The sequence below is a fragment of the Vespa mandarinia genome, chromosome 8 (genome assembly GCF_050613455.1).
Source record: "Vespa mandarinia isolate Hongniang chromosome 8, ASM5061345v1, whole genome shotgun sequence".
NCBI classification, from domain to species: Eukaryota; Metazoa; Arthropoda; class Insecta; order Hymenoptera; family Vespidae; genus Vespa; species Vespa mandarinia.
In genome coordinates, this window is record NC_140817.1 from 82,193 (window position 1) to 154,281 (window position 72,089).

General features: G+C 29.5%; 2 protein-coding genes and 1 pseudogene across 2 annotated transcripts; 2 read left to right on the plus strand and 1 right to left on the minus strand.

The window, feature by feature from the left end:
- The first annotated feature begins 15,366 nt into the window (after nt 1–15,366).
- Nucleotides 15,367–28,245, plus strand: LOC146872796 (rab GTPase-activating protein 1-like; annotated as a pseudogene).
- Nucleotides 28,246–29,530: 1,285 nt separating this feature from the next.
- Nucleotides 29,531–31,179, plus strand: LOC146872797 (small RNA 2'-O-methyltransferase-like). The gene is made up of 4 exons (XM_085658849.1): nt 29,531–29,665; nt 29,853–30,100; nt 30,174–30,356; nt 30,492–31,179. Exons 1-4 carry the CDS (start codon nt 29,531–29,533, stop codon nt 31,177–31,179), a joined length of 1,254 nt encoding a protein of 417 aa, XP_085514975.1.
- A 14,458-nt stretch (nt 31,180–45,637) lies between these two features.
- Nucleotides 45,638–47,286, minus strand: LOC146872798 (small RNA 2'-O-methyltransferase-like). Its single transcript, XM_085658851.1, has 4 exons — nt 47,152–47,286; nt 46,717–46,964; nt 46,461–46,643; nt 45,638–46,325 (listed from the first exon to the last, which is right to left on the minus strand). Exons 1-4 carry the CDS (start codon nt 47,284–47,286, stop codon nt 45,638–45,640), a joined length of 1,254 nt encoding a protein of 417 aa, XP_085514977.1.
- Nucleotides 47,287–72,089: the final 24,803 nt, after the last annotated feature.

The following is a 72,089-nucleotide window of genomic DNA, read 5'->3' on the forward strand; positions in this document are numbered from 1 at the left end:
CTAGTATAATGAATTTCATGTTATCGGATAATTAAAATCGTACTACAATAACATCTCGGATTTGCGAAGAATTCTCATTGAATATCCATTCGCCTGCGGCTTTTGAATTTTCATTGCAATGATGTTCATTTTATTCTTCCAATCAATGAGATAAAGAAGAGAAACCAACCGATCGCTGATAAGGGCAAGAATTACTTATTTTTCCTCTTTCTTTCGAATCGTTATTTGTTTAATTCTTCTATCGTCAACTTAATATCGTTATGAAATTATGTACGCAGTAAACGGTCATGAATATCACAAATTAATTATATTTTAATTTTTATTTTTACTAAATACACAATTACAACTAACTGTATAAACGGTTCATTTATTGATATAATTTAAATATATTGCATAGTGCATGTTCAGTTTTCTTTTAATTAATCCTCATTATAAAAGTTCTTTTATGTTTTTTATAATCTGTACGTAAAGAAACGATAAAATATCCAACAATTAAAATATTGTTTTTCATCTTTCTGAATCGCGTCTATTTATGAGATTTAATGTGATTTAACTAACGCTGAGCAATGCTTATACAGTAAGTGACAAAAATATTGGGACACTATGGTATATTTGAATAAATCGATATATATTTCAATTGTTCATTAATAGAAAATATTTTGTTTCCTGTTATGTATCACCTATTGTGATTAACAGCAATAATCCAATTTAATGTATCTATATTCAGACATTAAACCATCTACTTTAAAACGGGAATTACATCGATTTCAACAAGCAGAGACAGTTTTGATAGCAGAAGGTGAGTTCAAATTCAAGCTGGATGTGATTGAAAGGAAAAGTCAAAACTTATCTAAGAATTATAATTAGGCAAAACAATTGACTGTAGACATGACATTACCGAAATGAAAATTGAATATGTTAATTAGCAAATTACAAATGAAAATGATATTCATCACAAAAGAAAGATAGTTGTAGATAGCAAATGGATTTGTATGAAAATATATGATCATTATGACAGTAGCAATGCCATGCATGAAGGAGCTCTTGCATTAGAATGTACTATCGAAAAATATAGGTCTCGAGACAATTCAATCGATGCATACAACGGCGATGCAATAAAAGTAAATTATGATTTATGTTATGATTAATTCGAAACTTAGTTGCCCAGTTAGAATCAGATCTGGAATCTGTAAAATAATCAAAAGGAAGAATGCAATAAATTAAGAGAAATGATCGAATATTTAAAATTAGAAATGGAAAACCAAGCTTTGAAAGGTGACTTTAACAATAATCCTAAAGTTATACTTTATCATAAATCTTGCTGCAATAGAAGAAGAGCAGGCAGAAGATAAACAACAGTTCTTATTACGTATACTTGAACAACTAAAAGCAAAAGTTACTTCAGGCGTTGCTGAAACAATAGCAACTCCGATATAAATAAAGAATTTTTATTATATCGTCAACTGTTTCACATTATTATACTATTAAACGTATCATTTAATGTGCTTGTAGATATTTTGTTATTTAAAAATTGCTGAGGTTAAGCAAATTAATGCCATACAGAGCACCAAAGTAATAACATAAAGATCGTCTCAAAGATCCCTTTAATAGGTCTTCTCAAGGATACAGGTAAATGTGTTATCGATTATTTGGTTGGAGTGTCGACAGGACTCAAGAGGGGCGTAACAAATTGTCCAGTCAACACGCCGATTCGCCCGATGATTTTTTCTTATTTCACGTTGAAAGGGAAGGAGTTGAATGGAACTCTATTTTTTGCAAAGATGACAAAAATCATGAATTAATTTTGATTATATCATAATCTTCATTTACGATTCATATTCTTTTTCGAGAATAAGAGAGCTATCTTAGCCATTGTCTAACGTCTCGCAAAATAACTGATTTCGATTACTTGATTCTGAATAGTCATAATATGTTTCTTTTTCTATATTATCTAATGGTACCGAGGATTCATTACGTGTTTCTTTCTCTAATCCAGACTATTGATCATTTGAATCAATTCATCTGAACAACTTTCCTAAATCTGTAGCATACGAACGACTACAGTACAACGATTCGCTGGAAAAACTATCATTTGATTTACGAATGGATAACATCTGTTTTCCTTCCGATTTCTTCATAATGGATCGGCATTTGTGTTCCCGTCTTATACAATACTTTATTAGTGTATTCTACTAATTTTAATTCGGTTAATTTTAGTGTTGGTTCTTTGAAAAAATTTAACCATATCAATGGTTCCATGTCTATCGTAAATTTCCGCTTGTATAAATAAAGTCGGAAATAATGTACGTCATAAACAATCGCCAAATATTTTCTATTTATTATGAAATAACATTTCTCTGCTCTGTTTAATAATTTCGAACAATACGAATTTGGAAGGTCTTTCCTTATAGACCCAGGAATTAAACTATTCCCATGGCATATACTGACCCATCCGTGGTCACATTAAATTCTCGATTGAAGTCAGAATAGTGGAAAACTGATTTCTTACATAGCGCATCTAAGAGAGTAACAAATGAATTATCTTGTGATTTGTTCTGATTGAATGTTGACTCCTTCTTTAATAATACGATCGCTATTTCCGATAAAACTGTGATAAAGCTACTGTAGTATCCAGCAAGAACTAAAAATTGGGGATAATTTTTAATATTTGGCGAACCAAGGAATTCTCTGATCGTTTCAAGATTCTTTGGATCCGGGATAACTTCACATTCCTTGCTAACATGGCCTAAATATACGAATATCCTTTTTAGAAACTTACATTTATCTGGTTACTGTTCTTTGTCGTTCGATTAACTTGTTAAAATTAATTTCATGTTTAACTTAATTGCATAACTTCAAATTGTTTGGGAGTAGGTACATATTTACATTAATTAGCAAGGTATGTGTTTTTAAAAGAAGGAATGTTAAAGAAGAAATTTTGCGACTTACAAATTTTTCATCACTGCTTTACAGAGGCATTGTAAAGAAAACTGAAAACATTTCCGCCGAAGAAAATATACCAATTGCATCGAAGCAAGAATATGTACGTTGAGCGTAAAACTCTCTTTATGTTATATGAGAATCGGATTCCTATCATCTAAGTCGATATTCCACCATAATTCGAAATAGATCTAGATCAAAAGGCCGTCGCTGCTGGAAGCGTGTATTCTCGATCGACGCTTACTACGTTGCAAGATCGTAAAGAAATAAAAAGAAAATTAGGGACAAGTGGGTATACGTTACCTAACGATAGGAGAATTTACCTGAAAAGGTGAATCTCGATCGCTTGGATAGAGAACGTTCGTGTTTTGAAAAATGTTGTGTTTTCGAAACTAACGATAAGTCCTGGATGATCTTCGTAAGACACTCTTGCGCGCATTATAAAGAAGCGTTTGAAAACTTAATCTTAAAATTGTACGATATTTTTTGAAAATTATGCTTTACGAACTTTTTTATATTTTTATTGTTAATATTAATACACATACACAACACGAATTTTTTATATTTGCTTATGCTCAGGTCATTAAGCTATGTAATTACTCTTGAATTCTTGGATCGAAGTATATACTCGATTTAGCGTTCATCTTAAATGTATTTCCCTCGTTCATTATACAACCAACATTATTTTCTCGATGAAAATCGCGCATATACAGCTCCAAAGCATAATTAACCTCCATCTGGAAAGTCGTTTGGTCGATGTTGTGGGTATCAATAGTAAATAACGCGTGCTAATTTCTAATGCATATGTAAATTCTATCGCGGAAAGAAAGTCATTGCAGGCTATTAAAAAAAGGATAGATAAAGAGTAGAAGGATATAGAAAAGAGATAAGAAGAGAAAAAGCACATCAGCAAACACTGTCATAAGTTAAAATCATTTCGCGTTGGAAACGAAAAAAAGCTCATTTCTCATTTCGACATTTGCTTTTGCGTAACGAATTAAAGCCGGTGAATGGTAGTATATAATCTCATGGAAGTATATATCTCAGCGATGATTTCTATGATAATCAGATCTATCCCACTATTCGTTAACTCATCGTAGATACTAGTGAGCATATACCTAATAACGTATGTACCTACGTATACATGAAATGAATTTGCTGCACACGTGACTATTTAATTCTTCTATTAAGATGAATGTAATGGTTCGCAAACATAACATGAATCTACCAGTAAACGAAAGCTTTCATGAGATGATAATAAAAAAAGCCTTCTTCCATTTCTATGTTCGCACTCGATCGGAAATGGCTCAACTGATAAATAATAGTTTTCAAGAATTCTATATAGACAATATAGATTGCTAATTAAGTAGATTTTTATGGAGATGGGCTAAAATGTACTTTATCTTACAGAGAAGTTTATGATCGAGAAATAGTCGCAATATCGTGCTGATAGAACGAAAATAAAATTGCCAACGATAAGTTGTTTTCTGCAATAGATATGGAAAAATTAGTAAGGTCATGTACAATTTTAGAATGACTGAAAGAAAGAGGGAGAAAGAGAGATAGGGAGAGAAAGTGAAACATACTACATAGAGAAATAAAAGAAAGAGAACGGATTCGATTGTATACAAATAGATTCCATTTTGCATCTTTCTTATGCGAAAGGCTAGTACCTTATTTCGGCTAAAAAATAACGATGAGACAACTATCCAATAAAAGTGGCAAAGCCTAAGAGAAGAAGCAAGAGAAAGTTAGGGTAACCGCATGCATATTGAATGCTCATCCCACGTTTACTATGTAGTTATGACATTTAAATAAAGCTTAAAATAACTAATACAGGATTATCTATCGTGATAGGTTACATATTGGCCGTATCGAGAATAAATCGCAAAAGATAAAGAAGGGTAAAGAAATCAGTTATAGCGAATTCTTGGCCAGAGGTGGAAATTACAAGTAATTAACAATGCGAATCTACGATGTCCTAAAGGTTTCTCTCTTGCTGTTTCTTTTGCTTTTTTACTTTGACACTTCCTTCGCATTTATTCGTTTCGTGGCACTACTTTACGTTTCCAAGCCACATTAAAAGATGCAAGAACAAACTGTGATAATCTAACAAAAGAAAAGTCGGTTTTATTACCGCTAGTCATGTGGAAAATGAATGTAGTGCTGTTCATACTGTTAATATGCTTTCTTCCAAAGACGAGCGTTGAGTCAAAGTCAAAAAATTGAAAATCGACTTGGTGAGATCTTTAAGAATATACGGATTACTCTGTGTTTCTGTTTAATACACACACTGTGTATCTCATGAGGAAGTAATTAATTGCGCGATGTCCAGAATACATTTTCTCCCTCCTTACTGCCGGAATGTTGCATTTTCGTTTTTGTATATTGCGTATCGTTTTCGTAGGGACTAAAAGGAATACATGTTCCTGCACGCGTCTGATCATCATTGAACGAAAATTTATCGCCTACTTCATTTTCTTTAAGCGGTGATGTATTATAGAAACGCTTGAGTATAGAAACGCAAAAAAAAGAAAGAGAGAGAAGGAGAAAGAAAGAGAGAGATTATTTACATGCCGCTTTTGAAAAAGTGTATGCATTTAATAGTAAGTTTAAATTTAATTACTTTTAATAGGTATCCAATAGTTTTATTAGTTAACTATTTCTCAATTTTATTAAGGAATATTTCCATTCACATAACAGTTTCAGAATGTTTCTGAAATAAATTCGTCTTCATTAATTTTAATTGTTGTCTCCCCTTTTTACTATTTTCAGCAATTATGCAAATACAAGATAAAAATGAAAAGATAAATATAAAAGAAAGGAATATACATGAGGAGAAAGTTGTGTTCTGGGCTATACCAATAACGAAAGTAACAATAATGAATTCTTGGATCGATAAACACATCTGTAATATTTTTTTCCTCTTTCTCACAATTATCTTTTCGCTCGAATATAGAAAATTTGATTTTCCGTTCTTTTCATTTCTGTTCAAACTATCTGTTCCTCCCTCTATCTATCCATCTAATGATCCATCCATCTCTTTCGCTTAGGCTAGCTTGAAAGAGAAGGGAAGAATGACCGATGCTTCCTTCTTAAATTCAAGGTAGCACCCCGTGGGTTCTGTATTAGGACATATCATACGGTGTACTCCGTCAGGTACTTCACGTGTACCTAATTTCATGATTGACCAGCACCCCGCAATCTTACTTATATGTGCGTGATTTGTTTACCTATCTTCTCTGTTTTACTCCTTCCAGCATCCAAGAAGCTATGTGAGAAATTGAGGGCAAGAAAAAAGAAGATAGGGTAGGAGGGAGATGGAGGAGAAAGATGGTAAGAAAATACTACTCGACATATTCTCCTCTAATGGCAACAACAAATTTCATTAGCGAAAAGTAATTATTTTTTTGAGTTGGGAAGTTAAGTACCTACGTTTATTTCAAATAAGAGATTGAAATTTGCAAATTAATCTATAGGCATGGCGAATAAAATCATCATCGCTTATAATAGATAATTTAACAATTGTCATAACGAGGGAATACTATTTATCTTAACGTATCAGCTTTTTGCGTCAAACGTTGACAGGATTGTTTATTGTACTTGCAATATATGTCCAATAAACTTTTCTGTATCCACTTACTTCAAGTCCTTGCATTCTCATAAATCTATGTTTTCACTTATGAAATCTCTATTGACATTTATACTCTTCAAAAGTCTTTCTTTCGAATATATTACATTCTATTTGTAATACTAGATAGCAAATCAGAATGAAATAATCAAATGACCTAGCAAGATATATAAATACCAAACTGAGCAATATAGCATGCTAAGTATGAAGGATAGTATCTAAAAGGTATATAATAAAATAATTCTAGTCGCACATTTATCAAAAATATTTACTTATACTCGAATGAGAGAGAATAGCAATATAATCAATAATTAATCACTTTCCACGTTCTCTATGTAACAAAGAAATGTATTCGACTGATCTTTTAAGAAGTCTTCTTACAGTTGAAATTGTTACAACAATCCAACAACATCATTCGTCCCTGAATTGATCTTCTCGATTTTACCAAGAGCCCAATTGAGTGGTGATAATTTATTCTGTATCCATAGCACAAATTAGCCTACTATTTTCAGATTCTCATCCCTGAATCTAAATATTTTATTAAAATCAGTCCGATTAAATATATTTAGAATACTTCTATCTCATCACACGTATTTTTAATATTATTCTCACATTACATAATATCGTTAAAATATAATATTATACAATTCTTGAACTTTTACTGTGCATCTTAATTAATGAGTATAAATGGTATTTTGTATCATATAATAAATTTCCACATTGTTTGTTAATTGCAACATTGCATCTCAGTATTTTCTTTCAATACATTGCACGTTGTTAGTTGACGATAAATTCAGAAATTTATTTCCAGAAGCTAAATATATTCACGTTTTTTACGAGAAAAGGATTATTTCTGTTTTTAGGAAAGAAAAGAATTTTCTATATTTCGTTTTATTTATTTCGCTAAAAAAGTGGAAATTAAAAATAAATAATAAAAGAATAAACGATGCCAATTTAACATACATTAAAAAAGAATAATATTACATTCCATTATGAGTAATAAATTCTAATATATAAATATATACATTCGTCTATTATTTAGAATCGATTTACATTCTTGCGCAGATAAGTATTATACTTATACCTGTGAACTTTCAACAAACATATGATGAACATTTATTTAACCGTATAGTGAAATTATATTTCTTTCGTTACTCAATATTCTCTCTTACGACATTTTTGCCGTGTTTTTTGCTGGATTCTTTCAGCAGTGATTACAATTACTTAGATATTAATACTATTCTCCATTCACTTACATAATTTGGGAAAGCGAAGCGATTTGATTGATTTGATTATATTTAATACACGCAATATGAAATGATATTAATAAATTTATTTTTCGAAATGCTTATAAGATATATGGAAATTTGTTTCATTCTGAAATAAAAGAAAATAACGATTGCCATAATTTTTAAGGAATTATATTAATTTAAGATATCTATATAAATATTTTAGCATATAAATGAACCAGTTACTTTCACTTAAAACTAATTGACAAAAATAAATATAATATTGCTTTCATAAAGTATTGGAATGTAAGTTTAAAATATATAATATTAATCAGTACAAAATGTAGATTAAGTGATTTACTTTTATTATTAGTTTTATACGATAAATATCAATTGTATAAATGTGTAATTTTGTCTATTCAATCATTGATTATTTATATATACATATATGTCCATGTTGCATATATATAATTATTTTTTAAGTTATTGAAAGAAGGAAAAGAAAAAATTACGTAAAAGTGATATATGACTTAAAAAATATACCACTGTACTGTTTACTAGATAAATATTATAAATAAAGATTTTAAAAGTCATCTTATTAAATTTAAATGGTACTTGTGCTTATATAATTGCTATTAGTGCTTACTTGTATCATTGTTATTTATTAATTTATTTTTCTTTACCTTTTTATAATCCTTTTACTTTTCTTCATTTATTATTATAATCACGTTAAAAGAAATATAGATATTAACTTTTGCACTATAAATCTTCAGTACTTTTCATCTTAAAGTATTTACATGAGCGATGCGAATTAACTAAAATGTAAACGACAACAATGCATAAATACAGTTTTTCTTATATTCTTTTCTTTACTTTCTTTTCATTTTTAAATGCCCTTAATAGCCTAGGAAATAATTGTGTGAATATATACTTTAGTTTAGACATATAGTATACGCATACATATGGGCAAACATTTCTCTCAACATTTCATCTTTACATTTTTCAAATATTACATAAATGTCATAGAAAGCATAAATATTTTCGTTTTTATAATTTATAATAACGAACAGTATCTTCATGTACATTTATAATGAAATTTTTTGAAGCAGTAATATACAAACTCGGTTAAACTTAATAATTTGATTATTTAGATTACTTCTCATTAGATTTTGGTCATTTCTATCAATCGTAAGATGAATGCACTGTTTTCAATTAGATTAACTAAGAATTATTTGAAAAATTGTACAATATTTCTTATGAAATTTCGTGAAAAAACAAAAATAAAAGGAATTTCATTTTTAGTGTCTAACATATTCAGGATTTATAAAAATAAATGTGCATATTAAAAGAACAATTCCTTAAGAAGAAGAAAATTAATACGATATTAGCGTAAGAGATAATACAAATGCATTATTTGTGGGCACATTATGCATGCGTTATGTAATATAACAAATATATATAAATATCTCATTTAACGTGTGCGATTGTGTATTTATATATTTTTTCCTTTACTAATTTGTTTTACTTAAAAAAAAATTGTTATTGTGATGTTATCATTGAAATAATAAAAATGCTCAAATGTGTAATAAATTCAAGTATAATTGCACACGTCGGAATAAGATCTTTTATCATATTACACTATTTCCTTAAGACTATAGTGGCTACATGAATTTATTATATGATGATATACATTATTTCCTGGAGTATTTTCGCGTCTTCTAATGACGAAGGGTTTATAATTTCCGACTTGTTTGCTGCTTTTTTTTATAAACGAAGTTTTACTGAGTCATGGCCAATTATTTCGTGCTACTTACAGTTCAGTAGTAATTACATGTAATTGGTGTTTCAAATCCTATATTATATTAACTTTATATTAGATTATATTTTTATAACAATTCTACAATAATATTTAATTATATATCTTATACATACGCATACATATATATATCCCTTAATTTTATCTGATTTTTACTTTCTATTTCCACATACGAAAATTTGATCTGTACCAATTCTAATTCTATTTATTGTACACTTTCTTGTACTCTACGCAGCATGGGGTCAATTTGATTTTCTAAAAGATGTATTATATCTGGTAATATACTAAATTTATACATTATGCGTGTTCTACATTTGTGACATCTTGATACATTAGAATATAGAAAGTGTCTTATGTATTACCATGATTTCTACATGTAACAAATTTAATAGTACTTGAAAAAAAATTATTTACTTGTATTTCACTTAAAGTTGCTTCTGCAGCATTATAGTCATTTTACACACGTTGATAAATCTATTTACAAAAGATTCACTATGATACCGATGCACTTAAACATTTTGCAAATGATTGATTCAGTGTTTTTATTCAGCAATAATTAAATTACTTTGACAGTCCTCTGCTTCGACTCCTGTTACCTCACGTTGCAGCATTTTTTTAACTTTGCTTTCAATCACTGTCTTTCGTTCTCATTTCTTGCACATATATCTCTTAATTGTTCCACCTAATTACTGCACTCATCTGCATTTTCTTGAACATCTGAATGAAAATAATTTATACAAATAAATCATGAATCCTTATATTGTATTTATATTATATCATCTATAATATTTTGTTTAAATAGGATTATTTTATCTATATGTGTAGTGTCTATGATTTGTCTTTATATATAATATTTTATGGTAATAATCCTTGAACGGAGATTAAAGTTTTTTTTACATTATCTATTTATTTTTCATAAATAATTTAGAAATTTTTAAGAGAAATATAGAATTTATTTTTAAAAGCATATTATCACTACCGATATTCATTTAATCGCAATAAAGCATCATAATCATGCTGCAATTGTATATCAGTAACATTAATCTACATTATAAACTATTGATTTTTACATATATAAATTATTCATTGATTATAAATTATACAAAAGATTTTTATATATATTAATTTTTGATTTTTAAGTCTAACAAGGCTCATGCAACTAATGGTTATATAAGATAATGTAGCGTTACATATAATTTTTCACTTCTCCCAGTCACTCTACTTATTCCCATATTTTCATGTAATATAATTATAAATTATATTTTTTTAGGGATTTCAAGAAGCAAACCTGACGCAAATCAATAGCAAAGGAGACACAACCCTATTCTCAATAGTAACACAGGAGATAACAACTAATAGGAGAGTGGATAAGAATAAATATGAATGACAACGAAATAAATGCGGTAGGAAAGTATCCCAGGATGTGATTTTAGAATCCTACTATAGCCAATCATCATATATAAAAAGGAATGATCAGCAATGGCCATGATAAAATGGCCATATTTCGTTATATTCGAATTGAAATCAGATTCAAAATATATTATGGAAATAACACAAGGCGGACACAAATAAATGTAAATAAAATGCAACTGTGATGTTTACATAAAGATGCGACTGAAAAGCAACTAGCAGGTAACTTGTAGACTAACTAGGCGCAAATCTGACGCAATCTTGAAGGAACCCTATGCTCAACTGTCCCACCCGAGATATATAAATAATAATAACTATGACAGTAAATAAGAATGACAACGAAATCAATGCGATAAATAAGCTATCTATGAAATTATTATAGAAGTTTACTTTAAACAATCTATTTATCAGATGAAGTATGAAGAGCAAAGTAAAATGTACGTACTTCGATATTATCGAGTTGAAATCAGATTCAAAAGATACTATTAAAATATTGCAACACAGAGGCAATTTAGACTGAACCAATCGATTGAACAATGCAACTGTGACGCTCACACATGCAATTAAGAAGCAACTAAGAAGTAACTAAAAGGCAACTGAAACGCATGCAGGGAATACTATAGCAAGCGAATGCACTTCAGATGCAAACCAGACATAAACGAGACATAAACGAGATTCATCCATGTTCTCAAAATCCTACGCTAGACGTATAAAGCATTATCCGTGGGAGATTCAAAAAGAATAAATATGTATGACAACGAAACAAATGTCACAGAAAATTTGTCTACGAAACAAATTTAGAATTCTAATATATCAAATCGATTTATTTGATGAAGTAAGATTTGCAATGTAAAATATACGTAATTCGCTATATTCCAGCTGAAATTAGTTTCAAATTATTTTCTTGAAGTTAAGCAACGCAGATGCAACTAAACAGATGTAAAATGGAACTTTGACGCATACAGATGCAAATAAGAAGTAACAAAAAGGTAACTAAAAGGCAACTGAAATACATGCAGATAAAAATATGGCAATCTCACACCAGAGCCAATCAAGTCGCAAGAGTGATGCAAACCTGATGGAAGCATGAGGCAACCCCACTCACAAAGGTCCTACCCGTGTCATACAAATAATTGTCAATAAGACAAAATAGGAATGATGAAAAAATAAATGCGCAAAAAATATTTATAAGAAATTATTTTTGTGTGTTCTATATCCAATAAATTAATCTGTTCAAATAAGATATGACAAGTAAAGTGTACGTACTTCGATTTATTTGAGATAGAATTAAATTAAAAAGATATTCATCAAATCATATAATACAGATGCAATTCAGATTCAATCTATTTGTTCTAATATGCAAATGTGACGCTTACAGGAGTCATTAAGAAGCTACAAGGTGGTTACTGAAAGTTATCTGAAACGCATGCATAGATAACTAAACCTAGCAAACACAACAGACACAAACTAGACGCAAATTAAACGAAAACCAGACGCAACCCTACGCAACACTATTTTTATAGTTCCTAAACGAGACTTATACATAATAATTAAAACGAGATAAATCAGAGTAAATAGGAATGGAAACAAAATAAGTGCGTTTAAAAAGTTTTCTAAGTAAAATTATTAGAATCCTAATATTCCCTTTCTATTTATCTGATGAATTATGATCAGCAACGGAAAATGTACGTACTTATATATATTCGAGTTGGAATCAGGTTCAAAAATAATTTTTAACCCTTTACACTCAGCTGTCCCATCTCATGGGACATCGTAATTCTAGCGTACCACTCGGATGTCCCCTCTCGTGAGACATTAAATTTGATTAGTGATTACGGGTAATTGAGTTATTTCAGCGCAACTTTTTAAAACATTCATGCTTCTTTGAGGTTTTCTCTTAAAATGGCACAAGAAATCAAATCAAAATATAATAAAATTACTAACATAAATACAAAGAAATGTCAGCGAGTTTTATGTCATACGAGAACGGGATATGCGTGCTCACTACGGTCCGAGCACTTCAAACGCGCCACTTGAGAAAAGGGATAAGGCAAGCTTGTAGAAGAAATGTCGGTATACAAACATAGCACGCACTGTATAGTGAAATTTATAATCATAAATATGATATCGTCCAAGCAACAAGGCGATGAAGAGCGTGCATAGATATCGATAGCGACGAAAGTGGTACGGAAGAACACACACCACAACATGACGGATTTCTTGGGAGTTGGAAATGTGTGTCATTAACTCATACATTAATTATACAAAACAAACAAATTATGAAACGCCAATTACGCACCACAAGTTTGTCAAGGCCAGTTGAGGGGTGATTTTCGTGAATCGAGAAACCCGTCCATCCACATCGTCTGCAGACAATGGAATAGAGAATAAACTACATATTCCTGATGTGGGGCAAAAAAAGTGAGATTACATTGTTTGTTCTGATAGGAAAACATCTGGTGACAGGCGTCAAACTACTTATTATTGTCAAACGTGCACTAATCAGCCTGCAATGCATTTTTGGGACAGTTGTAAAGTTTATCACACTGTACAAAATTATAACAAATAAAACATTAATTGTTTTGCAAATATACATTTCTCGATTTCAACCAATTCATATAAGTCCAATATCATTATAGTATGTTAATTAGTTCCGAAACCATACTAAATAATACGAGGGTCTGTAAATGCACATTTCTGTCACAAAGTATCGCTGAGTAACTGGTAGCTAACGTCCAGAATTGTTCGGAGTGCAAAAGATTAAAATAAAAAAGCAGACACAATTTAGAGTCAACCAATCGGATGCAAAATGAAACTGTGACGCTAACTGGCGCAACTAAGAAGCAACTATGAGAAAATTAAGAGGCAACTGAAACGCATGAAGAGACAACTAAATCAAGCAAACCCATACCAGACATATACCTGTCAAAAAAAATTGTAAACGTAGTCTCAGAGCTCCTACCCGTGACTTATTTATAATAATTAATGGGAGAGTAATTAAGAATAAGTAGGAATGATAACGACTTAAGTGCGATAGAAAAGTTTTTCAAGAAATTATTCTAGAATTCTACCATATCCAATCTATTTATCAGTTGCAGTATAATTAACAATGTAAAATGCACTTACTTCGTTATATTTCAGTTGAAATTAAATTCAAAAGATATTCTTCAAGTAATGAAATAGAGACGCAATCCAGACTCATCATTTTAGACATAAAATGTAACCGTGACGCTAACACACGTAATTAAGAAGTGACAAAGAAATAATTTAATGGCAACTAAAACGTAGGTAGACACAACTAAACCAAGGAAACACACACTAGACGTTAATCAATGGCGAACATGTCGCAACCAAATTTACAAAGGTCCTACACCGGACTTATTAATAATAATAACCATTTGGCAGCTGACGTATTTTTTCGGACATATGCCAAAACTGCGGCAGTAATTGCGCGTGTATGGGAAAAAATGTAAAGCACTTTTCATACAATGAACTCACTTCTATTGCAGTCCAACAAGAAAAATTAAGAAATACCATTTATTTACATAAATTTGTTTTAATTAATTTTGTGAATGAAATTGGTAATAAGCACTTATAATTCAATCAAATTAACAAAATAATTTCTTATAATCTTTTGGCATAAAAAATTTCTTCGCATTTTTGGCACAACATAAGAAGAGTGCGAAAGCATTCCTCAGCAGTCAAACGGTTAAATAGGACTGTAAATAAGATTAAATAGCCATGACAACGAAATAAGTACGATAAGAAAGTTTTCAATGGGATTATTTCAAATTTCTACTATCGATAAACTATTTATTTGTAGAAGTGCGATTATCATTGTAAAATATGCGTACTACAATATATTCAACATGAAATCAGACTAAAAATACCTCATTGAAATAACGCAACGCAGAAGCAAGCAAACAAATGTAAATGTAAAAGTGACACATCTAGACTCTCCTAAGGAACAATTACGAGGAAACTAAAAGGCAAAACAAACGCATGCAAACATAAAAGTAGCAAGCGATAGCACACCAGACGCAAATCAGACAAACAAGTCGCAATACTATTCTCGTAGGTCAGAACCGATACACATAAACAATTATTAAAAGGAGAGTAAATATGAATATGAAGAGAAGACAGTGAAATATGTTCGATAGTATAGTTCCCTAAGAAATTATTTTAGAATACTAATATATTCAATCTATTTATCTGTTGAAGTATGATCAGCTATGTGAAATGTTTGTACTTCGATGTATTCAAGTTGGAATCAGACACAAAATATATCATAGAAAAAACGCAACCCAGATGAAACAAAGCGGATGTAATATGTAACTGTGATGATTCCAGACGTACTTAAGAAACAATTGAGGGGTAACCAAAAGGCAACTAAAACGGATACTGATACAACTAATACTAGCAAGTCCAGTCGCATAACAGATGCAAACTAAACGCAAACACATTCAAACGTGATGCAACCCTATTCTTATAGCTCCTACCTGAGATTTATAAATAATAATTAATAGGAAAGTAAACAAGAGAAAGTAGGGATAACTACGAAGTAGGTGCGTTAGAAAAATTTTCTGAAAAATTGTTTAGGAATTCTACTATATCCTATATATTTATCTGTTTAAATATGATTAGTAGTTTAATATATACGTACTATTATATCTTCGAGTTGGAATCAGATTCAATAAATATTCTTAAAATAAAGCAACCTAGATGCAATCGGACACAGCCATTTGGATGTAGAATGCAAATATAACTTTAGCACATGCTAATACGAAGCAAATAATACATAACTATAAGCAACTGAAATTCATGCAGATACAAATATAGTAAGCTATCGCAGAACAGATGCAAATCAGACGCACACATGTTGCAATCATTTTTTCAACGGTTCTACTGGAGAATATGGTACTACTCTGGTACAATCGGAAGTAAAATGTAACTATGAAGCTTAGAGACGCAATCAAGAACTCACTAAGAAGTAACTGAAAGACACCAGAAACGCAATCAGACAAAACTACAACAAACGAAACAAAACCAGACGTAAATCAGACGCCAATCAGACGCAAAGAATTCGTTACCCTATTCACAATGGTCCTATCCGATATTTAAATACAATAATAAACAGGTCAGTAAACATGAATGATAAAGAAGTACGTACGAAATTGTTTTCTAAGAAATATATTTAGAATTTTACTATACCCAATGTATTTGTTTGTTGAAATGTGATTAGAACATTTAACTGAACGTACATTGATATATTCGAACTAGATTCAGATTCAAAATATATTATAGAAAATGCCATGTAGTCCCAAATAAACAGATGTAAGATGTAACTGTGAGGATTGCAGACGCAAATGAGAAGCTAAGAGGTAACTAAAAGGAAGCAAACTCATGCAGACACAATTAATATGAGCAAACGCACCCCAGACGCAATCCAGACGCAAACTTAACTAACACAAAATCCGGACGAAAACGTACTACAGACACAATACAGACGTAGAAGTGACGTAACACTATTTTTAAAGGATTTATCCGAGACTAATAAACAATAATTAATAGGTGACAAATTAAAACTAATTAGGAATAACAACTAAATAAAAGAAATAAAAATGATTTAAAAGATATTATTTTAGAATTCTACCGTATTTAAACCATTTAGCTTTTGAAGAATGCATAGAAATTTTTGATGTATATCTTTTGATATATACGTGTTTGAATAAGACTCAAAATATAATCTTGAAATAATGCAACCTTGATGCGATTAAATGTTTGTAAGATGCAACTGCGATTTTTAGAGACGCAACTGAGACGCAACTAAAACGTAACAAACAATAACTGAAACTTATGCAGACAAATATAATACGAACAAGCGCACACAAGACGTAATTATGACTCAACCCTATTCTCAATGTTCCTACCCGAGAAAAGTATATAGCAATTAATAGAGGAGAACATAAAAATAATTAGGTGTGACAAGGAAATAGTGCGATAGAGAAGTTTTCTAACAAATAATATTAGAATTCTACTATTTCCAATTTATTTATCTGTTGGAGTATTATCTGCATTGTAAAATGTTTCGACCTACATAAATGCGAATTGTAATTATATTCAAACTCTATTCTTAATAAAACGCAAACCCGACGCTAACCAGACGCAAATCTGACACAACCATATTTTAAATAGGTAATACCCGAGACTTATAATAATTATAAATAAGTTAATAAAAAAGCATAAAAAGGAATGACAATTATATGAGTGCGATAGAAAAGTTTTTTAGTAAATAATTTTAGAATTTCTTTATGTTCATTCTATTAATCAGTTGATGAAAGATGCAAAATATAAGTACTTGAATATGTTCGATCTGTAATCATTTTCAAGATATATACTAAACATAATTCCACCCTTGAGAAACTCTAATGAATCCCAGATGCATTTCTGAAGCAACTCTATCTCAACACTGATGGAATCCTGACGTATCCGAGACGCAGAACTAACAAAAACCAAGCGCAAACGATACCCAATTCTCAAAGTACTTCCCCGAGACATTTAAAAAATAATTAATTGAAGATAAATGAACAAATGCGCATGACAGGGAAATAAGTGCAATGGAATTCGTAAAGTAGAAGCAACCCTTTCCTCAAAAGTCCTACGTGAGAATAATAAATAATAATTAATAGGATAGTAAATATGGAGAGATTAGTTACATGGAGAAATTTTTTAAGAAATTAGTTTAGAATTCTACTAAAGCACATCTATTTATTTGTCGATTTTTGATTGGAAATGTAAATGTATGTGCTTCGATATATTCGAGTCGGTATGAAATTCAATGAAAAACTTACAATAACGCAACACAAATACAATTCGGACTCAACCAATCAAATGTAAAGGTTAACTATAACGGTAACATTCGCAACTAATGAGCAAGAAAAAGGTGACTAAAAGGGAACTGAAATGCACCCAGATATAATTATAGCAAGCAAACGCACACACCAGAAGAAACACAGAGACAGACCTGACGAATATCAGTGCAAACGTGACGCAATCCATTTCTCAAACGATCTGTCCGAGAATTATATTTAATAATTTATAAGCGAGTAGATGTGAAAAAAATAAATTACAAGTAGAAATAGTAATGAAAACGAAATAAGTGCGATATAAAGGATTTCTAAGAAAATGTTTTAAATTTCCAATATATGAAAACTTTTATCTATTGAAGTATGATTAGCAATATAATACTTACATACATCGATGTATTCGAGTTAGAACATGATTCTATTATATTTCTGAAATACCGCAACTATGTATAGACTCTACAAATACAGACTCAACAAATTGTATGAGAGATGCAATTGTTACACTTACTGATGCTACGAACTAACTAGAAAATTAGAGATTGCTAGAAGGCATCTAAAACACTTGAAAACACAACTGAAACAAGTGAACACACACCAGTCGCAGAAAAGACACAATACAGACGCAAATCTGAAGCAAATCAACTCCAAACGATACGCAACTCAGTTATCAAAGGTTCTACACGAGATATAAATAATTATTAATAGGAGAGCAAGTCCGAATAAATATGAATGACAACGAAACTAGTGCGATTGAAAAATTTTTTAAGAATTAATTAAGAATTTTACTATTTCGAATCTATAAATCTGTTGAAGTAAGATTAGAAATTTCAAATGAACGTACACAATATATTCGAATTTGAATCAGATTCAAAATATATTCTGGAAGCAACGCAACCCAGACTCAAATTATCTCATGTAAAATACTTCTATGACGCATACAGACGTAAGTAATACGTAATAAAGAGTTAACAAAATGGCAACTGGAACGCACGCAGACAAAATTATAACAAGCAATCGCTCTTTAGGCGCAAACCAGGCAAGATCCTGACTCAAACCATAGGTAAACCTAACGCCAAAGTGATGTAAACCTATTTTCGAAGTTCAGTCTGATATTTATAAGTAATAATTAATAAGATAGTAAATAAGAATGTAGGAATAACAAAGAAATAAGTGCGATAGAATAGAACTCTAAGATATTATTTTAGAATTCCACTATCTATTACATCTATATCTGCGACCTGTTTGTACGGTGAAGTTTGAAAATACGTGTAAAATATACGTTCTTACATATTTTTGAGATTAAATCAGTTTTTAAACTTATTTTTAAAATAATACAATACAGAAGCAAATCAGACTTAATCAATCGATTGTAAAATACAAAAGGAAGCTCACGGGTGCAACTAAGAAGAATCCAAGAGGTATGTAAAAGGCAACAGAAACGCATGCAGACAAAAATAAAGCAACATACCTGTCGCAAATCAGACGCACACATGTAGTAACCCTTTTTTCAAAAATCCCACCCAAAATTTACAAATTATAATTAATTGACGAGTAAGTATGTTAAAATAAGAAAGACAACAAAATAAGTAGGATAGAAAATTTATCTGAGGAATCATTTTGGAATTCTTCTATTTCCAATATATTTATATGATTAATTATGATTAACTATGTAAAATATTCAAAGTATAAATGGATAGTATATAATAGAATTCTAAAATTATTTCTTAAAAGACATTTCTGTCGCATTTATTTTCTTGTCATTCGTATTTACACTACTATTATTTAATACGTATAAGACCCTAGAAGTTCCTATGAAAACAGAGTTTGGTCACGTTTGCGTTTTGCTTGCGTCTGGATCGCTTCTAATTTGCGCTTAGATTGGGTTTGACAGTACTATTTGTACCTGCATGCATATCAGTTGTCTTCTGGTTACCTCTTAGTTGTTTTTTAGTTGCGTCTGAAAGTGTCACAGTTGCATTTTACATCCTACAGTTTGAATTTCGATTGAATCTTTGTTGGATTATTTAAATAAAATTTTTTGAATAAGATTTCAAAACGAGATTTGAAATCATATTCAAAATAAATTCATGAAATAATGCAACGCATATGATCTGAAGTGATGTACAATTTTATCGCTAACAGAAGAAACAAAATAGTAAATAAAAGGCAATTGATGCGAATACGGAAGCGACTTGTACAAGCAAACGAACACAAAATGCAAGCCAAACGAAATTAGACGCAACCTTGTCGTAACCCTATTCTTAAAAATCCTACCTGCAATTTATAAATAATAATTAAATACTAGTAAATAAGTGTAAGTTGGAATGACAACATTATAAAAGATATAGATAAGTTTTCACAGGATTTATTTTAGAATTCTACTATACCGAACCTCTTTATCTGTAGAAGTATGATTAGCAGTGTAAAGTATAAGCTTTTTATATTTTTGTGCTAGGATCTGACTCAACATATATACTTAAAGTAACGCAATGCAGATGCAACCTAACAAATATAAATGCGACTATTATCTTTACAGAGGCAACTATGAAGTTACTAAGAAGTAAGAGAAAGGCAAGTAAAACGCATACAGGTACTACTTAAGCAAGCAAACAAATTCCAAAACAAAACGTTATTGTGAAAAAGACCTCAACTGAACGCTACAATATTCTCAAAAGTTTTCAAAAAGACTAATAAATAATAATAAATAGCAGAAAATATAAGTCAATATGTACGGTAGAAAGTTTCTCTTAGGAATTATAATAAAATCATAATATATCCAATCTATTTATGTATTTAAGTATGATAAGCAAAATGTACGTACATATATATGTCAGAGTTGGAATCACATACAGAAGATGTTCTCAAAATAATGCTACCAGGCGCAAGCCAGTCTCTGCCAATCGGATGAAAAATGTAATTGTGGCAAATACAGACGCAACAATGTAGTAACTAAGAGATAAGTAAAAGGCAACTGCAACGCATGCTGATACTAATAAATAAAGTAAACGCATACCAGTAGTAAACTTGATGCATTCTATATGCAAACGTGATGCAAACCTATACACAAAGATCCAACCCGATACAAATAAATAATCATTAATAGGATAATAAGTTAATGTACATAAGAAGGACAACTAAATACGATCGATATAAACATATTCATACGAATTATTTTAGAATTCTACTATATACAATTTATTAATATGTTGAAATATGATTAGGAAAATGTACGTAAATATATGAATGTGAGTTCGAATCAGATACAGAAGATATTCTTAAATTGACACAATACAGACGGAATTGCAACAAAGAAGCGACTGAGAAGAAACTGAAAGGTAAGTGTAACAAACCGAACACAACTAAAGCAGGCAGACGCACCCGAGACGCAAATCAGACGTAAACCTATTCTTGAATATTCTAACCGAAACTTATAAATAATTGTTAATAAAAGAGTAAATAAGTTTAAATACGAATGACAACGAAATAAATGCGATGATAAAGCTATCAAAGAAATTATTTTATTAATCTACTATACTTATTCTATTTACCTGTTTTTGTATAACCGGAAAAGTAAAATGTATGTATTTTGATATATTCAAGTTGGAATCCGATCCAAAATATAAGTCTCTCATTACGTAATGTATACATAAACAAGAGATATAAAATACAACTGTAAAGCTGAAAGACGCAACTAATAAGTGATGAAGAGTTTTCAAAATGGCAATTAGATAGCATGCAGACACAAGAAATTCGGTTAAACGTACAGCAGACGCAAATAAGAAGCAAACAAGATGCAACGCTACTCTCAGAGGTCCTATCCGAAAGTTATATATAATTATAAAAAGGAGAAAAAATGGGAATAAATTGAATAGGAAACGAAATAAGTGCTATAGAGAAGTTTTCTGAGGATTAATTTAGAAATCTACTATATCCAAACCTTTTATATGTTGAAATATAATTAGCAGTGTAACATGTTCGTATTTCGTTATATTCGGATTGTATTCTGATTCAAATGATGCTCGTAAAGCAACGTAACACATATTCAACCCTAAATCAACAAATCGAAGGTAAAATGCAACCATGACGATTCAAGGATCATCTAAGAAGCAACTAAAAGGTAACTAATATGAAACTGAAAGGCATGCAAACACAACTAAAGCTAGCAAACGCACGACAGACAGAAAATAGACACGAGAATGACGCTAATCTGATGTAAAATAAATGTAATCCTATTCAAAAGGATCGTACCCGAGACTTTTAAATAATAATTATTGAAAGGGTAAATAAGGATAAATAGGAATGATAACGAAATAGGTGCGATAGAAAAGTTTTCTAAGAATTTACTTTAGCATTCTACTATAATCAATTAACTTATACGTGGAAGTAGGCTCTGGTCCTCTTCTTTCCTTTATGTTTTTTTTTCTATTTACTCTTAACGCAATTATAAAAGATTCACTGTCACATCTTTATTGGGGAAATGATGGTCTGGCTTTAACGAAGGGTGTCTTATATCCTTTATGGAAAGCGTGTTGTCACATATTGTTTTATTAAACACATACTACATTTCTTAGTATCTTTCGTATTGCTGGAATTAAACAAGAATAAAAAATGTACTAATTACTGCATTTTTATTACAAGGTCTACGTGATTTTCTTCTCGATTGGAGAAATGTTCAGCAAACAGATTACACTTTCCTGAATATATTTTAAAAGCGACCATATCTAAATTTGTGATCGTAACTTCTTATATGTCGTGTGCTTAACTACGAATTGTTATATGAAAAGTGTTTATAATGGAGCAATCTACCAATTAGTTGAAATCATCGAGGACAGCACAAATACTTGTCAAGCTGGTGTCCATCGTACGAATATTTATCGTTGCTTGTCTATTCTCTGTACACCGCAAAAACGTTTGGAATATTATTCACCGTGCATACTCTCGATATATTCCTCAATAAACTTCGCGCCAATATTTTAATGTATGTAAATATCTAATATAACTTGAATTGAATACTATTTAATAAACGATTATTCACTGAAACCATGTAAGAACGAACAAATTTTAGCGAAGGTAAAAGCAGAACATATGATTAATAAAATATATATGATTATGCTGAACACTTTCAGATAAAAAGAAATGCAACGTAAATGAAAAATTAAATTATCAGAACTTATCGGCAAAAATTCGAGAGATGAATATTAAGAACAGCCGTTGACAGGGTCGAATGCTGAGTACAACTGAGAACGATGGAAGGTCATATTCATTCAATGTGGCAACAACCCGAGCGTCGAGCAGTCTCGTCTTCGCTTTTCGTTTCTCTTAACTTCGTCTTCTTCTCTCTTACACCGATTCTGAAAGTTTCATTATCTAATGTTGGTGAAAAAGTGATGGTCGTGCTGTGACAAAGGAAAACTTATTTCACTCAAGGCAAGCTCGGAGCCATGTTTTGTTTTAATTTTTTCCACCGTGGTCCTTTAACGAAATAATTTTTTATAAAACTAATAAGATGACGCAACTTTTCAGAGTATTTATCTAAGAAGTTATTTTAGAATTCTTTTGCGTTTAATCATATTTTAACTTAATGTAATATGATTAGATTTGTAAAATAAGAGTACTTTAATGTCTCTTAAGATATTAGAAGGAAAAATTATGAAAATGCGTAATGACATGCAACCATTGGCACGATAGTACTTGCATTGGATGATTTACAATTAGATTTCCCAAGAAATATCGACGTTGGTCTTACTACATGTATGGTGCTTTATATAGAGTTTCACGCGCTAACGCTGACTCAACTCTAAAATCCACCTACCGCGATATCGATGCTCGATACCTTTCTGATTCGGGTGCTTTCAATTTGCCCTACGAGCAGAAAATTTAGTGGACCGCTCTTTCTGATAGCTGTCCGATATCCTCACCGGCAGATATAACGGATTATTAAGCATGACCGTTCGTGCTTTTCAAATTTCAGGCAATAAAAGTATAATCCTCGTTAGGATTTTTAAACACTTCCGCGATACTGACGTGTGTGTTAAAATAAAGCTGACTCTACTATAAAATTAGCGTTGGCGAGATAATCTAATCGAAAATTTCAAGGAAATAAAACGAAGTCCACGATAGATCCTTCAATCGCAGCCGAACGCCCAAGCGAAAGTTACAATAATATTGATTCTACTCCATAATAAGCTAATAATAAAACTGAAGATAATAATCACCATTTGTATTTGGAGACATAATAGGAGATGAACTTGAAGTATATTTTAGAGAATGTTGCGTATTTCTGAAAGGATCTTTAAACAATGCGAATAATATGATTCAAGACATTGGAAATAAGATAAATATCGTAGTTTTGAGTTGGTTAACAATTCGTGCCATTATGTCGTACCAAAATTCGCACAAGCAATCATTATTTAACACAATTTTCTTTTCCTAGATTTGCATTGAAACATTAATTCTAGTATTTTCCATCGTTTTAACATACTATGTATGAATTCTCATCGTGACTGTGATAGAATTACAAAATTCTCTTTGTCTCATCGTATTTATTTACCTCCAATGAATGTCGAATCGTACCCCATAATGTTTCATTATGTTTTTTTATGGACTTTTAAGCCTAAAATATTAAAATTCTGTCTAAATAATTAAGGAGCTATATTATCACTATGTTCGGGTAATAATATAAATAGAAACATTTTTCTTTGCCCTGTTTTCTTCCTCTTTTATTCACTTTTCTACATAATATTTCATTTAATTCTAGCCAATTGAGCGCAATGCATTATCTGGTTTTACAATATAAATATAATATATAGATCACGTTCATTCCAGATATAAATATATAGTTTAGTATTAGTGTCAAGACTATGGAATCAGTTGGTAGCAGCGATGAATAGGAATTCTTGAGTGAATAAAGTACAAAGAAGGTTACTTGCCAAACCGATGTTAAAAATTGTCAATAACAAAAATTTCGATGATCTGCAATGTAATCTTCATGAGGTATGAAAAGAGAGTTAATCATAGGAAAAATTACAAGATATATGATTGTATATTTAGTCATTCAAATGTCTGAAGGTGTTAAGGGAAGATCCAATAACGGTGTGTAGAGATTAAAATATAACTTATCCTGGTCCACAAACTGCTAAGAAAGTGGAGAGAGGAAATTTTATAAAGTTAGTTCCTGTATAAATGCTACAGAAATGCAAGACTTTATGAAACCAAATGATTTTAGAGAGGAGGAATGGTAGTATATGTATTTACTCTACATTCAGTAGATTTGATATAAAAGTAAATTTAAACATTGCAAAAGAAAAATATGTTTGTTTTAGAATTAAACAGATTACAGTATGATCAACAAAAATGCATAATTTTCAATCGTGTTACGTATCTGGGAGCTGCAGCAATGAATGCACCAAAATCATAAAGTGAAATACAACGTAATATGAACATTTTAAATATCTTAGACAGGGTATTAAAATTTCAGTCTTTGTGCAAAGTAGATCCCAAGGAACTTTTTAGGATAAAAATTCGATATGCTAAAGATGAAAATTGAAGTGGAAGTTCTTTTTTTAATTACGATATAATAAAACGTACTTTACGATTGATTAAAATACATAATTATCTTGATTTGTCTAGTTTATACGATGTTGTCATTTAGCAAATAATTGTCCAATATGAAATACTATTAATTTCATTTTATACACGTAGAGAAAGTTTCGGACTTTGTCCCGCGTGCTTTGCTTTCAGATGGTCTCATTGTAAAAGCGTGGAAACTGCTATTTATCAATATCATGTTTTTAGATGTGATATACCAAGCACAATAAGTGTTATATTAAAATCAATTTCATTGCTTTTCTCGATTACCACACAGTCCATTATTAATTAATCATTTGTACGCAGGATGGACGAGAGTCAGATTCTTTTTTTAAATCCTTCCTCAGAGCACAACGACCAATGACAAATTCATTAACAGTGTTTGACTATAATAATTATGACTCAGGCGATGAAACATTTAATTCTCATGTATTTATTCATGAAATTATCGTGGAAGTAAAGGAGGAAGTTGGCAAAAATGAAGTAGTACAGTTCCTAAGGATAGGAAGTATTGCAAAGGTTGGATTAATTTAGTAACGCATGATTGTTTGATTATACAACTAGTATCCAGTAAGCAACGGTGTATAATTATTGTAGATGAAACATTTATTGGTTTTCCTGATAACACTAGACGTGAGGTGAAACATAACAATATGCGTTAACTTGAAATGGTATGCATTATTAGTTTGACAATAAATTAATATAAAATTGATATAAATAATTATACGATATTAAAGCTATTTTTTGCCTGTGTATCTACTAAATATTTTTAATAGACATGTATATCGTATTTATAATAGTTGTTATTGTTACATCAAGTCAGCACTGGCTCATCATTCCAGGATCGATTTTACCATATATGTGGCCAGGGAGATCCAGCTAACCCAGTTTTGGAAACTCTTAATATAGGGATATCAAGAGAGGGCAAAATATTCATTAAAATAGCAGTTGATTCAGTTATAAGAAGTACCAGGAAATTAGTTTGATTCGATTCTCCTGTTGAAGTATTTCCAAAAATGATAGATTTTGGTACTTTAATAAGAGATATTTAGTACAATAATTTTTCTTATCTCTAAAAACGTAAATTGCTTTTCACATCCAATAGTATTCTTATTATTACACAAATTATTAACATTATAAATTTATTAAGACTGACTTTTTTAATACAGATAATATCTGGCGATGGAATTTCATTACGACGTACAAGGTATAGAAACATCAGAAGAATTGGTTAGGAGCAGAAAAAATATTGCTCTTTAATGAGCTTCAACAATATGCGTCGTCACATTAAATCTCACGGTGAGAATAAATTCAGGTCTTTAATATATTATGATATACTATTCAGATTTTATTATAATATAATGTAATAAAATTTCTATAATGTCAATAATATATATTTTTATTTATGCACCCATAGATGGTAATGAACACATGTTATGCTGAACAGGAGAGGTATCGAAAGATTTTTTTGCAGTTGAATTGGCAAGCCGTGGAGATGTTGGAAAAAAATGATAACAGTCCGATTTTTTAATATTACTAACAAAACAAGGAATTCATGGCACATAACGCATAGAGGTATGTCAACTTTTAAGTAATTGATTCAATTCCCAAGAGAAGATGTACAAATATAGAACAATGATTACTGTGTTTATCATATTATATTAATTTCCCACCATACTCCACCACTTTGCTTTTACCTTGTTAATGTGACATTATGTATGATATATAATGAAATGCGATATCGTTAAAGAAACGTATATGAAATACATTAACAGAAATGTTACTGTGAATGTGTTATATTGAGGAACATCAACGGAACTATTCCAGTACATGATTTTCTCAAAGGGACCGATGGTTTAGGCCAGGATTCTTTGAACAAAATACGTAAAGTTTATGCAGCATTTAAAGTAGAAGTTTCATATTGCCAAAGTTTTAATTCTTAAATTGCTAGTTTATTGTAATTTTTGAAAATAATTAATTGAAGCAACCTAAACATTTTTGCATCATACATATACCATTATATTATCGATTAATTTTAATGCTTGATATTATTTGACATTAATTAACAAAATTTGCGCATTTGCAAATGCCGGAAACAAGCATTTCGCATTCTGATAAGGTGAAAGTACAATTATAGTATACGAGATTAATCTAAAGACAGATATGATAATCTTAACATGTGATTTTATCAATTGAAACGTTAGATAGATAATAGTCAAATCATTTTCATACCCAATACCGTGCTATAAACATATTTTCTGTAATTATAGTATACTAATACTTTTCTCTCTTCATGACCAACTTTCCGAACTTTATAAACATTTCTGCATTCTTAGTGTTGAACCAGATATATTTGCAGCACAATGGTTATTGACTCTTTTTACAACATGATTTCCATTGTATCTTATATTCCACATTTTAAATGTTTTCCACTTTCAAGGACTCGACATTCTCTTCCATGTAACTCTATGCGCATTGTTTATAGTAAGTTGTTCTTCGCTTATACGTCTAGATAAAATTATCATTTTATTATTGCAAATATGATTTTCTTTTGTAATCTATTTACTGTTATCCAAAAAGGAGTTATTATAAATGGATTTTGAAAGAATTTTAAATTAGTTTAAAATACATTTACCTAATCGTTGCAGAAATGTAGAAATACCACGTTATCTAATGGAACTGGCCTATTCCGTTACATTAAAGAAATTGGAGACACACGAAGCAGAATTCATAATATTGAAATGTAACTTTATATATTATGCTTGAACGAATTAATTATGTATATAGATATTTTTGAATATTTCTACAACCCTTTCGAGCAATCAAACTTGTTTTACACATTACTACAAAGCCAATATCTGCCAGTATGTATGTCATCTCTGAAAATCTTGAATTGTCGTCGCAAATATTAACTAATACTCGAGTGACGAAGAACCGCGATAGAATCAACAAGTAATCACTTTGTACATTCTATATGTAAACAAGAAAGCCTTTCGTCTGGCCTTTTAAACAGTTTTCTTCTAATTGAAACAGTCTCGACAATTTGATACCATTATTATCTAGATGCATTGTCTCAATTCTTCCAAGAGACCAATAGAGAAGTGATAAATTGTCCTGTTTCAATAGTACAAATGTGCCTACTATTTTAAGATTTCCATTTCTAAATCTAAATATTTCATTAAGTTCACCCCGATGGATGTTTATGTCATAGGCTTTCGACGCATCGCGCGTATCTTTAATATTATTTGTACATTATATAATGATAAAATATAATGGATATTGTACAGTTTTTGAACTTTTACTGAGAATCCTAATTAATGTGTATAAGTGATGTTTTGTAACTTAAAATAGATTAATATATTGTCTATTAATTGGAATATTGGATCACAGTATTTCGAGTATAGTGAGTATAATCTCAGAATATAGAGTATGAACCGATTGTTCCCAATATCTAATACCTTTCGCATTCGTATTAAATAATATAGTCTTATTACCTATTAGCGACATCTCTATTACATATTATATAAGGTGTGTCCAAGCAAAATGTTTCCGATCAAAATATATTGCTTACCAGGGATAAACATTCATAACTTGGAACGTAAAGTGGATCATAAATCTTGAGCCTTCCCATGCAGCAGCAGTTTCAACGAAATATCATTTTGGACAGCTATACTTTAGTGATTATAACGGGGGTGGGATGGAAGATTTTTTGATTGGAGTGGAAGAAGATTAAAGTAAACGTTCGGCCAATCAGTGACGATGGTGCGATCGTTTCCTATATAGATGGCATTTCATACACGTCAGGTGGATGAAGCTTGTGAGCTCGCCACCGAAGAAGCATCATAGTAACTTGGCCGCCATCTGTTCAATCTATTCGACTAAATTTCGTCGTTGTTATTTGTGAACATCCTAATTGTAAATTTGTACTGAACAATATTCTAGTTTTATTTCTTATATTTTATCTCTTTGGAAAGTATATATATAATAGTATTGTAGGAAAGAAGCGAAAAATTTGGAAGTAGAGCGTACCGTATCGAATAAAATCTTAAACATGATGGATCCCTATACACTTCGAGATTACGACAAAGGAGATAAAATAAGATATTCTTTGCCAGCTTACATACAAAGGTATGAAGCAGTGATCGAAGTTCTTTGCAGTGATAAATACGGTGGCAAGATACAAAAGGTTCGGTATCACATTAATATTCTTTTTCATAGTTGTACATTTTATTTGTTTAACATTAATTCTGGTTCGTGTAGATCTCGAAAGATCTCAAAAGATCATCCTTTTATATAGATATTATGTAAATTCAATAAAATTTATCGTATTATACATTTTTTTCTAATTACCTGTTTCCATATTGTTCCTATAGATTATTGATTTTGGCTGTGGAAATCTTGACTTTTTGGATTCCCTAAAACGTATCTCCGATGTAAAAGAAATATTGTGCGTAGATATTGATAGATGTATTCTCGAAAATAACAAGCGCAAAGCCAAGCCGTTTGTTCATGATTTTGTACATTTAAGAAAAGGCCCACTTCAGATACACGTTTACGAAGGAAGCGTTTCTAGCAATGACAAAAAATTGCAAAAAGCCGATGCAGTGATATGTATGGAATTGTGAGTTATTACCAAAGATAATTATCTCTTGATAATATATTTGCAACGAATACTAATAATAGAAATTTTTTAGGATTGAACACTTAGATTCGAATGCATTAAAGGATTTTCCATTTAACATCTTTGGTTATATCAAACCAAAAGTAGCAATTGTAACAACGCCAAATGCAGAATGTAATGAATTATTTCCTCATTTCTCCGGACTCCAGCATCCAGAAAGAAAGATTGAATGGTCTAGAGAACAATTTCAGGCCTGGTATATTTTTTACACATTTTAGATTCTTGTATATATAAGTATACGTATATGTATAAATACACACATACGTACATACTTACATATATACGCGCACGTTAATATAGTTACTTTCTAATGAATTACATTCATTTGTAGGGTGGAGAATATAATTATAAGTTTTCCTGATTATCATGTATCGTTCCGTGGCATTTGTAATGGACCAGAAGGTACGGAACATCTAGGTGCTCGCACACAAATGGCCGTTTTTCATCGCAATAGCGACGAGAACTGTTCAGAATCATTAGGAATTGATAATATATATAAATTCGTAACTTCGCATAATTTTCCATTTATAATTGACAAACGTTCGGACACAGAAAAGATTTTAGACGAAGTTTTTTACCATCTTGAAGAGTCGCAAAATATGGATAATATACGAGGAGAAATGTCACTTGAATCTTTAGTATTGAACTTGAGGAAATTAAATATTACAATTGAATCACTGAAAACAATTCTGGAGGAAGCAGGATTGACCATAATTGATTACGAAGATGGTCCTGCTACATGTATTCCAGTGCAACCACGTACTATACGTGAAAGGCATAAAGATTATGAAATATGTTTGGGTTACGATGGATATATAGTGGATGAAATTAAGTGGGATTCTGATGACTGTGACGAAGAAGAAGAACAGAATGTTGTTATACCTGAGAGAAATTCTTCCCCAGAAAGTGACATTACTTATCTGTTTGATAGTGAAAATAATTCATCAAGTGATAATAATCTTTCTGACAGGGTAAACATCCCTGAATCTGTTGCTGATCCAATTAATTCCGTTTTATAATATAATTAAGTTTCGTCATCATTAATGGGATTAATTTTTATATGTTATCAGAAGGTGATACAGCCAATATTTCAAACGAAGTCAATAATACACTTATAAAGCGAACTGAAATGCTAAATATAACATTTGATTTCTACCATTCTGTAACAGTATTATTCTCTTCGACATAGCCTCAACAGCTCTTCGTTCATTTGTTTCAATTGAAATGCTCCTAAGGCGATGATACATCAACAGATAAAAACATGCTTTATCCATTATTGTTGATTAACAGTTTCATCCCTCATACACATTGAGAGATGAATCTGTTAATCTGGAAGGAGCAAGTAATAGAGAACTGAAGCAAGTAATTGTCGATTATTTATTATGATGATCATATTGTTGCAATGGATCTGCGTCAATTACAAATCAAACACAACACACAGATTCATCACGAATACTTAGAAATTCTAAAGAGATGAGTTCTAAACGCAAATCGTTAAGGCCTGAAAATATAAGCAACTACGATATATCAAAAACATTTCGATTGGGCGATAAACCGATGCTGCCAACTAATGGCGTAAGAAATATTAGTCGAAATTCTCTATAGGATTCTAATAATACTTAACGTCTCGAATCCATCAAGTATATCAACGATGTTCATTATATAACTGTCCGTTACAAAAAGTGATACAATTGAAGAGAACCATATAATTGAAAACGTACTTACAATAATGAGAATGATATAATAGAAAATATATCTTTGAATAAAATAATATGTATTTACTTCCCGTGTGCCGAAGAATATTGTGATATTATATGACAATCTTTTGAAGAAGAAAATTTAAAAGATATTCAATCTGAAAAATATTTAGTAAAGACCATTGACGGATGGAAGGATTATTCAATAAATTTCAATCCAGTTTGTTTAACATGTCTAGGTAGCATTATTGAAATATTACCAGATACTCCGGAGTCCTTAGATATTTCTCCAAATAGCTGGATATCAAAAATTATAGATACTGGCAATCCCTATTCGAATCACCGATAGGGACATCGAAATATGATTTATCTAGTATAGTGCATAATAAATTCGCCAAGGGTAGCTCACGCACCACGATTTGAAAATTTAGAACCGATGTTAATAGAAAATGTAGATCTTGCAAATAATAGTGATTTCATTAATGATATGAAATGAATGGAAAAATACATTTTGTAAGTCTGAAACTACATAACTTTTCAATTCCATTATTGCCTATCAATTAATTTCATTATTATCTTTGTCAATTAAACAATGTAATAATTTTATAGAAATATAATAAATGTTTATGTCATTATTTTTACAATAATCCTTCCATGTATTCCATACATTACAAAATTTATGGTCTGTTAAGAGTGCTTAATTAAAAAGTTCATTTTTATCAAAAATATGAAATTTATTCCAATTATTTTGCTATAATATTACAATGTTCACAGTAATAAAATGAACGCTTATATACATGAATATGCATACGTATAACGTATGTATAAGTGCACGTAGTTAAGTAAAGATACACATATGTGTATATATATATATTTATATATATATACATATATATACACACACGCAAACACATACTATAAATATATATGTACATGGATATGTGTGTATGTGTATGTGACTTTGTTTGTTTGTGTATATTTATTTATACGTTTATTCATTTCTATATACTTAACAAATACCGTGATATAGATATATTTTCTGTAATTATAGTTTACTAATACTTTTCTCTCATCATGACCAACTTTCCGAACTTTATAAACATTTCTGCATTCTTGGTGTTGAACCAGATATATTTGCAGCACAATGGTTATTGCCTCTGTTTACAACATGATTTCCATTGTATCTTATATTCCACATTTTAAATGTTTTCCGCTTTCAAGGACTCGACATTCTCTTCCATGTAACTCTATGTGCATTGTTTATAGTAAGTTGTTCTTCGCTTATACGTCTAGATAAAATAATCATTTTATTGTTGCAAATACGATTTTCTTTTGTAATCTATTTACTGTTATCCAAAAAGGTGTTATTATAAATGGATTTTGAAAGAATTTTAAATTAGTTTAAAATACATTTACCTATTCGTTGCAGAAATGTAGAAATACCACGTTATCTAATGGAACTGGCCTATTCCGTTACATTAAAGAAATTGGAGACACACGAAGCAGAATTCATAATATTGAAATGTAACTTTATATATTATGCTTGAACGAATTAATTATGTATATAGATATTTTTGAATATTTCTACAACCCTTTCGAGCAATCATACTTGTTTTACACATTACTACAAAGCCAATATCTGCCAGTGTGTATTTCCTCTCTATAATGAATAAAGAATTGTTTATTGGATAGGTTTGACATGTACAAATAGTTTCTTTAACATTGCACTTAATTAATGAAGACAATTTTTCAAGAAACTTGTTAGACAAAATTTGTGACGTGATAAATATTAATTAATGACCCCCTACCAACGCATAGAATTAGAATATAAATTTAATGTTATATTTTTATTTTTCAAATATAACGTATAACGCATATAGCACGTAATCGTGTAATATCATATTAGATGTTATAGGAATTCTACTGATTCAATTGATATATTTTCTGTGCATGTGTGGGAGTTCATCCGTACGTTTATGTATGTCGGTGCGCGTAAGCATATATTGTACGCGGTTTAGGTAATGTATTAAAATATAAGTTAGGGTTTTATTCACGTAATAATATTTTTTATGTGAGATAAAAATCCACAGACAAAACAGTAAAAATGTTTTGTCTATGTTGATATATTTTATATATTTTTTAAGTTGCTATTTCTGAAGGGAAACATTTGAATTTCAACATCAATGTATGTTAAGTATAAAAAGTAAACTTTATATATAATTTCTAAAAAAGCAGATTTTGGAAATGCTTTTTTAACCTTACTTTGCAAAATCAAATGTTTTGCCATTATCAATGTATATCGTTGTGCTCCTCAATAAATATTATATAATTTTATTATCCATACTTTATATATACATCTAAATTTCCAGTTAATGCACATGGTGTTATAGCAAGTTTGGTTTTGGGAAAGACATCTTTCTTGTATGTTGAATATTTGCTTATATTATAATGTTTCATTTTGCGTGCTTATACTTTTTACATACATATCATTGTTAATATTTTGACGTAGGATTACTACTGCTTCATATTTATGTATTATTTATCATATTATAAATTATTTATCATAACTGAAAAATAAATTATCGTTTTAGTATTTTGTTTACTTCTATCATCCTTGTTATCCTACAATTAAGATATGAAAGCTTTAATTTACTACACAAATAGCTGCATGAAAGTTTATGCTTATATTAAATCATAAACACTTTACTAGCTGATTTGTTGCAAAATTATTTTAAATTACGTCCATAATATTCCTTTTATTATATCCCTTAAAAAAATATAATTAACTGAATATTATTAATTTTAAATATGGGATTATGGAGATAGAAAGGAAGAAGTGGAAATATATGGGTAGCGTTACATAATCTAATCTAATCTTTCTCCGCATGAGCCTTGATAAAATTAAGAATCAATAATGCCCCTATAATGTAGACTAATGATATTGCTATTCAATTGCATCAGCGTTAAGATGCTTTATTGTAATCGATTGAATATCGGTAATGAATGTAATTTTTCAAAAATAAGTTCTACAATAATTCATAATAACTTTCTATATTATTTATTATAATTATATAGATAATGTTGAAAAAGTTTTATCTCAGTTTCAAGAATATTATCTTAAAATATTATATATAGAGGAGAATCATAGACACTACATAGATAAAAAAAATAAAAATTACGTAAATTATTTTCATTCAAAGAGCCAAGAAAATGCAGATGAATGCAATAATGATGTGGCACAACTGAAAGATATAGTTGCAAAAAATGAAGAAGAAAGGCAGAATTTATATGAAGGGGCTGCTCAATTTAAAGAAATCCTGGAAAGTGACGTAAAATGAGCCGATTCCAAGTGTTGTCGTAGTAATATTAATATTGCTAAATACTAATATTGAATTAATCGTTTTACAAAATGATTAAGTACATTTGAGTAATGATGAATCTTTTGTAAATGAATTTGTCAACGTTTGGAAGATGACTATAAAGGTGCAAAAGCAACATTAATTGAATTACGTGTCCATAATGTTTTTCAAATACTATTTAATTTGGTAAATGTAGAAATCGTAATAAAGCATAAGACACATTCTACACGCTAATGTATCAAGATGTCACAAATGTAGATCATGCATAATAAATTCGCCCAGTATATTAAAAGATAAAGCAAATATTTTGAAAAATCGAATTAACCTCACTCTGAAAATAGGCACGATGATTAAATTCATAAGAATAATATAAGGTTTGTTTCAATTTACATGATACTTTCGCAGAATGGATGGAAATCTATTCCTCCTTAGATATATATAAATGAATAAACGAATAAATAAATATATACAAACAAACAAACGCGAACACAGTCACACACACATACACACATATCCGTGTACATATTATGATAAAAATTAAATGGAGAAATTTAAATTTTTAGACTGTTCGACTATTAAAATCATACATGATTTGAGTTCAGATCGGTAAAAGCCAGATCGGTTTCTATTTATAAAAAAAATATATTTTATTTTACGAAAGGACTTAAAATATTAAATATTTTATTATAAAATTAAATATAGAAAATTAATTTTAATGAATAAAATTAAGTTAATTATTTATAATATTAAGGTAGGATATTAAAATTATTAAATTATATAAATAGTATAATTATAAATAGAATTAATATAGAAATGTTTATGAAATCAATAGTTTTATAAAATATTTGGGGTATTAAATTTTTATAAAAGACGTATTTTTTATTTTTATAATATTATTTTTTATAACAATTGATATTTTCGTAGGAGTTGCATTTTTTGTATTATTAGAGCGTAAATTTTTAGGGTATATTCAGGATCAGAAAGGTCCTAATAAAGTTTTAATTTTAGATATTTTTCAGTCATTTAGAGATTCAATTAAGTTATTTGTTAAAGAAAATGTAAAATGTGTTGCACAATCTGTTGCACAATCTTTATCTTATGAAGTTTCAATATTTTTAATTTTTTTTGTTATACTTTTTTATCTTGAAAGATTTAAGTTGATTGATTTTTTAAAGTTTCAGGAGAAAATTTTAAAATTTTGATATGTAAATTTTATAGTTTGTATTATATTATTTTTTAGTATAGTAGCTGAGTTAAACCGGATACCTTTTGATTTTATTGAGGGAGAATCAGAATTAGTTTCTGGGTTTAATATTGAATATATAAATGGTAGATTTAAATTGATTTTTTTAGGAGAATATATAATAATTATAATTTTAGGTATTTTATTTATATTAATATTTTTTGGATATATAATATTTAATTTAAAAAGAGTTTTTTTAGTTTTAATGTTTATAATTTTAATAATTTGAATTCGAGGGTGTTTACCTCGAATACGATATGATAATTTAATATATTTTTGTTGATATTATATTTTAAGGTTAATTATATTAAATTTATTTTTAGTATTTATTTTTAAATATTATTTATATTTGATATATTAATAAAAAATTTATGGTATTAATTTATTTAAATAAATAAAAATTATTATTAAAAATTTAGTGTAGTTATTTTAGGTAATTATATATAGAAAATAAAAGGTATGAAATATAATATTATAATATGTTTTATATAAAATTATTATAATATAAAAATAAAAATAATGTATATTAATTAAAGTGAAGTAGAGTGTAATTTAAATTTTTAATTTATATTTTAAGAGCTTAATATTTTAATGTAGTGGATAAATAAAATAATTATTTTTAGTTTGTGTAAAAATATTATTAAATATGAATGTATAATTATTTATGTAAATTAAAAATAAATAATGAGAGGATGAATTACTTTAATTAAGTGTATGGTTATTAATATGAAAATATTATACATAAAATTATTTAATGTAAAAAGAAAAATAAATTATATATTAAATTAAAATGTAAGGTATTTGTATTGATAAATTTTTTAATTTTTTAAATATATAAAATTTATTAAATTTAATATTTTATTTAGTATCTAAATAATTTTATAAATTTAATAGGTAGTTACTTTTAATTTATGAAAAATATTATATTGACAGATTAGTGTATTAAATTTAGAATTTAATTAAATAAATTATTAGGAGATTTATATATAATAAAAAGTTAATAGAAAATTTTAATTTCTATAATTATATTTTCAAAATATATGCATAATTGCTTATTAACTAGCAAATATTATTTATTTAATAATAATGTAAATCAAATTTTATTGAATCAATTTATATTAATAAATATTATAAAATATAAGATTGAGTATAATTGTGTTAGTTCAATGAAGGGTGTTTCAATTTCTTGGCCCCCTAATCAAGTTAGTATATAAAATGTTGAGAAAAGTATTCAAAAATTAATTTGATAATGGGGGTTAAATTTAAGATTAAATTTTTTAGAGGATCTAATGAAAGGGAGAATTAATAAAATTAAGATTGCTGATAATAAAGCAATTACTCCTCCTAATTTATTAGGGATACCTCGTAGGATTGCGTAAGCAAATAAGAAGTATCATTCAGGTTTAATATGAATTGGTGTAATTATTGGGTTTGCTTTAATAAAATTATCTGGGTCTCTTAGGAGGAAGTGGTATTGAAATATGAATGAAAAAAGTATAATTATTAAAATAATAAAAGTGATTAAGTCTTTTAAAGAGAAATTTTTATAGAATAGAATTTTATATATATCACTATTAATTCCTATAGGGTTAGAAGAGCCTCTTTCATGTAAGAATATTAGATGAATAATTACTATAAATAGAATAATAAATGGTAAAATAAAGTGGAATGAATAAAATCGATTAAGTGTTGGTGAATCAACAGCAAATCCTCCCCAGATTCATTCAACAAGAGTTTGTCCAATGTATGGAATTGCTGATAGAAGATTTGTAATAACAGGAGCTCCTCAAAAAGATATTTGTCCTCAAGGGAGAACATATCCTAAGAATGCAGTTATTATTGTTAGAAGGAGAATAATAATTCCAATAATTCATGTTTTTATAAGATTAAAAGATTGATAGTATTCGACCAATGTGAATATATATACAAATAAAAAAATTGAAGCTCCATTACTATGAAGAATTCGCATAATTCATCCATAATTTATGTCTTGTATAATTAGGATAACTCTGTTAAAAGCTATATCAGTCGAAGGGCAATAGTGTATAAATAAGAAGATTCCAGAAATTAATTGAATTGATAGGGATAGGCCAAGTAAAGATCTTAAATTCCATCAGTAATTAATATTAATAAGTGTAGATAAATTAATAAGAGAATTTATGATAATTTTTAATAAAGTATTTTTATGTATAAATGATTCATTCATTAAGTTATTTTTTAATTATTCGTAAAGGTTTAGAATTAATGATGCAGATTTTTGTAATTAGAATAAGATTAAATAGTTAAAAAAATATTAGAGTAATAATATAAATATTAAATGGGAATTCTATTAAGTGATTTAAGTTTATAAATGGGTGACTGATTAATACACCATTAATTGATAGATTAATAAAATATGGGTTTAAATTTATTAATGAAGACCTATAAGAAAGAATTATAATTAAGACAGATATAAAAATAGATATTGGTAAGAATAATGTCTTTCATTTTGAAGATATATATTGATTTGAAATAAGTCTAAGGAATATTATAAATAAAATTATTAGCCCCCCAATGATTATTAAGAAAATTAAAAATGAATATAATGAAAAAGTATAAAATATTCTGATAGAAAGACAAGTCCTAACTGTAAATAATATTAATAAAATTATTGATTAAATGATATATAAATTTGGATGTAAAATAAAATATATTAAAATGAGTAGTATTATGAGACAAATAGAGTTAATAATTGATTTCAACATTAAGAGTTATAAATTAAAATAATAAACAAAAAATAGTTTTAAAAAAAATTTTAATTTTAGGAAATTAAAGATATAGAGGTTATCTATTTTTTTTGATATTTTAAACTTAAAAATAATTATGTATTTAATTTAAATTTACAAAATTTATGTTTTATTAAACTATTAAGCTAAATAAAAGTTATTAATTTAGATTTAATTTAGAGTATTGTACGTATAGATGATTTGAGATAAGATATTATTAAATTATATATTTGGGTTAATTTTATTTTTAATGAGATTAATTTTGATATGAAAATATTATGATCATGTGCTAATAGTTTTAGTTTGTATTGAATTTATTGTTATTATTAGATTATTTATTATTTTTATAATATTAATGTATTTAAAAAGAGACTTTTACTTACTAATTTTTATGGTTATATTTGTAATAGAAGGAATTTTAGGTATTTCTGTAATTGTTATAATTGTTCGTTTTAAAGGAAATGAGTATTTTAAAAATTTTAATTTAATATGATAAAATTAATTTTAAGGTTAGTATTTAGAATAAGGTTATTTAAATTTAAATTTAGAAAATTTAGAAAATCAATTATTATATTTTATTTTTCAAGTTATATATTAATTATAATATTATATTTCTCTAGAAATATATGAATTGGGGGTATATTTTTTTAGATTATTATTCTTATATATTAGTAATTTTAAGATTACTAATATATAAGATTAGAGGATGTATATTAATAATTAATATAACAAAATTAATAGAATTTATAATTTTGGCTTTAATAATTTTTTTAATTTTATGTTTTTTTTCTTTAAATTTATTGGTATTTTATTTAATATTTGAAGCTAGGCTTTTACCAATTTTTTTTTTAATTTTATATGGGGGATATTCATATGAGCGTTATGAATCAGCCATATATATTAATATATACAGTAGTTTCTTTTATACCTTCTTTATGGTTACTAATATTATTATTTTCTTATTATAAAAGATTAATAATTTTAATATTGATCTTTTTAAATTTAAAGTTAGACGGTATTATATTTTTTTATGTTTATTGGGGTTTATAGTAAAATTACCTATATTTTTTTTCATATTTGGTTACCTAAGGCTCATGTTGAAGTTCCAGTCTATGGTTCGATAATTTTAGCTGGTGTATTGTTAAAATTAGGCAGATATGGAATGTTGCGGATAATTCAAATTTTTAATTTAAATATAGTGAAATATAGGTATATAATTATTACTTTAGGGGTTATTGGAGGTATTTTAATAAGGTTATTGTGTTTAATTCAAGTTGATATAAAAATATTAGTTTCTTATTCATCTGTTGTTCATATAAGATTACTAATTAGTGGGATAGTTACTTTAACTAAAATTGGATTAATTGTAGGATTAATAATAATGTTAGCTCATGGATTATGTTCATCAGGGTTATTTTATATTGTGAATGTTAATTATGAATGTTTTGGTAGAAGGTTAATTTATTTAAATAAGGGTTCAATAAGTATTTACCCATCATTAAGTTTATTTTGATTCTTAATATGTTCTTCAAATTTATCAGCCCCAATCAGATTAAATTTAATTAGAGAGATTTTTTTATTAATAAGGTTGATAAGGTGAAGAGTTAGAGTTAGAATATTATTAATAATTATATGTTTTTTGAGTGCTGCATATTCTTTATATTTATTTAGTATAAGACAACACGGTGAAAGACAAATTTTACAAATAAATTATAAAAATGTATTTGAAAAGGATTACTTTATATTAATTTTACATTGAGTTCCTTTAAATTTTTTATTTTTATGAATAAGAATATTTATGATATAATTTTATTAGAATTTAAATAGTTTAATTAAAATATTAGAGTGTGGATCTAAAGATATATAGAAGGTATTTTAAATTATATTAGTAATAAATATTTCTTTTTGAAATTAGAATTTATAGTTTTATCTATGATTTTTTTGTTAATAAAAATAAGGTAATTGATAGAATGAGTATTTATAAGAGTTAATTCGATAAATATGGAAATTATTTTTTATGTAGACTGGGTGTCTATAATATTTTTTAGCTTAATTATAATAATTTTTAGGTTTATAATATTATATAGATTAAGATATATAGAGGGAGATAAGAATATTAATCGATTTTTTATATTAGTAATTATATTTGTTTTAAGAATATTATCATTAATTATTTGTCCTAATATTATAGGTTTATTGTTAGGATGAGATGGGTTAGGATTAATTTCTTATTGTTTGGTAATTTATTATCATAATTGAAAGTCATTTACTTCTGGGATGATTACTGTTTTATTGAATCGAATTGATGATGTTGGTATTTTGATGATAATTAGTTTAATAGTTATTTTAGGATCATAAAATAGAATTTTTTATAGATTTAATTCTTTTTTTTTTCTTTATTAATAATGTTAAGAGCATTTACTAAGAAAGCTCAGTTACCACTTTCTTCTTGATTACCTTCGGCTATAGCTGCTCCTACCCTTGTATCTTCTTTGGTTCATTCATCAACTTTAGTAACAGCAGGCGTTTATTTATTAATACGTTATAATAATTATTTAATTGATAATCATTTAACAGGTTTAATATTATTTATTTCTAGGTGTATAATAATGATATCTGGATTAATAGCTAATTTCGAGGATGATTTAAAAAAGATTATTGCATAATCTACTTTAAGATAGTTAGGTTCGATAACAAGGATTTCGAGATTAGGGGAAGTAGAGTTAGGTTTTATACATTTAGTAATTAATGCATTATTTAAGTCTTTATTATTTATATGTAGTGGTATTTTAATTCATCAGATAAAAAATAATCAGGATATTCGTTATATGGGGAGATCAATTAGATATTATCCTTTTGTTTGTCTTGTATTTTTTGTTTCTTTATTATCATTATGTGAGTTTCCTTTTTTTCTGGGTATTATTCTAAGGATTTGATCATAGAAATTTTTTTAATAAGTAAAATGAATATATTAAGAATATTAATATTAATAATTTCTACTTTACTTACGGTTTCTTATAGAGTTCGATTAGTTATTTTAGTGTATTTAAGTTATTTAAATAAAATAAATTATTTTACTATAGTTAGAGAAAGATTGTTAATAAGAGTATCATTGATTGTTTTATATTTTTATTCTTTAATAATTGGGTATTTTTTAATTAAATTAATAAATTTTACTTTACTTATTTTAAGATTATTTGAAAAATTAATAATTTAACAAATTTGTATTATTGGTTATATTTTAGGATGATATTTAAGATTTATTGATATATTTATTTTAAGTAATTATAGAAAGATTTTTTTTCCAGGATATGAGAATTAAATTTAATTTATATAAAAATTAGATTTTATCCTATAAAGTTATTTTTATCTATGTATAAGATTTTTGATAAAAGTATTTTAGAGTATATATTTGTTTATAGAATAAAGGAAAGGTTTATTAAACATTTATTTCATTTATTAATATTAAATAAATTTATATAATTAAATTTATTTACATTTATATATTTTTTACTTTATATAATAATTTTTTATTAATTAATTTATAGAATAATTTAAATAGCTTAAATCAAGAGAATAATATTGAAGATAAAGTAACATAAATTGTTTTTAAATATATTTATAGGATATAGATAGAGTTTAAATAAAAATTTTTATCTCATACAAAAAATATATTATTACGTGAATAAAACTATAACATTCATTTTAATACATTAGCTAAACCGCGTACAATATATGCTTACGCGCACCGACATACATAAACGTACGGATGAACTCCCACACATGCACAGAAAATATATCAATTGAATCAGTAGAATTCCTATAACATCTAATATGATATTACACGATTACGTGCTATATGCGTTATACGTTATATTTGAAAAATAAAAATATAACATTAAATTTATATTCTAATTCTATGCGTTGGTAGGGGGTCATTAATTAATATTTATCACGTCACAAATTTTGTCTAACAAGTTTCTTGAAAAATTGTCTTCATTAATTAAGTGCAATGTTAAAGAAACTATTTGTACATGTCAAACCTATCCAATAAACAATTCTTTATTCATTATAGAGAGGAAATACACACTGGCAGATATTGGCTTTGTAGTAATGTGTAAAACAAGTATGATTGCTCGAAAGGGTTGTAGAAATATTCAAAAATATCTATATACATAATTAATTCGTTCAAGCATAATATATAAAGTTACATTTCAATATTATGAATTCTGCTTCGTGTGTCTCCAATTTCTTTAATGTAACGGAATAGGCCAGTTCCATTAGATAACGTGGTATTTCTACATTTCTGCAACGAATAGGTAAATGTATTTTAAACTAATTTAAAATTCTTTCAAAATCCATTTATAATAACACCTTTTTGGATAACAGTAAATAGATTACAAAAGAAAATCGTATTTGCAACAATAAAATGATTATTTTATCTAGACGTATAAGCGAAGAACAACTTACTATAAACAATGCACATAGAGTTACATGGAAGAGAATGTCGAGTCCTTGAAAGCGGAAAACATTTAAAATGTGGAATATAAGATACAATGGAAATCATGTTGTAAACAGAGGCAATAACCATTGTGCTGCAAATATATCTGGTTCAACACCAAGAATGCAGAAATGTTTATAAAGTTCGGAAAGTTGGTCATGATGAGAGAAAAGTATTAGTAAACTATAATTACAGAAAATATATCTATATCACGGTATTTGTTAAGTATATAGAAATGAATAAACGTATAAATAAATATACACAAACAAACAAAGTCACATACACATACACACATATCCATGTACATATATATTTATAGTATGTGTTTGCGTGTGTGTATATATATGTATATATATATAAATATATATATATACACATATGTGTATCTTTACTTAACTACGTGCACTTATACATACGTTATACGTATGCATATTCATGTATATAAGCGTTCATTTTATTACTGTGAACATTGTAATATTATAGCAAAATAATTGGAATAAATTTCATATTTTTGATAAAAATGAACTTTTTAATTAAGCACTCTTAACAGACCATAAATTTTGTAATGTATGGAATACATGGAAGGATTATTGTAAAAATAATGACATAAACATTTATTATATTTCTATAAAATTATTACATTGTTTAATTGACAAAGATAATAATGAAATTAATTGATAGGCAATAATGGAATTGAAAAGTTATGTAGTTTCAGACTTACAAAATGTATTTTTCCATTCATTTCATATCATTAATGAAATCACTATTATTTGCAAGATCTACATTTTCTATTAACATCGGTTCTAAATTTTCAAATCGTGGTGCGTGAGCTACCCTTGGCGAATTTATTATGCACTATACTAGATAAATCATATTTCGATGTCCCTATCGGTGATTCGAATAGGGATTGCCAGTATCTATAATTTTTGATATCCAGCTATTTGGAGAAATATCTAAGGACTCCGGAGTATCTGGTAATATTTCAATAATGCTACCTAGACATGTTAAACAAACTGGATTGAAATTTATTGAATAATCCTTCCATCCGTCAATGGTCTTTACTAAATATTTTTCAGATTGAATATCTTTTAAATTTTCTTCTTCAAAAGATTGTCATATAATATCACAATATTCTTCGGCACACGGGAAGTAAATACATATTATTTTATTCAAAGATATATTTTCTATTATATCATTCTCATTATTGTAAGTACGTTTTCAATTATATGGTTCTCTTCAATTGTATCACTTTTTGTAACGGACAGTTATATAATGAACATCGTTGATATACTTGATGGATTCGAGACGTTAAGTATTATTAGAATCCTATAGAGAATTTCGACTAATATTTCTTACGCCATTAGTTGGCAGCATCGGTTTATCGCCCAATCGAAATGTTTTTGATATATCGTAGTTGCTTATATTTTCAGGCCTTAACGATTTGCGTTTAGAACTCATCTCTTTAGAATTTCTAAGTATTCGTGATGAATCTGTGTGTTGTGTTTGATTTGTAATTGACGCAGATCCATTGCAACAATATGATCATCATAATAAATAATCGACAATTACTTGCTTCAGTTCTCTATTACTTGCTCCTTCCAGATTAACAGATTCATCTCTCAATGTGTATGAGGGATGAAACTGTTAATCAACAATAATGGATAAAGCATGTTTTTATCTGTTGATGTATCATCGCCTTAGGAGCATTTCAATTGAAACAAATGAACGAAGAGCTGTTGAGGCTATGTCGAAGAGAATAATACTGTTACAGAATGGTAGAAATCAAATGTTATATTTAGCATTTCAGTTCGCTTTATAAGTGTATTATTGACTTCGTTTGAAATATTGGCTGTATCACCTTCTGATAACATATAAAAATTAATCCCATTAATGATGACGAAACTTAATTATATTATAAAACGGAATTAATTGGATCAGCAACAGATTCAGGGATGTTTACCCTGTCAGAAAGATTATTATCACTTGATGAATTATTTTCACTATCAAACAGATAAGTAATGTCACTTTCTGGGGAAGAATTTCTCTCAGGTATAACAACATTCTGTTCTTCTTCTTCGTCACAGTCATCAGAATCCCACTTAATTTCATCCACTATATATCCATCGTAACCCAAACATATTTCATAATCTTTATGCCTTTCACGTATAGTACGTGGTTGCACTGGAATACATGTAGCAGGACCATCTTCGTAATCAATTATGGTCAATCCTGCTTCCTCCAGAATTGTTTTCAGTGATTCAATTGTAATATTTAATTTCCTCAAGTTCAATACTAAAGATTCAAGTGACATTTCTCCTCGTATATTATCCATATTTTGCGACTCTTCAAGATGGTAAAAAACTTCGTCTAAAATCTTTTCTGTGTCCGAACGTTTGTCAATTATAAATGGAAAATTATGCGAAGTTACGAATTTATATATATTATCAATTCCTAATGATTCTGAACAGTTCTCGTCGCTATTGCGATGAAAAACGGCCATTTGTGTGCGAGCACCTAGATGTTCCGTACCTTCTGGTCCATTACAAATGCCACGGAACGATACATGATAATCAGGAAAACTTATAATTATATTCTCCACCCTACAAATGAATGTAATTCATTAGAAAGTAACTATATTAACGTGCGCGTATATATGTAAGTATGTACGTATGTGTGTATTTATACATATACGTATACTTATATATACAAGAATCTAAAATGTGTAAAAAATATACCAGGCCTGAAATTGTTCTCTAGACCATTCAATCTTTCTTTCTGGATGCTGGAGTCCGGAGAAATGAGGAAATAATTCATTACATTCTGCATTTGGCGTTGTTACAATTGCTACTTTTGGTTTGATATAACCAAAGATGTTAAATGGAAAATCCTTTAATGCATTCGAATCTAAGTGTTCAATCCTAAAAAATTTCTATTATTAGTATTCGTTGCAAATATATTATCAAGAGATAATTATCTTTGGTAATAACTCACAATTCCATACATATCACTGCATCGGCTTTTTGCAATTTTTTGTCATTGCTAGAAACGCTTCCTTCGTAAACGTGTATCTGAAGTGGGCCTTTTCTTAAATGTACAAAATCATGAACAAACGGCTTGGCTTTGCGCTTGTTATTTTCGAGAATACATCTATCAATATCTACGCACAATATTTCTTTTACATCGGAGATACGTTTTAGGGAATCCAAAAAGTCAAGATTTCCACAGCCAAAATCAATAATCTATAGGAACAATATGGAAACAGGTAATTAGAAAAAAATGTATAATACGATAAATTTTATTGAATTTACATAATATCTATATAAAAGGATGATCTTTTGAGATCTTTCGAGATCTACACGAACCAGAATTAATGTTAAACAAATAAAATGTACAACTATGAAAAAGAATATTAATGTGATACCGAACCTTTTGTATCTTGCCACCGTATTTATCACTGCAAAGAACTTCGATCACTGCTTCATACCTTTGTATGTAAGCTGGCAAAGAATATCTTATTTTATCTCCTTTGTCGTAATCTCGAAGTGTATAGGGATCCATCATGTTTAAGATTTTATTCGATACGGTACGCTCTACTTCCAAATTTTTCGCTTCTTTCCTACAATACTATTATATATATACTTTCCAAAGAGATAAAATATAAGAAATAAAACTAGAATATTGTTCAGTACAAATTTACAATTAGGATGTTCACAAATAACAACGACGAAATTTAGTCGAATAGATTGAACAGATGGCGGCCAAGTTACTATGATGCTTCTTCGGTGGCGAGCTCACAAGCTTCATCCACCTGACGTGTATGAAATGCCATCTATATAGGAAACGATCGCACCATCGTCACTGATTGGCCGAACGTTTACTTTAATCTTCTTCCACTCCAATCAAAAAATCTTCCATCCCACCCCCGTTATAATCACTAAAGTATAGCTGTCCAAAATGATATTTCGTTGAAACTGCTGCTGCATGGGAAGGCTCAAGATTTATGATCCACTTTACGTTCCAAGTTATGAATGTTTATCCCTGGTAAGCAATATATTTTGATCGGAAACATTTTGCTTGGACACACCTTATATAATATGTAATAGAGATGTCGCTAATAGGTAATAAGACTATATTATTTAATACGAATGCGAAAGGTATTAGATATTGGGAACAATCGGTTCATACTCTATATTCTGAGATTATACTCACTATACTCGAAATACTGTGATCCAATATTCCAATTAATAGACAATATATTAATCTATTTTAAGTTACAAAACATCACTTATACACATTAATTAGGATTCTCAGTAAAAGTTCAAAAACTGTACAATATCCATTATATTTTATCATTATATAATGTACAAATAATATTAAAGATACGCGCGATGCGTCGAAAGCCTATGACATAAACATCCATCGGGGTGAACTTAATGAAATATTTAGATTTAGAAATGGAAATCTTAAAATAGTAGGCACATTTGTACTATTGAAACAGGACAATTTATCACTTCTCTATTGGTCTCTTGGAAGAATTGAGACAATGCATCTAGATAATAATGGTATCAAATTGTCGAGACTGTTTCAATTAGAAGAAAACTGTTTTAAAAGGCCAGACGAAAGGCTTTCTTGTTTACATATAGAATGTACAAAGTGATTACTTGTTGATTCTATCGCGGTTCTTCGTCACTCGAGTATTAGTTAATATTTGCGACGACAATTCAAGATTTTCAGAGATGACATACATACTGGCAGATATTGGCTTTGTAGTAATGTGTAAAACAAGTTTGATTGCTCGAAAGGGTTGTAGAAATATTCAAAAATATCTATATACATAATTAATTCGTTCAAGCATAATATATAAAGTTACATTTCAATATTATGAATTCTGCTTCGTGTGTCTCCAATTTCTTTAATGTAACGGAATAGGCCAGTTCCATTAGATAACGTGGTATTTCTACATTTCTGCAACGATTAGGTAAATGTATTTTAAACTAATTTAAAATTCTTTCAAAATCCATTTATAATAACTCCTTTTTGGATAACAGTAAATAGATTACAAAAGAAAATCATATTTGCAATAATAAAATGATAATTTTATCTAGACGTATAAGCGAAGAACAACTTACTATAAACAATGCGCATAGAGTTACATGGAAGAGAATGTCGAGTCCTTGAAAGTGGAAAACATTTAAAATGTGGAATATAAGATACAATGGAAATCATGTTGTAAAAAGAGTCAATAACCATTGTGCTGCAAATATATCTGGTTCAACACTAAGAATGCAGAAATGTTTATAAAGTTCGGAAAGTTGGTCATGAAGAGAGAAAAGTATTAGTATACTATAATTACAGAAAATATGTTTATAGCACGGTATTGGGTATGAAAATGATTTGACTATTATCTATCTAACGTTTCAATTGATAAAATCACATGTTAAGATTATCATATCTGTCTTTAGATTAATCTCGTATACTATAATTGTACTTTCACCTTATCAGAATGCGAAATGCTTGTTTCCGGCATTTGCAAATGCGCAAATTTTGTTAATTAATGTCAAATAATATCAAGCATTAAAATTAATCGATAATATAATGGTATATGTATGATGCAAAAATGTTTAGGTTGCTTCAATTAATTATTTTCAAAAATTACAATAAACTAGCAATTTAAGAATTAAAACTTTGGCAATATGAAACTTCTACTTTAAATGCTGCATAAACTTTACGTATTTTGTTCAAAGAATCCTGGCCTAAACCATCGGTCCCTTTGAGAAAATCATGTACTGGAATAGTTCCGTTGATGTTCCTCAATATAACACATTCACAGTAACATTTCTGTTAATGTATTTCATATACGTTTCTTTAACGATATCGCATTTCATTATATATCATACATAATGTCACATTAACAAGGTAAAAGCAAAGTGGTGGAGTATGGTGGGAAATTAATATAATATGATAAACACAGTAATCATTGTTCTATATTTGTACATCTTCTCTTGGGAATTGAATCAATTACTTAAAAGTTGACATACCTCTATGCGTTATGTGCCATGAATTCCTTGTTTTGTTAGTAATATTAAAAAATCGGACTGTTATCATTTTTTTTCCAACATCTCCACGGCTTGCCAATTCAACTGCAAAAAAATCTTTCGATACCTCTCCTGTTCAGCATAACATGTGTTCATTACCATCTATGGGTGCATAAATAAAAATATATATTATTGACATTATAGAAATTTTATTACATTATATTATAATAAAATCTGAATAGTATATCATAATATATTAAAGACCTGAATTTATTCTCACCGTGAGATTTAATGTGACGACGCATATTGTTGAAGCTCATTAAAGAGCAATATTTTTTCTGCTCCTAACCAATTCTTCTGATGTTTCTATACCTTGTACGTCGTAATGAAATTCCATCGCCAGATATTATCTGTATTAAAAAAGTCAGTCTTAATAAATTTATAATGTTAATAATTTGTGTAATAATAAGAATACTATTGGATGTGAAAAGCAATTTACGTTTTTAGAGATAAGAAAAATTATTGTACTAAATATCTCTTATTAAAGTACCAAAATCTATCATTTTTGGAAATACTTCAACAGGAGAATCGAATCAAACTAATTTCCTGGTACTTCTTATAACTGAATCAACTGCTATTTTAATGAATATTTTGCCCTCTCTTGATATCCCTATATTAAGAGTTTCCAAAACTGGGTTAGCTGGATCTCCCTGGCCACATATATGGTAAAATCGATCCTGGAATGATGAGCCAGTGCTGACTTGATGTAACAATAACAACTATTATAAATACGATATACATGTCTATTAAAAATATTTAGTAGATACACAGGCAAAAAATAGCTTTAATATCGTATAATTATTTATATCAATTTTATATTAATTTATTGTCAAACTAATAATGCATACCATTTCAAGTTAACGCATATTGTTATGTTTCACCTCACGTCTAGTGTTATCAGGAAAACCAATAAATGTTTCATCTACAATAATTATACACCGTTGCTTACTGGATACTAGTTGTATAATCAAACAATCATGCGTTACTAAATTAATCCAACCTTTGCAATACTTCCTATCCTTAGGAACTGTACTACTTCATTTTTGCCAACTTCCTCCTTTACTTCCACGATAATTTCATGAATAAATACATGAGAATTAAATGTTTCATCGCCTGAGTCATAATTATTATAGTCAAACACTGTTAATGAATTTGTCATTGGTCGTTGTGCTCTGAGGAAGGATTTAAAAAAGAATCTGACTCTCGTCCATCCTGCGTACAAATGATTAATTAATAATGGACTGTGTGGTAATCGAGAAAAGCAATGAAATTGATTTTAATATAACACTTATTGTGCTTGGTATATCACATCTAAAAACATGATATTGATAAATAGCAGTTTCCACGCTTTTACAATGAGACCATCTGAAAGCAAAGCACGCGGGACAAAGTCCGAAACTTTCTCTACGTGTATAAAATGAAATTAATAGTATTTCATATTGGACAATTATTTGCTAAATGACAACATCGTATAAACTAGACAAATCAAGATAATTATGTATTTTAATCAATCGTAAAGTACGTTTTATTATATCGTAATTAAAAAAAGAACTTCCACTTCAATTTTCATCTTTAGCATATCGAATTTTTATCCTAAAAAGTTCCTTGGGATCTACTTTGCACAAAGACTGAAATTTTAATACCCTGTCTAAGATATTTAAAATGTTCATATTACGTTGTATTTCACTTTATGATTTTGGTGCATTCATTGCTGCAGCTCCCAGATACGTAACACGATTGAAAATTATGCATTTTTGTTGATCATACTGTAATCTGTTTAATTCTAAAACAAACATATTTTTCTTTTGCAATGTTTAAATTTACTTTTATATCAAATCTACTGAATGTAGAGTAAATACATATACTACCATTCCTCCTCTCTAAAATCATTTGGTTTCATAAAGTCTTGCATTTCTGTAGCATTTATACAGGAACTAACTTTATAAAATTTCCTCTCTCCACTTTCTTAGCAGTTTGTGGACCAGGATAAGTTATATTTTAATCTCTACACACCGTTATTGGATCTTCCCTTAACACCTTCAGACATTTGAATGACTAAATATACAATCATATATCTTGTAATTTTTCCTATGATTAACTCTCTTTTCATACCTCATGAAGATTACATTGCAGATCATCGAAATTTTTGTTATTGACAATTTTTAACATCGGTTTGGCAAGTAACCTTCTTTGTACTTTATTCACTCAAGAATTCCTATTCATCGCTGCTACCAACTGATTCCATAGTCTTGACACTAATACTAAACTATATATTTATATCTGGAATGAACGTGATCTATATATTATATTTATATTGTAAAACCAGATAATGCATTGCGCTCAATTGGCTAGAATTAAATGAAATATTATGTAGAAAAGTGAATAAAAGAGGAAGAAAACAGGGCAAAGAAAAATGTTTCTATTTATATTATTACCCGAACATAGTGATAATATAGCTCCTTAATTATTTAGACAGAATTTTAATATTTTAGGCTTAAAAGTCCATAAAAAAACATAATGAAACATTATGGGGTACGATTCGACATTCATTGGAGGTAAATAAATACGATGAGACAAAGAGAATTTTGTAATTCTATCACAGTCACGATGAGAATTCATACATAGTATGTTAAAACGATGGAAAATACTAGAATTAATGTTTCAATGCAAATCTAGGAAAAGAAAATTGTGTTAAATAATGATTGCTTGTGCGAATTTTGGTACGACATAATGGCACGAATTGTTAACCAACTCAAAACTACGATATTTATCTTATTTCCAATGTCTTGAATCATATTATTCGCATTGTTTAAAGATCCTTTCAGAAATACGCAACATTCTCTAAAATATACTTCAAGTTCATCTCCTATTATGTCTCCAAATACAAATGGTGATTATTATCTTCAGTTTTATTATTAGCTTATTATGGAGTAGAATCAATATTATTGTAACTTTCGCTTGGGCGTTCGGCTGCGATTGAAGGATCTATCGTGGACTTCGTTTTATTTCCTTGAAATTTTCGATTAGATTATCTCGCCAACGCTAATTTTATAGTAGAGTCAGCTTTATTTTAACACACACGTCAGTATCGCGGAAGTGTTTAAAAATCCTAACGAGGATTATACTTTTATTGCCTGAAATTTGAAAAGCACGAACGGTCATGCTTAATAATCCGTTATATCTGCCGGTGAGGATATCGGACAGCTATCAGAAAGAGCGGTCCACTAAATTTTCTGCTCGTAGGGCAAATTGAAAGCACCCGAATCAGAAAGGTATCGAGCATCGATATCGCGGTAGGTGGATTTTAGAGTTGAGTCAGCGTTAGCGCGTGAAACTCTATATAAAGCACCATACATGTAGTAAGACCAACGTCGATATTTCTTGGGAAATCTAATTGTAAATCATCCAATGCAAGTACTATCGTGCCAATGGTTGCATGTCATTACGCATTTTCATAATTTTTCCTTCTAATATCTTAAGAGACATTAAAGTACTCTTATTTTACAAATCTAATCATATTACATTAAGTTAAAATATGATTAAACGCAAAAGAATTCTAAAATAACTTCTTAGATAAATACTCTGAAAAGTTGCGTCATCTTATTAGTTTTATAAAAAATTATTTCGTTAAAGGACCACGGTGGAAAAAATTAAAACAAAACATGGCTCCGAGCTTGCCTTGAGTGAAATAAGTTTTCCTTTGTCACAGCACGACCATCACTTTTTCACCAACATTAGATAATGAAACTTTCAGAATCGGTGTAAGAGAGAAGAAGACGAAGTTAAGAGAAACGAAAAGCGAAGACGAGACTGCTCGACGCTCGGGTTGTTGCCACATTGAATGAATATGACCTTCCATCGTTCTCAGTTGTACTCAGCATTCGACCCTGTCAACGGCTGTTCTTAATATTCATCTCTCGAATTTTTGCCGATAAGTTCTGATAATTTAATTTTTCATTTACGTTGCATTTCTTTTTATCTGAAAGTGTTCAGCATAATCATATATATTTTATTAATCATATGTTCTGCTTTTACCTTCGCTAAAATTTGTTCGTTCTTACATGGTTTCAGTGAATAATCGTTTATTAAATAGTATTCAATTCAAGTTATATTAGATATTTACATACATTAAAATATTGGCGCGAAGTTTATTGAGGAATATATCGAGAGTATGCACGGTGAATAATATTCCAAACGTTTTTGCGGTGTACAGAGAATAGACAAGCAACGATAAATATTCGTACGATGGACACCAGCTTGACAAGTATTTGTGCTGTCCTCGATGATTTCAACTAATTGGTAGATTGCTCCATTATAAACACTTTTCATATAACAATTCGTAGTTAAGCACACGACATATAAGAAGTTACGATCACAAATTTAGATATGGTCGCTTTTAAAATATATTCAGGAAAGTGTAATCTGTTTGCTGAACATTTCTCCAATCGAGAAGAAAATCACGTAGACCTTGTAATAAAAATGCAGTAATTAGTACATTTTTTATTCTTGTTTAATTCCAGCAATACGAAAGATACTAAGAAATGTAGTATGTGTTTAATAAAACAATATGTGACAACACGCTTTCCATAAAGGATATAAGACACCCTTCGTTAAAGCCAGACCATCATTTCCCCAATAAAGATGTGACAGTGAATCTTTTATAATTGCGTTAAGAGTAAATAGAAAAAAAAACATAAAGGAAAGAAGAGGACCAGAGCCTACTTCCACGTATAAGTTAATTGATTATAGTAGAATGCTAAAGTAAATTCTTAGAAAACTTTTCTATCGCACCTATTTCGTTATCATTCCTATTTATCCTTATTTACCCTTTCAATAATTATTATTTAAAAGTCTCGGGTACGATCCTTTTGAATAGGATTACATTTATTTTACATCAGATTAGCGTCATTCTCGTGTCTATTTTCTGTCTGTCGTGCGTTTGCTAGCTTTAGTTGTGTTTGCATGCCTTTCAGTTTCATATTAGTTACCTTTTAGTTGCTTCTTAGATGATCCTTGAATCGTCATGGTTGCATTTTACCTTCGATTTGTTGATTTAGGGTTGAATATGTGTTACGTTGCTTTACGAGCATCATTTGAATCAGAATACAATCCGAATATAACGAAATACGAACATGTTACACTGCTAATTATATTTCAACATATAAAAGGTTTGGATATAGTAGATTTCTAAATTAATCCTCAGAAAACTTCTCTATAGCACTTATTTCGTTTCCTATTCAATTTATTCCCATTTTTTCTCCTTTTTATAATTATATATAACTTTCGGATAGGACCTCTGAGAGTAGCGTTGCATCTTGTTTGCTTCTTATTTGCGTCTGCTGTACGTTTAACCGAATTTCTTGTGTCTGCATGCTATCTAATTGCCATTTTGAAAACTCTTCATCACTTATTAGTTGCGTCTTTCAGCTTTACAGTTGTATTTTATATCTCTTGTTTATGTATACATTACGTAATGAGAGACTTATATTTTGGATCGGATTCCAACTTGAATATATCAAAATACATACATTTTACTTTTCCGGTTATACAAAAACAGGTAAATAGAATAAGTATAGTAGATTAATAAAATAATTTCTTTGATAGCTTTATCATCGCATTTATTTCGTTGTCATTCGTATTTAAACTTATTTACTCTTTTATTAACAATTATTTATAAGTTTCGGTTAGAATATTCAAGAATAGGTTTACGTCTGATTTGCGTCTCGGGTGCGTCTGCCTGCTTTAGTTGTGTTCGGTTTGTTACACTTACCTTTCAGTTTCTTCTCAGTCGCTTCTTTGTTGCAATTCCGTCTGTATTGTGTCAATTTAAGAATATCTTCTGTATCTGATTCGAACTCACATTCATATATTTACGTACATTTTCCTAATCATATTTCAACATATTAATAAATTGTATATAGTAGAATTCTAAAATAATTCGTATGAATATGTTTATATCGATCGTATTTAGTTGTCCTTCTTATGTACATTAACTTATTATCCTATTAATGATTATTTATTTGTATCGGGTTGGATCTTTGTGTATAGGTTTGCATCACGTTTGCATATAGAATGCATCAAGTTTACTACTGGTATGCGTTTACTTTATTTATTAGTATCAGCATGCGTTGCAGTTGCCTTTTACTTATCTCTTAGTTACTACATTGTTGCGTCTGTATTTGCCACAATTACATTTTTCATCCGATTGGCAGAGACTGGCTTGCGCCTGGTAGCATTATTTTGAGAACATCTTCTGTATGTGATTCCAACTCTGACATATATATGTACGTACATTTTGCTTATCATACTTAAATACATAAATAGATTGGATATATTATGATTTTATTATAATTCCTAAGAGAAACTTTCTACCGTACATATTGACTTATATTTTCTGCTATTTATTATTATTTATTAGTCTTTTTGAAAACTTTTGAGAATATTGTAGCGTTCAGTTGAGGTCTTTTTCACAATAACGTTTTGTTTTGGAATTTGTTTGCTTGCTTAAGTAGTACCTGTATGCGTTTTACTTGCCTTTCTCTTACTTCTTAGTAACTTCATAGTTGCCTCTGTAAAGATAATAGTCGCATTTATATTTGTTAGGTTGCATCTGCATTGCGTTACTTTAAGTATATATGTTGAGTCAGATCCTAGCACAAAAATATAAAAAGCTTATACTTTACACTGCTAATCATACTTCTACAGATAAAGAGGTTCGGTATAGTAGAATTCTAAAATAAATCCTGTGAAAACTTATCTATATCTTTTATAATGTTGTCATTCCAACTTACACTTATTTACTAGTATTTAATTATTATTTATAAATTGCAGGTAGGATTTTTAAGAATAGGGTTACGACAAGGTTGCGTCTAATTTCGTTTGGCTTGCATTTTGTGTTCGTTTGCTTGTACAAGTCGCTTCCGTATTCGCATCAATTGCCTTTTATTTACTATTTTGTTTCTTCTGTTAGCGATAAAATTGTACATCACTTCAGATCATATGCGTTGCATTATTTCATGAATTTATTTTGAATATGATTTCAAATCTCGTTTTGAAATCTTATTCAAAAATTTTATTTAAATAATCCAACAAAGATTCAATCGAAATTCAAACTGTAGGATGTAAAATGCAACTGTGACACTTTCAGACGCAACTAAAAAACAACTAAGAGGTAACCAGAAGACAACTGATATGCATGCAGGTACAAATAGTACTGTCAAACCCAATCTAAGCGCAAATTAGAAGCGATCCAGACGCAAGCAAAACGCAAACGTGACCAAACTCTGTTTTCATAGGAACTTCTAGGGTCTTATACGTATTAAATAATAGTAGTGTAAATACGAATGACAAGAAAATAAATGCGACAGAAATGTCTTTTAAGAAATAATTTTAGAATTCTATTATATACTATCCATTTATACTTTGAATATTTTACATAGTTAATCATAATTAATCATATAAATATATTGGAAATAGAAGAATTCCAAAATGATTCCTCAGATAAATTTTCTATCCTACTTATTTTGTTGTCTTTCTTATTTTAACATACTTACTCGTCAATTAATTATAATTTGTAAATTTTGGGTGGGATTTTTGAAAAAAGGGTTACTACATGTGTGCGTCTGATTTGCGACAGGTATGTTGCTTTATTTTTGTCTGCATGCGTTTCTGTTGCCTTTTACATACCTCTTGGATTCTTCTTAGTTGCACCCGTGAGCTTCCTTTTGTATTTTACAATCGATTGATTAAGTCTGATTTGCTTCTGTATTGTATTATTTTAAAAATAAGTTTAAAAACTGATTTAATCTCAAAAATATGTAAGAACGTATATTTTACACGTATTTTCAAACTTCACCGTACAAACAGGTCGCAGATATAGATGTAATAGATAGTGGAATTCTAAAATAATATCTTAGAGTTCTATTCTATCGCACTTATTTCTTTGTTATTCCTACATTCTTATTTACTATCTTATTAATTATTACTTATAAATATCAGACTGAACTTCGAAAATAGGTTTACATCACTTTGGCGTTAGGTTTACCTATGGTTTGAGTCAGGATCTTGCCTGGTTTGCGCCTAAAGAGCGATTGCTTGTTATAATTTTGTCTGCGTGCGTTCCAGTTGCCATTTTGTTAACTCTTTATTACGTATTACTTACGTCTGTATGCGTCATAGAAGTATTTTACATGAGATAATTTGAGTCTGGGTTGCGTTGCTTCCAGAATATATTTTGAATCTGATTCAAATTCGAATATATTGTGTACGTTCATTTGAAATTTCTAATCTTACTTCAACAGATTTATAGATTCGAAATAGTAAAATTCTTAATTAATTCTTAAAAAATTTTTCAATCGCACTAGTTTCGTTGTCATTCATATTTATTCGGACTTGCTCTCCTATTAATAATTATTTATATCTCGTGTAGAACCTTTGATAACTGAGTTGCGTATCGTTTGGAGTTGATTTGCTTCAGATTTGCGTCTGTATTGTGTCTTTTCTGCGACTGGTGTGTGTTCACTTGTTTCAGTTGTGTTTTCAAGTGTTTTAGATGCCTTCTAGCAATCTCTAATTTTCTAGTTAGTTCGTAGCATCAGTAAGTGTAACAATTGCATCTCTCATACAATTTGTTGAGTCTGTATTTGTAGAGTCTATACATAGTTGCGGTATTTCAGAAATATAATAGAATCATGTTCTAACTCGAATACATCGATGTATGTAAGTATTATATTGCTAATCATACTTCAATAGATAAAAGTTTTCATATATTGGAAATTTAAAACATTTTCTTAGAAATCCTTTATATCGCACTTATTTCGTTTTCATTACCATTTCTACTTGTAATTTATTTTTTTTCACATCTACTCGCTTATAAATTATTAAATATAATTCTCGGACAGATCGTTTGAGAAATGGATTGCGTCACGTTTGCACTGATATTCGTCAGGTCTGTCTCTGTGTTTCTTCTGGTGTGTGCGTTTGCTTGCTATAATTATATCTGGGTGCATTTCAGTTCCCTTTTAGTCACCTTTTTCTTGCTCATTAGTTGCGAATGTTACCGTTATAGTTAACCTTTACATTTGATTGGTTGAGTCCGAATTGTATTTGTGTTGCGTTATTGTAAGTTTTTCATTGAATTTCATACCGACTCGAATATATCGAAGCACATACATTTACATTTCCAATCAAAAATCGACAAATAAATAGATGTGCTTTAGTAGAATTCTAAACTAATTTCTTAAAAAATTTCTCCATGTAACTAATCTCTCCATATTTACTATCCTATTAATTATTATTTATTATTCTCACGTAGGACTTTTGAGGAAAGGGTTGCTTCTACTTTACGAATTCCATTGCACTTATTTCCCTGTCATGCGCATTTGTTCATTTATCTTCAATTAATTATTTTTTAAATGTCTCGGGGAAGTACTTTGAGAATTGGGTATCGTTTGCGCTTGGTTTTTGTTAGTTCTGCGTCTCGGATACGTCAGGATTCCATCAGTGTTGAGATAGAGTTGCTTCAGAAATGCATCTGGGATTCATTAGAGTTTCTCAAGGGTGGAATTATGTTTAGTATATATCTTGAAAATGATTACAGATCGAACATATTCAAGTACTTATATTTTGCATCTTTCATCAACTGATTAATAGAATGAACATAAAGAAATTCTAAAATTATTTACTAAAAAACTTTTCTATCGCACTCATATAATTGTCATTCCTTTTTATGCTTTTTTATTAACTTATTTATAATTATTATAAGTCTCGGGTATTACCTATTTAAAATATGGTTGTGTCAGATTTGCGTCTGGTTAGCGTCGGGTTTGCGTTTTATTAAGAATAGAGTTTGAATATAATTACAATTCGCATTTATGTAGGTCGAAACATTTTACAATGCAGATAATACTCCAACAGATAAATAAATTGGAAATAGTAGAATTCTAATATTATTTGTTAGAAAACTTCTCTATCGCACTATTTCCTTGTCACACCTAATTATTTTTATGTTCTCCTCTATTAATTGCTATATACTTTTCTCGGGTAGGAACATTGAGAATAGGGTTGAGTCATAATTACGTCTTGTGTGCGCTTGTTCGTATTATATTTGTCTGCATAAGTTTCAGTTATTGTTTGTTACGTTTTAGTTGCGTCTCAGTTGCGTCTCTAAAAATCGCAGTTGCATCTTACAAACATTTAATCGCATCAAGGTTGCATTATTTCAAGATTATATTTTGAGTCTTATTCAAACACGTATATATCAAAAGATATACATCAAAAATTTCTATGCATTCTTCAAAAGCTAAATGGTTTAAATACGGTAGAATTCTAAAATAATATCTTTTAAATCATTTTTATTTCTTTTATTTAGTTGTTATTCCTAATTAGTTTTAATTTGTCACCTATTAATTATTGTTTATTAGTCTCGGATAAATCCTTTAAAAATAGTGTTACGTCACTTCTACGTCTGTATTGTGTCTGTAGTACGTTTTCGTCCGGATTTTGTGTTAGTTAAGTTTGCGTCTGGATTGCGTCTGGGGTGCGTTTGCTCATATTAATTGTGTCTGCATGAGTTTGCTTCCTTTTAGTTACCTCTTAGCTTCTCATTTGCGTCTGCAATCCTCACAGTTACATCTTACATCTGTTTATTTGGGACTACATGGCATTTTCTATAATATATTTTGAATCTGAATCTAGTTCGAATATATCAATGTACGTTCAGTTAAATGTTCTAATCACATTTCAACAAACAAATACATTGGGTATAGTAAAATTCTAAATATATTTCTTAGAAAACAATTTCGTACGTACTTCTTTATCATTCATGTTTACTGACCTGTTTATTATTGTATTTAAATATCGGATAGGACCATTGTGAATAGGGTAACGAATTCTTTGCGTCTGATTGGCGTCTGATTTACGTCTGGTTTTGTTTCGTTTGTTGTAGTTTTGTCTGATTGCGTTTCTGGTGTCTTTCAGTTACTTCTTAGTGAGTTCTTGATTGCGTCTCTAAGCTTCATAGTTACATTTTACTTCCGATTGTACCAGAGTAGTACCATATTCTCCAGTAGAACCGTTGAAAAAATGATTGCAACATGTGTGCGTCTGATTTGCATCTGTTCTGCGATAGCTTACTATATTTGTATCTGCATGAATTTCAGTTGCTTATAGTTATGTATTATTTGCTTCGTATTAGCATGTGCTAAAGTTATATTTGCATTCTACATCCAAATGGCTGTGTCCGATTGCATCTAGGTTGCTTTATTTTAAGAATATTTATTGAATCTGATTCCAACTCGAAGATATAATAGTACGTATATATTAAACTACTAATCATATTTAAACAGATAAATATATAGGATATAGTAGAATTCCTAAACAATTTTTCAGAAAATTTTTCTAACGCACCTACTTCGTAGTTATCCCTACTTTCTCTTGTTTACTTTCCTATTAATTATTATTTATAAATCTCAGGTAGGAGCTATAAGAATAGGGTTGCATCACGTTTGAATGTGTTTGCGTTTAGTTTGCATCTGTTATGCGACTGGACTTGCTAGTATTAGTTGTATCAGTATCCGTTTTAGTTGCCTTTTGGTTACCCCTCAATTGTTTCTTAAGTACGTCTGGAATCATCACAGTTACATATTACATCCGCTTTGTTTCATCTGGGTTGCGTTTTTTCTATGATATATTTTGTGTCTGATTCCAACTTGAATACATCGAAGTACAAACATTTCACATAGCTGATCATACTTCAACAGATAAATAGATTGAATATATTAGTATTCTAAAATAATTTCTTAGGGAACTATACTATCGAACATATTTCACTGTCTTCTCTTCATATTCATATTTACTCTCCTTTTAATAATTGTTTATGTGTATCGGTTCTGACCTACGAGAATAGTATTGCGACTTGTTTGTCTGATTTGCGTCTGGTGTGCTATCGCTTGCTACTTTTATGTTTGCATGCGTTTGTTTTGCCTTTTAGTTTCCTCGTAATTGTTCCTTAGGAGAGTCTAGATGTGTCACTTTTACATTTACATTTGTTTGCTTGCTTCTGCGTTGCGTTATTTCAATGAGGTATTTTTAGTCTGATTTCATGTTGAATATATTGTAGTACGCATATTTTACAATGATAATCGCACTTCTACAAATAAATAGTTTATCGATAGTAGAAATTTGAAATAATCCCATTGAAAACTTTCTTATCGTACTTATTTCGTTGTCATGGCTATTTAATCTTATTTACAGTCCTATTTAACCGTTTGACTGCTGAGGAATGCTTTCGCACTCTTCTTATGTTGTGCCAAAAATGCGAAGAAATTTTTTATGCCAAAAGATTATAAGAAATTATTTTGTTAATTTGATTGAATTATAAGTGCTTATTACCAATTTCATTCACAAAATTAATTAAAACAAATTTATGTAAATAAATGGTATTTCTTAATTTTTCTTGTTGGACTGCAATAGAAGTGAGTTCATTGTATGAAAAGTGCTTTACATTTTTTCCCATACACGCGCAATTACTGCCGCAGTTTTGGCATATGTCCGAAAAAATACGTCAGCTGCCAAATGGTTATTATTATTAATAAGTCCGGTGTAGGACCTTTGTAAATTTGGTTGCGACATGTTCGCCATTGATTAACGTCTAGTGTGTGTTTCCTTGGTTTAGTTGTGTCTACCTACGTTTTAGTTGCCATTAAATTATTTCTTTGTCACTTCTTAATTACGTGTGTTAGCGTCACGGTTACATTTTATGTCTAAAATGATGAGTCTGGATTGCGTCTCTATTTCATTACTTGAAGAATATCTTTTGAATTTAATTTCAACTGAAATATAACGAAGTAAGTGCATTTTACATTGTTAATTATACTGCAACTGATAAATAGATTGGATATGGTAGAATTCTAGAATAATTTCTTGAAAAACTTTTCTATCGCACTTATGTCGTAATCATTCCTACCTATTCTTAATTACTCTCCCATTAATTATTATTAATAAGTCACGGGTAGGAGCTCTGAGAATATGCTTATAATTTTTTTTCGACAGTTATGTGTCTGATATGTGTTTGCTTGGTTTAGTTTTCTCTTCATGCGTTTCAGTTGCCTCTTAATTTTCTCATAGTTGCTTCTTAGTTGCGCCAGTTAGCGTCACAGTTTCATTTTGCATCCGATTGGTTGACTCTAAATTGTGTCTGCTTTTTTATTTTAATCTTTTGCACTCCGAACAATTCTGGACGTTAGCTACCAGTTACTCAGCGATACTTTGTGACAGAAATGTGCATTTACAGACCCTCGTATTATTTAGTATGGTTTCGGAACTAATTAACATACTATAATGATATTGGACTTATATGAATTGGTTGAAATCGAGAAATGTATATTTGCAAAACAATTAATGTTTTATTTGTTATAATTTTGTACAGTGTGATAAACTTTACAACTGTCCCAAAAATGCATTGCAGGCTGATTAGTGCACGTTTGACAATAATAAGTAGTTTGACGCCTGTCACCAGATGTTTTCCTATCAGAACAAACAATGTAATCTCACTTTTTTTGCCCCACATCAGGAATATGTAGTTTATTCTCTATTCCATTGTCTGCAGACGATGTGGATGGACGGGTTTCTCGATTCACGAAAATCACCCCTCAACTGGCCTTGACAAACTTGTGGTGCGTAATTGGCGTTTCATAATTTGTTTGTTTTGTATAATTAATGTATGAGTTAATGACACACATTTCCAACTCCCAAGAAATCCGTCATGTTGTGGTGTGTGTTCTTCCGTACCACTTTCGTCGCTATCGATATCTATGCACGCTCTTCATCGCCTTGTTGCTTGGACGATATCATATTTATGATTATAAATTTCACTATACAGTGCGTGCTATGTTTGTATACCGACATTTCTTCTACAAGCTTGCCTTATCCCTTTTCTCAAGTGGCGCGTTTGAAGTGCTCGGACCGTAGTGAGCACGCATATCCCGTTCTCGTATGACATAAAACTCGCTGACATTTCTTTGTATTTATGTTAGTAATTTTATTATATTTTGATTTGATTTCTTGTGCCATTTTAAGAGAAAACCTCAAAGAAGCATGAATGTTTTAAAAAGTTGCGCTGAAATAACTCAATTACCCGTAATCACTAATCAAATTTAATGTCTCACGAGAGGGGACATCCGAGTGGTACGCTAGAATTACGATGTCCCATGAGATGGGACAGCTGAGTGTAAAGGGTTAAAAATTATTTTTGAACCTGATTCCAACTCGAATATATATAAGTACGTACATTTTCCGTTGCTGATCATAATTCATCAGATAAATAGAAAGGGAATATTAGAGAAGTTCTAATAATTTTACTTAGAAAAACTTTTTTAAACGCACTTATTTTTGTTTCCATTCCTATTTACTCTGATTTATCTCGTTAATTAGTGTATGTATAAGTCTCGTTTAGGAACTATAAAAATAGTGTTGCGTAGGGTTGCGTCTGGTTTTCGTTTAATTTTGCGTCTAGTTTGTGTCTGTTGTGTTTGCTAGGTTTAGTTATCTATGCATGCGTTTCAGATAACTTTCAGTAACTCCATCTTGTAGCTTCTTAATGACTCCTGTAAAGCGTCACATTTGCATATTAGAACAAATAGATTGAATCTGAATTGCATCTGTATTATATGATTTGATGAATATCTTTTTAATTTAATTCTATCTCAAATAAATCGAAGTACGTACACTTTACTTGTCATATCTTATTTGAACAGATTAATTTATTGGATATAGAACACACAAAAATAATTTCTTATAAATATTTTTGCGCATTTACTTTTTCATCATTCCTATTTTGTCTTATTGACAATTATTTGTATGACACGGGTAGGACCTTTGTGAGTGGGGTTGCCTCATGCTTCCATCAGGTTTGCATCACTCTTGCGACTTGATTGGCTCTGGTGTGAGATTGCCATATTTTTATCTGCATGTATTTCAGTTGCCTTTTAGTTACCTTTTTGTTACTTCTTATTTGCATCTGTATGCGTCAAAGTTCCATTTTACATCTGTTTAGTTGCATCTGCGTTGCTTAACTTCAAGAAAATAATTTGAAACTAATTTCAGCTGGAATATAGCGAATTACGTATATTTTACATTGCAAATCTTACTTCATCAAATAAATCGATTTGATATATTAGAATTCTAAATTTGTTTCGTAGACAAATTTTCTGTGACATTTGTTTCGTTGTCATACATATTTATTCTTTTTGAATCTCCCACGGATAATGCTTTATACCACGTCTAGCGTAGGATTTTGAGAACATGGATGAATCTCGTTTATGTCTCGTTTATGTCTGGTTTGCATCTGAAGTGCATTCGCTTGCTATAGTATTCCCTGCATGCGTTTCAGTTGCCTTTTAGTTACTTCTTAGTTGCTTCTTAATTGCATGTGTGAGCGTCACAGTTGCATTGTTCAATCGATTGGTTCAGTCTAAATTGCCTCTGTGTTTGCAATATTTTAATAGTATCTTTTGAATCTGATTTCAACTCGATAATATCGAAGTACGTACATTTTACTTTGCTCTTCATACTTCATCTGATAAACTAGATTGTTTAAAGTAAACTTCTATAATAATTTTATGCATAGATAGCTTAATTTATCGCATTGATTTCGTTGTCATTCTTATTTACTGTCATAGTTATTATGTATTTATATATCTCGGGTGGGACAGTTGAGCATAGGGTTCCTTCAAGATTGCGTCAGATTTGCACGCCTGGATTAGTCTACAAGTTACCTGCTAGTTGCTTTTCAGTCGCATCTTTATGTAAACATCACAGTTGCATTTTATTTACATTTATTTGTGTCCGCCTTGTGTTATTTCCATAGCTTATATTTTTGAATCTGATTTCAATTCGAATATAACGAAATATGGCCATTTTATCATGGCCATTGCTGATCATTCCTTTTTATGTATACTGATGATTGGCTATAGTAGGATTCTAAGAAATCACATCCTGGGATACTTTCCTACCGCATTTATTTCGTTGTCATTCATATTTATTCTTATCCACTCTCCTATTAGTTGTTATCTCCTGTGTTACTATTGAGAATAGGGTTGTGTCTCCTTTGCTATTGATTTGCGTCAGGTTTGCTTCTTGAAATCCCTAAAAAAATATAATTTATAATTATATTACATGAAAATATGGGAATAAGTAAAGTGACTGGGAGAAGTGAAAAATTATATATGTACGCATACATTATCTTATATAACCATTAGTTGCATGAGCCTTGTTAGACTTAAAAATCAAAGAATTAATATATATAAAAATCTTTTGTATAATTTCATAATCAATGAATAATTTATATATGTAAAAATCAATAGTTTATAATGTAGATTAATGTTACTGATATACAATTGCAGCATGATTATGATGCTTTATTGCGATTAAATGAATATCGGTAGTGATAATATGCTTTTAAAAATAAATTCTATATTTCTCTTAAAAATTTCTAAATTATTTATGAAAAATAAATAGATAATGTAAAAAAAACTTTTAATCTCCGTTCAAGGATTATTACCATAAAATATTATATATAAAGACATTCAGATCATAGACACTACACATATAGATTTTTATATATATTGAATCTATTTAGAACAACAAGGCTCATGTATAGATGGTTATATAATATAATGTAGCGTTACATATAATTTTTCACTTCTCCCAGGATTCCCATGATTTTCATTTGTAATATAATTATAAATTATCATTCAGGGATGTTCAAGAAGCAAACCTGCAGATGAGTGCAAAGTAATTCTCAATAGTAACACAGGAGATATATGTGCAACTAATGAGGAGACGAAAGACAGTGATTGAATAGCAAACGTTAAAAAAATGCTGCAACGTGAGGTAACAGGATGACGATTTTAGCAGAGGACTGTCAAGTAATCATCATATTGCTGAATAAAAACACTGAATCAGCAATGGCCATTTGCATAAAATGTTTAAGCCATGGCATCGGTATCATAGTGAATCTTTTGTAAATCAGATTCAAAATATCATTACGTGTGTAAAATGACTATAATGCTGCAGACAGCAACTTTAAATGTGAAATACAAGTAAATGCAACTGTGATGTTTACATAGATGCGACTGATTAAATTTGTTAGCATGTAGAAATCATGTAGACTAACTAAACAAATCAAGACACTGATATCTTGAAGGAACCTATGCTCTAACTGTATCCCAAGATGATATATAAATAATGTAGATACACGCATGACATGTAAATAAATTTAGTATATTACCAGATATAATACAATCTTTCGATAAATCAAATTGACCCCATGCTGCGTAGAGTACAAGAAAGTGTACTTTAATACAATCTAGAATTAGAAGTATGGCTGACAGATCAAATTTTCGTACTGTGGAAATATCGAAAGTAAAAATCAGATTAAAATTAAGATACTATTAATCAGATATTGCAACACAGAGGCATATATATATGTATGCGTATGTATACCAGATCGATATGAATTAAATGCATTATTGTACGCTCACACATTGTTATTAAAAAGCATATAATCTAACTATAAAGGCAATATAATATGCAGGATTATATTTTTTATATAATTCTACAATAATATTTCAGATTATATATCTTATACATAAACGCATACATATATATAGCCCCTTTTCATCCATGATTTTATCTTGAAATTTTATCTAGACGTTTTTACTTATCGTGGAATTTCCACATACGAAAAATAAATATGTATGTACCAATTCTAATACAAATGTCTTATTACTCTAGAAACATGGGTCAATTTGATTTACAGATATTATTATATTCTGGTAATATATCATTTATACATTAGCATTGTTCTACATTTGATAGTACATCTTGATACATTGCAATGTAAAATTCTTATACGTAATTACGCTATGATTTCTACATGCTTAACAAATTTAGTTTGAAAAAATTATTTTCACTTGATACGCTTATAGTCATTTTACACGTTGCAACTAAATCTATTTACAAAATTCACTATGATACGCATGCAGATGCAAATGTCAGTGTTTTTATTCAGCAAAAATTACTTTTGACAGTGGCTACTGCTAAATCTCTATTTACCTAAATTTGGCAATCTCACCAGAGCTTTCAATCAAGTCTTTCGTTCTCATTTCTTGCACATATGATGGAAGCATCTTAATTACCCCACCTCACAAGGGGTTTACCCGTGTCACTACAAATCTGCATTTGTCTTGAACATCTGAATGTAATTTATACAAATAAATGCGCAATCCTTATATTGTATTTATAGAAATTATATCATCTATAATGTGCTGTTCTAAATCCAGGATAAATGTATGTAGTGTCTATAAGATTATTTTATAGTAATAATCCTTGGGCAGGGTAAGACTTCGATTTATTTGACATTTTAAATTTTTCATAAAGATGATTCATCAGAATCATTTTAATACAGATGCAATTCAGAATTTATTTGTTCTAAAAGCATATGTGATCACTGCCGAGTCATTCATTCTAGATAGTTGCTAAACATCATGAATCATGCTGCAATTATAACTAAACCTAGCAATACACATTACATCTACATTATAAACTTATTATTTTACATACGAAATTATTCATTGACATAAATTATACAAAAGCATTTTATATATATTGTTTTGATTTTAACAAGGCTTCATGCATACTTAAAATCGTTTAGATAAATCAGTAGCGTTACATATAGGAATTTTTCACTTCTCCCAGTCCTTTACTATTCCCATAGTTTTCATGTAATATAATTATAAATCTAATATTCCCTTTCTAGGGTTTCAAACCTGACGCAATTATCAATCAGCCTCAATAGTAACACAGCTTATATATATTCAACTAATAGGAGAGTCAGGATAAATAAATATGAACCCTGACAACGAAGCTGTCCCATCTAAATGCGGTAGAAGTAATCCCGAGTGTAATTTTAGAATCCTACTCGGATAGTCCCCAATCATCGTGATGATCAACAATGGCAAAATTTGATTAAAATAGCAGGTAATTTCGTTATATTCAATCCAGACTTCAAAATATATTATGGAACATAACAGCAAGGCAGACCTAAATAAATGGCTAGAAATAAAATGCAAAATATGATGTTACTAACATAAGATGCGACTGAAAGACAACTAGCAAGATTTTATAGTCAATACAGGAACTAGGACTAGGCGTGCTCAAATCCTGACGCAATCTTAATAACTCAACTGTCCCCGCAGATATATAAATAACTTAATAGCTATGACAATGTCGAAATACAGATAGCACAACAGAATCAATACTTTGACTAATCTATGAAATTAGCATTATCGTTTACTTTAAAGGCGATGAGAGCGTGCATAGATTTATCAGATAGCGAAATTTATGAGAACACTTACAGAACATGACGTACTTCCATTATCGAGTTGGAAATCAGATTCATTAGATATACATTAAAATATTGCAACACAGAACAAATTATAGACTGAACGCCAATTACGCATTGAACAAGTTTGTCAACTTGTGACAGTCTGCATTTTAGAAGCAACTAGAAACCGTCATCACTAAAAGGCAGACAATGGAAATTTAGAGAATGCAAACTACAGACATAAACGGACCATAATGAGATTCATCCATTGTTCTCTGATAGGATACGCTAGACATCAAACGTATTGTCAAACGTGCACTAATTCCAAAAAGACAGTTGTAAAGTTTATGTCACACTGTACAACATTATAACAAATGCAGAAACAGTTGTCTACGAAACAAATTCTCGAATTTCTAATTCATATAAGTCCAATATCGATGATAGTATGTTAATTAGATTTCCGAAACCAGTACTAAAATAATACGTAATTCTGCTATGCACATTTCTGTCACAAAGTATCGCTGAGTAACTGGTACGTTTCAGAATTATTTTCTTGAAGGTTAAGCAACGCAGATTAAAATAAAAAAGCAGACACAATTTAGAGTCAACCAATGCTGACATGCAAAATGCAAACTAGAAGTGACGCAAACTGACAACTAAGAAGCAACTATACATGCAGATAAATTGAAGGCAACTGATGGCAGTAGAGCCAATCAACCAATGCAAGAATGATGCAAGCACATGATGTCGAAAGCATGTAACCCCACTGATTCTCAGGCTCTACCCGTAATTGTCAATATAAAAATTAATGGGAGATGATGAAAAAAATAAATGCGTAGAATGATTTACGACATAAGTGCGATGTGTTCTATATCAAGTAAATTAATCTAGTTCAAATAAGATATGACAATATCCAAGTGTACGTATTTCATTTGAATCATAAATTGCAGATATTCATTCAAATCATATAATACAGATGCACTTCAAATTCAATCTATATTTCTAAGTTAGATAAAATGTCAACATATTCTTACAAGTAATCGTAAACTAGAGACGCAATCCATGGTACTGAGATTATCTGGAAACATATAGATAAATCTAAGCAAACGTGACGCTAACAACGTAAGATTACACCAAAGTGACAAAGAAATATATTTTAACTGGCATTCCCTAAAACGTAGGTACGCCATAATAACTAAACGAGCATAACATCGGAAATAGACGTTAATGGAAACAATGGCGAAAAAGTTTCTAGCAAATAAATTATTACGAATCCTAATATTCCGGACTCTTATATTCAATTAATAAGCAACCATTCTGAAATATATTCAGTTGGAATCAGGTTCAAAAATAATTTTTAACCCTTTACGCTCAGCTGTCCAAAACTGCATGGGACATCGTAATTCTAGCGTACCCGCTCGTCCTATGTGGTAAAATTTGGTGAAATTGTGCGATGAATGAGATTATTTCCAGCGCAACTTTTTAAAACATTCAGCTTCTATTCGCAGTCAACAATGGCACAAAAATCAAATCAAGAATATACAGTAAAATTATAACATAAATACAAATGTCAGCGGATATCATGCAGAGCAGGATATACATTAGCTCACTTTTGTCAATTTTCAACGCGCCACTTGAGAAAGGGATAAGCACTTATAGAGAAATGTCGATATACAAACATTAGCACGCACTGTATAGTGGAATTTATAATCATAAATATGATCGTCCAATTAACAAGGCGATAAAAATTTCTGTAAATTTTGGCATAGCATAAGAAGAGTGTACGGAAAGAACATTCCTCAACAGGCAATTTCTTGGGGTTAGAGGAAAGTAATGTCATTAACTCATACATTAATTATAGCCATGACAAACGAAGTATGAAGTACGATACAGAAAGTTTGTCAAAACAATTGAGGATTATTTCGAAGAGCCCGTCCATCAAATCGTCTGCAGACAATGGAATCGATAAAACTACATTTATTCCTGATGTGGGGCAAAAGTGAACCCATTATCATTGATAGGGAAAACATCTAGTAATGGCGTAAACGCTATTATTGTCAAACGTGCACTAATTCAACATGCAAGTCAGGACAGTTGTAAAGTTTATCACACTGTACAAAATTATAACAAATAAAACATTAATTTATTTTTGCAAATATACATTTCTCGATTTCAACAATTCTATAAATCCAATATATATAATATTATTGTTCAAACCAGTGACTAAATAACTCTGAGAATCCCTGCAAATGCACGCATTTCTATGCAAAAATGTGCTATTAACTGGTAGCTAACGTCAGAATTGTTCAGGTGCAAAGATGATAAAAAGCAGACACAATTTAGAGTCAAGTAATCAGACTGCATAGGCTGTGACGCCCAGACTGGCACAACTAGAAACCAACTATGAAAATTAAGAATTTAACTGAAAACGCAATGAAAACTATTCTCGTATGGTCAGAACCGCATACTTGTCGAAAAACAATTATTAAACATGACTCCACCCGTGACTATTAATAATGAATTAATGGGAGAGTAAGACAGTGGAAATGACCCGGCATAGTATAGAAAAATTTTCCCTAAGAAATTATTTTTAGAATACTAATATATTCCAATCTATTTATCAATGTTGAAGTATTAACAATATGTGAAATATTTGCACTTACTTCGATGTATATCGGGTGAAATTAAATTCAAAATATATTCTTCAAATAACAATGAGACGCAGATCAAACAAAGCGGATGTAATATGACATAAAATGTGATGATTCCAGACCATTGACATAACACACATAATTGAGGGTAACCAAAAGTGCAACAAAACGGATACTGATACAATTTAATGGCAGCTAAAACGTCAGTCGCATAACAGATCACAACTAAACAAG

Coding starts and splice junctions, on each gene's coding strand:
- LOC146872797 (XM_085658849.1), top strand. CDS start 29,531: ATGATGGATCCCTATACACTTCGAGATTACGACAAAGGAGATAAAATA. Junction 29,666..29,852: donor ACGGTGGCAAGATACAAAAG/GTTCGGTATCAC, acceptor TTGTTCCTATAG/ATTATTGATTTTGGCTGTGG. Junction 30,357..30,491: donor AGAGAACAATTTCAGGCCTG/GTATATTTTTTA, acceptor ATTCATTTGTAG/GGTGGAGAATATAATTATAA.
- LOC146872798 (XM_085658851.1), bottom strand. CDS start 47,286: ATGATGGATCCCTATACACTTCGAGATTACGACAAAGGAGATAAAATA. Junction 46,644..46,716: donor GCAGTGATATGTATGGAATT/GTGAGTTATTAC, acceptor GAAATTTTTTAG/GATTGAACACTTAGATTCGA. Junction 46,326..46,460: donor AGAGAACAATTTCAGGCCTG/GTATATTTTTTA, acceptor ATTCATTTGTAG/GGTGGAGAATATAATTATAA.